The 72,089-nt window shown below is 37.9% G+C and overlaps 2 protein-coding genes across 4 annotated transcripts; one reads left to right on the top strand and one right to left on the bottom strand.

The window, feature by feature from the left end:
• Positions 1 to 8,222: 8,222 nt before the first annotated feature.
• Positions 8,223 to 11,646, top strand: LOC122440011 (olfactory receptor 7A17-like; the record flags this gene model as incomplete). Its single annotated transcript, XM_043465705.1, has 2 exons — positions 8,223 to 9,154; positions 11,616 to 11,646. Coding segments are annotated over exons 1-2 (939 nt in total), but the record flags the coding sequence as incomplete, so codon positions are not given.
• Positions 11,647 to 18,387: 6,741 nt separating this feature from the next.
• On the bottom strand, positions 18,388 to 52,727 carry LOC122440010 (olfactory receptor 7A17-like). Of its 3 annotated transcripts, none has more exons than XM_043465704.1 (2): positions 52,556 to 52,680; positions 18,388 to 19,372 (listed from the first exon to the last, which is right to left on the bottom strand). In XM_043465704.1, the coding sequence occupies exon 2, from the start codon at positions 19,354 to 19,356 to the stop codon at positions 18,388 to 18,390; it is 969 nt and encodes a 322-aa protein (XP_043321639.1). In that variant the 5' UTR covers positions 19,357 to 19,372; positions 52,556 to 52,680. The 3 variants fall into 3 exon arrangements, with proteins under 3 accessions (XP_043321639.1, XP_043321637.1, XP_043321638.1); XM_043465702.1 differs by lacking the exon at positions 18,388 to 19,372 and adding an exon at positions 38,182 to 40,660 and having other exon boundaries at positions 52,556 to 52,727; XM_043465703.1 differs by lacking the exon at positions 18,388 to 19,372 and adding an exon at positions 38,182 to 40,657 and having other exon boundaries at positions 52,556 to 52,727.
• Between the last annotated feature and the right edge of the window lie 19,362 nt (positions 52,728 to 72,089).

Here is a 72,089-nt window from a genome sequence, read left to right as displayed (position 1 = left end):
AAGAGCTGGATTTGATGTTATCACAACTCATGTCTTTCCTCAGGCTGTTCCAGTAGTGAACATTATGATAGGAGGTGGAGCTGGAGGTGAAGACGTTAGAGATGAAGACAGGTGTGAGATACGGCTTCTCTTTGCTTAGTGGCCACTACTGGTCTAATAGGACAGAAGGCAGGGCTGGGTTCCAAGTTTCTGGAGGAGAAGCCCTGAGGGTCAGTTCCGAGCTGACTCTGTTCTCCTTAAGTGTATGCCATCCTTTCCAGAACCAGTACATTGTCCCCAGAGGTGAGCAGTGCTGGAGCAAGAGGGACGATCGACTTGCACTGGTACATGAACTCTGCCTGAGATCCAGTGTTCTGATGTGCCGTCTGTGTAAGTACCACTAATGGTAAATACCCTGCTCAGAAGCATCTTTGGGTATGCGCCTCCTATATCTCTCACATCAGGTCTACTCTTCTTGCCATGCTGTGGGGTTGCAAAACCAGAGAGGTGGAACCTCTGTGGAATATTGGCATGGGTAGGGTGTGGTCTGTGGTGTCTGGTCGCATTCAGAGATTGGGGTTGCTTCTGATGTGAAGCCTATATAGGCACCAATAATATGTGCCAAGGCCCCAGTTAGACACTGCTTCATGTCTGAGCCTCTGCTGTGTCTTCCAGACAAGCTTTGAAGTTTGGCTGAAGCATCCACTCGGCTCAGGCTTTGACACATTCCAGGGTGGATGCAGAAAACTGGCCACCCATCCATGGAGTTACCAACCTTCTTTATCTATCTTATCAATAAATCTATTTTTAACATTTAAAGAAGAAAATCAAGAGAAAACCACAAGCCAATGTCCTGATTAAATACACTATAAAATTCTAAATGCAACAGTGCTAAACTGAATTCAACAGCACATTAAAATGATCATATGCCATGATCACATGGGATTTATCTCTATACAAGGATGGGTTAACATAAGCAAATCCATAAATGTAATATGCAACATTAATATATATTTGACAAAATTCAGCATCCCTTCTTGACAATTCTGTCAAAGTGAGTACAGCAACAAAATGTACCTCAACATTAAAAAGACCATATATGACAAGCCCACAGCTAATATCATACTGAACAGTGAAATATTGAAAGGTTTTACTTTATGATTAGAAATAAAACAAGAATATCCACTCCCACTACACCTATTCAACGTATTACTGACATTCATAGGGTAATTAAGCAATAAAATAAAGACATGCATATTGGGAAATGAAGATGTAAAATTTTCCCTGATTGTGATGATATGGTATTATATACAGGACACCCTGAATGTATCTTCAAAAATCATTAGAATTGATAAAGTTGCAGGGTAGAAATTCAATATGTGGAAATTGGTTGTATTTGCATACACCAACAATGAACAATCTAAGAAATAAATTAAGAAAACAAAGAAAATACACTTAGAAATCATTTTAATCCAGAAGTTTATATACTCTTAAAACTTTGAGACATTCATGAAAGATATTGAAGAAGGCTCAAAGAAATGGAACAATGTCATATGTTCAATGATCAGAAGAATTAATATTGTTTAAATATTCATACTACTCAAAGAATATATAGCTTCAATGCAATCCATATCAAAGTTATAATAGCACTGTTCATAGAAATAAAAAAAAGCAATTCTAAATTTTGTATGGAATCATGTCCAAGGAGTCGGACATGACTGAGGGCCTGAACCGAAATGAACTAGCAGCATCCCTGGCTCCCACCCACCAGGTGGCAGTAGCACTCCCCAGTTGTGACACCCGGCCTCTCCCCAGAGTGAGGGTGCTCCTTAGAAGCAAAATCAGCCCGGCTGAGACCCACTGGCCAAGAGCATGAGAACTGAAAAATCATGGATGGAGTTGCAATCAAAGCTCATCCCTTACTCAGTTCATAACTTTGGGCAGATCTCTTCCCCCTTCCAAGCCCCATTTCTGCAACTGTAGAATAAGGTACATAATAGTATCAATTCAGTTCAGTCACTCAGTCACGTCCGACTCTTTGCAACCCAATGGACTGTAGCATGCCAGGCTTCCCTCACTCCCGGAGCTTGCTTAAACTCACATCCATTGAGTTGGTGATGCCACCCAACCATCTCATCCTCGTCCTCTTCTCCTCCTGCTTTCAATCTTTCCCAGCATCAGGGTCTTTTCAAATGAGTCAGTTCTTCGCATCAGGTGGCCAAAGTATTGGAGTTTCAGCTTCAGCATCAGTCCTTCCGATGAACACCCAGGACTGATCTCCTTTAGGATGGACTGGTTGGATCTCCTTGCAGTCCAAGGGACTCTCAAGAGTCTTCTCCAACACCACAGTTCAAAAAAATCAATACTTCTGCGCTCAGCTTTCTTTATAGTCCAACTCTCACATCCATACATGACTACTGGAAAAACCATAGCTTTGGCTAGACAGACCTTTGTTGGCAAACTGTTGTCTCTGCTTTTCAATATGCTGTCTAGGTTGGCCATAACTTTTCTTCCAAGGAGCAAGTGTCTTTTAATTTCATGGCTGCAATTACCATCTGTAGTGATTTTGGAGCCCCCCAAAATAAAGTCTCTCACTGTTTCCATTGTTTCCCTGTCTATTTGCCATGAAGTGATGGGACCACATGCCATGATCTTAGGTTTCTGAATGTTGAGCTTTAAGTCAACTTTTTCACTCTCCTCTTTCACCTTCATCAACAAGCTCTTTAGTTCTTCGCTTTCTGCCATAAGGGTGGTGTCATTTGCATATCTGAGGTTATTGATATTTCTCTCAGCAATCTTGATTCCAGTTTGTGATTCATCCAGCCTGGCATTTTGAATGATGTACTCTGCATATAAGTTAAATAAGCAGGGTGACAATATATAGCCTTGACATACTCCTTTCCCAATTTGGAACCAGTCTACTGTTCCATGTCCAGTTCTAACTGTTGCTTCCTGATCTGCATACAGATTTCTCAAGAGGCAGGTCAGATGGCCTGGTGTTCCCATCTCTTGAAAAGTTTTTCACAGTTTGTTGTGATCCACACAGTCAAAGGCTTTGGCGTAGTCAATAAAGCAGAAATAGATGATTTTCTGGAACTCTCTTGCTTTCTTGATGATCCAATGGATGTTGGAAATTTGATCTCTGGTTCCTCTGTCTTTTCTAAAGCCAGCTGGAACAACTGGAAGTTCACAGTTCATGTACTGTTGAAGCCCGGCTTGGAGAATTTTGAGCATTACTTTGCTAATGTGTGAGATAAGTGCAATTATGCAGTATTTTGAGCATTCTTTGGCATTGCCTTTCTTTGGGATTGGAATGAAAACTGACTTTTCCAGTCCTGTGGCCACTGCTGAGTTTTCCAAATTTGCTGGCATATTGAGTATAGCACTTTCACAGCATCATCTTTTAGGATTTGAAATAGCTCAACTGGAATTCCATCACCTCCGCTAGCTTTGTTCATAGTGATGCTTCCTAAGGCCTACTTGGCTTCACATTCTAAGATGTCTGGCTCTAGTCCAAGTGATCAGACCATTATGGTCACCTGTGTCATGAAGATCTTTTTTGTATAATTCTTCTGTGTATTCTTGCCATGTAATAGTATAGATATCAGATGATAAACTTTTGTGAAAAAAATATGAAGACAATCTATATAAAGAGTTTAATTTAAGCTCACTGCACAGTGAGTAAAAAGATCTAAATACATCTTTAACATTTTTAAATGGAGCACTGAATGACAAATTTTAATAAGTATTCCAAGCATAAGTTTCCTAGTTGAACTGTCAAAAGCCTCATTAAGCCAAGGATTATGGGACCCATGTATTTATAGCAAAGGAACACAGCCCTCTCCCTTGCCAAAAGGAGAATAGCAACTTTCTAGAGAACTTAGGAGATGTTCCCACCAAAAAAATATTTTGCTCGCCCATGAGATCTACTCAAAGAAGTTCCTCAATCTTAGATTTGGGGACACAGTTAACTAGAGATTATGATAAGGTGCAATGCAGTTAGACCTCTAGAAAACAGGAACATGGAGAAGGATTAATGAAACACGGATTCACCTTTCTGCCCTGATCTCCTGGGAACAGAGACTCAGTAGAAAAAAATTTTTCTTCTGTCCATATCTGTGTCCCGAAGGATAATGATGTGCTCAGTGGTGGGAGTAACCATGGAAACAGTGACTAATAAGGAGACAGAGAGAGTTGTAAATTTCTCCACTGGACTCGAGTACCTATGCTTCACTTCTTCCTGCTATTCTGCCTGAAGACAGAGCTTCAGTCTTAAAATCATCAGTCATCCAAAGAGGAATGGTAATTCTACATTAAGACCTTCCACTCAGAGACTCCATCCAGATGAGCTTGACAGCCCTATAGAAAATTAAGGAAAAATTCCAAGAGAATGTAAATGGATGACTTTACATAAAGTCACCTGAGAGCATAGCCAGCCTAATTCAGAGCTGAGAAATAGCCACATTTTAAATTGGTAAGTTTAATATTAATATTTTAAAAGGAGAAGTGTCTGAGGAGTCAGTAATACAAGGACCATTGTTGAGAATTAAGTGATGGGAATGCAATTCCAGTTGGATGAGAATGAAGAAGGAATGGGAAGCATAAAGTGGTTCCAGTAAAGTTAGAACATTCTGAGAAATTTTGCAGTTTAGGGGAATAGGAAAACAAAGCATCAGATTTGGAGGCGTGGGCAGTGAAGCTTTTACAGATGGGCTGTATTTGAACATGTTCCCTGTTTATGAGGATGATCCAGCCCCAAGGAAGTATATACTATATTGCAATGGCAGTTCTTGAGATATATTTCACAGTATCGCCGCCTAGGTTTACATTGCCAGAAAAACTATGTTTAATATACACAGAAGTGTATACCAAAGACTATTTCTTTGCAATTATTTAATTACCTGGGGGGCTAAATATATTTTGCCTTAGTTAGCTATTTCCTTTGTATATGCAATTGTCTTTGCAAATAGTTTGCTTTCGTATTGTGAAATCTGTTTCTTTCATTACATTATTTCATAATGTTTGCATTTCCCACCAAGTTTGCTGTATGCCATTTAATTATTGTATGTGTTTATAGATATATCTGTGGGGTTGTATGAAAGTTTATAAATTATGTGTAGTCAAATCTATCAGTCAATCATATTGCATTCCTCTCATTGTTTTTAAACATTGAAGTTTATCTGCATCCTAAGTAGTAAGGAATAGTTTTTATGCATATTGCAATCTAATTTCACAATTATCTCTAACACAATACTTTCATGTTTTGTGATTAGATGTATATCTGAAAATATATACATTTCTCTCAGGATGCAGAACACATTCTTTTGTATTCAACTAATGATCTCATTTTTTTAAAATGAACACGATAGAGTTCATTTATATGTAGGATGTAACTGTAACTTTAGATACTGCTTTCTCCACTATGTATTAAAAATGTTATTTTCCTATTCTTTTATTTCCAAGATTTTATTTCATCTTAAATTACAGACCCATGTTGGTGTGAGTAATTTATTGTTAATATATACAATTTCAGATGTTAGTATTAGATATTTACTCAGTATTTTTAATACAGAAATTTAAATGTACTATTATTTACATAGTTCTATTCTCCTGACCATACTTTTTATTAAATAAGTTCTCATTTTCTTAACATTTGTTGCTACAGAAATACATACCTTTGTGAAAACATAGAAGTGAACAATGTGGGTGAGGTACCTACTTATTTAGACAATATGTTACAATGGATAAAGTAAAGAGCAATGAAGTAAATGCTTGCATTGTATGACATAAGGTAGACAGGAAAAAAAATATCATAAAGAAAGGGGATAGATTGCCAAGGAATACACAGGATTTTATAGAGTACGGTCTAGGGAAGTCATTGCATGTGGGACGAGGAACAGAACCAGGACTAGCACCCACTGGATTTATCAGAAATGGAATCAAAGCCCAAGCATCAAAATAAGAAAGGAAAGAACCCTACAAAGAAAAATGGGAGAAGAGCTAGGCTCACCCACTACTGGGACATACAAAAAGGAAGAGTGGTCAGATGAACACAGAATAGGTATAGGGACAGCAGTCAGACTGAGGATCTGAGGTGGATACTGCGATGAAGCAAGTGGAGCAGCCAGTGTGTGGTCCCCTGAGTCTGAGGTCACTTTAACATTCTCTGACTGCCTTTCTCTTTGCAACCTGCCTCTTTTGACAGGCTCTTCATTCGTATTGCATTTCCTTCATTAGCAAAAACTGGCTTTCTTTTAACACTGATTTTTCTTTTAATGTGCTGGATTCCAAATTTTTTGAGCGTGTCCCACAGTAAACATGTTTTTTATGTAATAGTCAATCATGTGTGCACATGCAAACACACAACTATTCATATGGACACATGAGCAACTATGCAAAGAAAGTAATCACTAGTTATTACCATTCATACACTAACAGGAAGGACCTATGCTGAACGTTTTACATATGTTGACTAAATCTATCAACCACTTGAGGAGGTTGGACATCATTATGCCAACTATTTGTATGAGAACATAAACATTTCGAATAGATCAGTTGTCTCCCTAAATGTTTTCAAATAGCCATTATGTGGTAGATCCAAGTTTCAGGATTTAGTTACTGGTTCCAGAATCTTATACTTAATATCATTCAGAAAAGTCTTTTAATGTGTCATCTTTAAAATTTCCAGTATTTTCATATGTTTTGTATTTCTTTTGTAAATTGTGCATTTATTTCATTTGCTTATATTTAGAGTGGATGTTCATTCATTAAGATGTTTCGACATTGTAAATATGATTCCTCCCTCTTTAGGGTAAATTGCTTTTTGCTGCTTTACTAGTTATTCTGGGAATCAAGGAGGTATACCTGGGGTTGTAATGATGCTAGAATCAAGGAAGCTATCTCTTCTCTATAACCTCTCAGGGCCCACCTAAGCTAATCACAGATTTTTCCATCCCACGTCCATTTCTTTCCATTGTCTCTGTTTTAAATTCATTTTTTTTCCATTTATTTTTATTAGTTGGAGGCTAATTACTTTACAATATTGTAGTGGTTTTTGCCATACATTGACATGAATCAGCCATGGATTTATATATGTTCCCCATCGCGATCCCCCCTCCCACCTCCCTCCCCATCCCATCCCTCTGGGTCTTCCCAGTGCACCAGCCCTGAGCACCAAATTCATTTTTTACACTTATTTAAATGCAGGACAGAAAACGGTCATATTAAAAATAGAGCACCAAATTCGCATGTTCAGGGGAAGTTCACAAGCTGGAATTTGAACTCTTTATTCTTTAGGGTTAAGATAATTAGATGTTGCAGGCTTGATTTATATCATTTCTTTGCTAATTTTGTGCCTGGAGGGTGAGAAGAGGCCAGTAGTAACATGCTCCCAAAAGGTCACAGTGTGTTCTGTTTTGTGTGTGTCCGTTATGTGGGTGATAAGCAGATCTGAGAGCTGGGTACTTGACCCCATATATTCTAAAAGTAAGAACGTAAAGTCGCTCAGTCATGTCTGACTCTTTGCGACCCTATGGACTGTAGCCTACCAGGCTTCTCCATCCATGGGATTTTCCAGGCAAGAGTACTGGAGTGGGTTGCCATTTCCTTCTCCAGAGGATCTTCCCGACCCAGGGATGGAACCTGGTCTCCTGCATTGTAGGCAGACACTTTGCCCTCTGAGCCACCAGGGAAGCCACATATATCCTAAAGTGACCCTTAAAAGGCAGATGACATAATGCTATCCAACACATGAAGATAAGGAGGGGATCTATGTATATTTACAAGATTCCTTGAAATCAAAATTAGTAAAGTGTAAGGAACAGAATATGAAAAAAGGGACTGCCAGTGTCCTGAAGGCTCAGCAGCAAATGGGAGGCTGTCTCTTTGTTCAACCCTCTCTGACCCCTTTCTCACCACTCTGCTTCTTGCTCATTGCTCATCACACTGGAACATTTTGAGCCTGGAACATCTGAAACAAGCAACTTCCTCAGGACTTTTGCACTGGATCATCCACTGCAGAGCACATGCTTATCCAGATAACCTCCTGTCTTCCACTCAAGTTTGCCTTGAAGTCTCTGTTCAAATGTCACTTTGTTTTTAGATCTTCCTGAGCTCCCAGTTAATATAACACACCCATCCCATTCTTTTTTATACTTGCTCTTCCCCTTCATGTAGTACTCTAACTGTAACATGTTACAAATGCTCTGTCTCCTAACATTTAATTATGTTATTTAAAATTTTTCATTCCTAGCTGTCACCATCATCACATGGGACCAGGGAATGATACCCGGTTTTCAAATTTTCTTCTTCTGGGATTATCAGATGAACCAGAATTGCAGCCCCTCATATTTGGACTTTTCCTATCCATGTACCTGATCACTGTGTTTGGAAATCTGCTCCTCATCCTGGCTGTCAGCTCAGACTCCCACCTCCACACCCCCATGTACTTCTTCCTCTCCAACTTGTCCTTTGTAGACATCTGTTTCACCTCCATTACTATCCCAAAGATGCTGGTGAATATACACACAAAGAGCAATGTTATAACTTATGCAGATTGCATCACCCAGATGTACTTTTCCACACTCTTTGGAGGCTGGGACAACTTTCTTCTGGCTGTGATGGCCTATGATCGCTTTTTGGCTATTTGCCACCCCCTGCAGTACATGGTCATCATGAACCCTCGGCTCTGTGGACTGCTGGTGCTGGCGTCCTGGACCTTGAGTGTCTTAAATTCCTTATTACAAAGCTTCCTGGTGTTGCGACTGTCCTACACAGACTTGGAAATCCCCCATTTTTTCTGCGATCTCAATCAGATGGTCAAACTTGCCTGTTCTGACACTTTCCTTAATGACACTGTGCTGTATTTTTCCACCGGGTTGCTGGCTGGTGGTCCCCTAGCTGGAATCCTCTACTCATACTCTAAGATAGTGTCCTCCATATGTAGCATCTCATCGGCTCAGGGTAAGTATAAAGCATTTTCCACCTGTGCGTCTCACCTCTCAGTTGTCTCCCTGTTTTATTCTTCAGTCCTAGGAGTGTACCTGATCTCTGCTGCTACCCACAGCTCACATTCAAGTGCAGTAGCCTCAATGATGTACAGTGTTGTCACACCCATGCTGAACCCCTTCATCTACAGTCTGAGGAACAAAGACATAAAAGGGGCTCTGAAGAGAATGTATAGAATAATAGGTATAAAGTGGACAACTGTCCCAGAGGTGAAGAAATGCCCTTGATTGTAGGATTCAAGTGCTTGGAACAAGAAACTGACTTTTTTGTTTGTTTGTTTTTGATCAGTGTGGAATAGGATTTGCTTCCATATATTTCCTGGGATTTCTATTTTTTTTAATTCCACTCTTCTATGCAGTTTCAGTAACTCACTTTATCAAGCTCTCTGCACTGTCTGATATATAGGTAGCTTTTCTTTTGCTTTATTTTCATGTATCCCACTCTCAATTTTTTTTTTCAATTTTGGATTATAAATATTTGGAAATTTCCATATCCTCATGAAGCAACATGGGTTTTTTGAAAATATTTTTTTTAAATGACAGATATCATGCCACACAGTTTTTCCTAGCTTTCCTGAAAGAATAATTGTGAGTCATCTTTCTCATATAAATAAAACTATACTTGGTATCTAAAACCATTTATGCCTTGCAAATAGAAATTGAGACACAGATGTGGACAGCAAACACATCGACACCAAGGGAGGAATGGGGGGTGGGATAAATTGGAAGAATGGGATTGAAACACATAACAAACTACAATGTATAAAATAGAGAAGAACCTACTGTATAGCACAGGAAACCTTACTCAATGCTCTGTGGTGGCCTAAATGGTAAAGAAATTAAAAAAAGAGGATACATGTCTACATATAGCTGATTTGCTTCGCTGTACAGCAAAAACTAACACAACATTGTAAAGAAACTATACTCTAATAAAATTTAAAAATAAATAATTTCTGTAATATTGCATGAGAAAATATGAAACCACACTTTTCACTTTGGGATTGTTACTCTTTACATCACTACTTTAACTGTTCTTTCAGATAATGGGAACTGTGTCATGGCCCCCTTTCAGTATCAGCCTACTGACAATGATGCTATAGGCTAGGAGACCCTGGGTAACTTGCCTCTGGTCTGGGGATTCTGATCTGAGACAATGTTTTGGCTGAAATAGCACTTGTGTTGTATTACTTGTTGTTTTAATTGAAATGTAAATGACATGACATTACATTAGTTTCAGGTATACTATAGTCATTTTTTGATATTCATATATATCACAAACTAATCACTACCAGTAATGCTGAAGAAGCTGAAGTTGAATGGTTCTATGAAGATCTACAAGACCTTCTAGAACCAACACCCAAAAAAGATGTCCTTTTCATTATAGGGGACTGGAATGCAAAAGTAGGAAGTCAAGAAACACCTGGAGTAACAGGCAAATTTGGCCTTAGAGTACGGAATGAAGGGGGGCAAAGGCTAATAGAGTTCTGCCAAGAGAACACACTGGTCATAGCAAATACCCTCTTCCAACAACACAAGAGAAGACTCTACACATGGACATCACCAGATGGTCAACACTGAAATCAGATTGATTATATTCTTTTCAGCCAAAGATGGAGAAGCTCTATACAGTCAACAAAAACAAGACCAGGAGCTGACTATGGCTCAGATCATGAACTCTTTATTGCCAAATTCAGACTGAAATTGAAGAAAGTGGAGAAAACCACTAGACCATTCAGGTATGACCTAAATCAAATCCGTTATGACCATACAGTGGAAGTGAGAAATAGATTTAAGGGACTAGATCTGATAGACAGAGTGCCTGATGAACTATGGACGGAGGTTCATGACATTGTACAAGAGACAGGAATCAAGACCATCCCCAAGAAAAAGGAATGCAAAAAAGCAAAATGGCTGTCTGAGGAGGCCTTACAAATAGCTGTGAAAAGGAAAGAAGCGAAAAGCAAAGGAGAAAAAGGAAAGATATTCCCATTTGAATGCAGAGTTCCAAAGAATAGCAAGGAGAGGTAAGAAAGCCTTCCTCAGCGATCAATGCAAGAAATAGAGGAAAACAATCAAATGGGAAAGACTAGAGATCTCTTCAAGAAAATTAGAGATACCAAGGGAACATTTCATGCAAAGATGGGATCAATAAAGGACAGAAATGGTAGGGACTTAATAGAAGCAGAAGATATTAAGAAGAGGTGGCAAGAATACACAGAAGAACTGTACCAAAAAGATCTTCATGACCCAGATAATCATGATGGTTTGATCACTCACCTAGAGTCAGACATCCTGGAATGTGAAGTCAAATGGGCCCTTACGAAGCAACACTTCGAACAAAGCTAGTGGAGGAGATGGAATTCCAGTTGAGCTATTTCAAATCCTGAAAGATAATGCTGTGAAAGTGCAGTACTCCATATGGCAGCAAATTTGGAGAACTCAGCAGTGGCCACAGGACTGGAAAAGGTCAGTTTTCATTCCAATCCCAAAGAAAGGCAATGCCAAAGAATGTTCAAACTACCACACAATTGCACCCATCTCACATGCTAGTAAAATGATGCTTAAAATTCTCCAAGCCAGGCTTCAGCAATACGTGAACCATGAACTTCCAGATGTTCAAGCTGGTTTTAGAAAAGGCAGAGGAACCAGAGATCAAATTGCCAACATCCATTGGATCATCGAAAAAGCAAGAGAGTTCCAGAAAAACATCTATTTCTGCTTTATTGACTATGCCAAAGCCTTTGACTGTGTGAATCACAATAAACTGTGGAAAATTCTGAAAGAGATGGGCATACCAGGCCACCTGACCTGCCTCTTGAGAAACCTGTATGCAGGTCAGGAAGCAACAGTTAGAACTGGACATGGAACAACAGACTGGTTCCAAATAGGAAACGGAGTATGTCAAGGCTGTATATTGTCACCTTGCTTATTTAACTTCTATGCAGAGTACATCATGAGAAATGCTGGGCTGGAGGAAGCACAAGCTGGAATCAAGGTTGCTGGAAGAAATATCAATAACCTCAGATATGCAGATGACACCACCCTTATGGCAGAAAGTGAAGAAGAACTGAAGAGCCTCTTGATGAAAGTGAAAGAGGAGAGTGAAAAAGTTTGGCTTAAAGCTCAACATTCAGAAAACTAAGATCATGGTTTCTGGTCCCATCACTTCATGGCAAATAGATGGGGAAAGAGTGGTTGACTTTATTTTTCTGGGCTCCAAAATCACTGCAGATGGTGATTGAAGCCATGAAATTAAAAGACGCTTCCTCCTTGGAAGGAAAGTTATGACCAACCTAGACAGCATATTAAAAGGCAGAGACATCACCTTGTCAACAAAGGTCCGTCTAGTCAAGGCTATGGTTTTTCCAGTGGTCATGTATGGATGTGAGAGCTGAACTATAAAGAAAGCTGAGCACCGAAGAACTGATGCTTTTGAACTATGGTGTTGGAGAAGACTCTTGAGAGTCCCTTGGACTGCAAGGAGATCCAACCAGTCCATCCTAAAGGAGATCAGTCCTGGGTGTTCATTGGAAGGACTGATGATGAAGCTGAAACTCCAATACTTTGGCCACTTGATGCAAAGAGCTGACTCATTTGGAAAGACCCTGATGCTGGGAAAGATTGAGGGCAGGAGGAGAAGGGGCTGACAGAGGATGAGATGGTTGGATGGCATCACCAACTCAATGGACATGGGTTTGGGTAGACCCCGGGAGTTGGTGATGGACAGGGAGGCCTGGTGTGCTGTGGTTCATGGCATCACAAAGAGTTGGACATGACTGAGTGACTGAACTGAACTGAACTGAATCACTACAATAAATCAAGTTAGCAGTCATTACCATACATGGTTACATTTTTTTCACATGATGAGAATTTGCAAGATTCCCTCTCCTGGCTACATTAAAATATAAGGTACAATTACATTAATTATAGTCCCATGTTGTACATTATATCTCCATGACTTATTCATTTTATAACTGAAATTTGTACTTTTTTTGGACAATATTCATCCATATTTGCTCAATCTCTACCTCCCAGCTCAGGCAACAATCTGTTCTGTAACTCCATATGCTTGGGTGTTTTGTTTTTGTTTTCATTTGACTGAATAGTGAGATCATATAGTATATATCTTTTTCTCTCTGACATATTTCACTTAGCTTAATGCCCTAAAATTCATCCATTTTGTTGTAAGTGGTAAGATATTCATTCTTTCTAGTGGTTGAATGATATTCAGCTTCTGTATCTTTTGTAGTTCCACATAAATTTTAGAATTATTTGTTCTAGTTCTGTGAATGTCATGAGCATTTTGATAAGGATTGAAAGAATTAATATTATTAAAGTGTCAAAAAACCTAAAGAATATCCAGATATAATGCAATCCCTATCAAAGTATCCAGTATGTTTTTCACAGAACTAGGGAAAATAATCTTAAAATTCATATGGGATCACAAAAGAATGAATTGATGAAGCAATCCTGAGAAAAAAGAATAAAGCTGGGGTTATCACCCTTCCTGACTAGACTACAACAAAGCTACAGAAATCTAAAAGCATGATACTGACCCAACAAATCTGATACATATCAGTAGAACAGAATAGAGTCCAGAAATAAAACAACACATCTATACTCAATTAAAGACAAAGGAGATAACAAAATACAATTTTTTTCAACAAACGGTGCTGGGAAAACTGGACAGTGACATGTAAAAATATAAGATTAAAACATTCCCTCAAACCATATACAAAAACAAACGCATAATAGCTTAAAGTTCTAAAGGTAAGCCCTCACACACACACACACACAAAATCCTAGAAGAGAACATAAGCATAACATTCTTTGACATTAGTTCAGTTCAGTTCAGTCACTCAGTTGTGTCCATCTCTGTGACCCCATGAACCAGTCTGTTGTTCCATGTCCAGTTCTGACTGTTGCTTCCTGACCTGCATACAGGTTTCTCAAGAGGCAGGTCAGGTGGTCTGGTATTCCCATCTCTTTCAGAATTTTCCACAGTTTATTGTGATCCACACAGTCAAAGGCTTTGGCATAGTCAATAAAGCAGAAATAGATGTTTTTCTGGAACTCTCTTGATTTTCCTATGATCCAGCGATGTGAGGTGTCAAATGTATGTCCCTGAGTACAACACAGGCTAGATCAGTGGATTCTCAAGTATCCTTCTCCATGTGTGATTCCTGGGAGAAGACGTCCCTGAGAGATCACAATTCCCTGTCCTGGTGGCAGGGCAATGCTGGACTTGCTGGCCTTAGGGTCCTCTGATGTCACATCGAGCTAAGTAAATGCATACCTGGGACTTAGTCACAGCTACTCTTACTTAATACACCAATTCTATTACATAGGTGGAATTTCCCTATTTATAGATAAGGAACAAGAGACCTAAAAGAGTCATTTCCTGTCAGGAAGGAAATTTTCAAAAAATATGCGTAGCATCTTCCCACTAGCTATCTATTTTACACATAATAGTGTATGCATGTCAGTGCTACATTCACAATTTGCCCCACCCTCTCCTACCCCCACTGTGTCCACAAGTCCATTCTCTATGTCTGCATCTTCATTCCTTCCCTGCAGATAGGTTCATCAATATCATTTCTTAAGATCCCATGTATATGCATTAATATATGATATTTGTTTTTGTCTTTCTGAGTTACTTAATTCTATATAACAAGATCTGAGCTCATCTACCTCACTACAACTGACTCAAATTTGTTCCTTTTTTGGCTGAGTAGTATTCCATGTATACATGTACCAATTTTGTTATCCATTCCTCTGTTGATGAACATTTCAATGTGTATGTGTTCAGTTGCTTAGTCATGTCTGATTCTTTGTGACCCCATAGACTGTAGCCATCAGACTCCTCTGACCATGGAACCTTTTAGGCAAGAATACTGGAGTGTGTTGCCACTTCCTACTCCAGGGGATCTTCCAAACCAAGGAACTGAACACACGTCTCTTATGTCTCCTGTATTGGCAGGTTGATTCTTTACCACTGTGCCACCTGGGAAGCACGTTGATGGACATTTAGGTTACTTTTAAGTCCTGGCTATTGCAAACAGTGCTGCAATGAACTTTTGGATGCAAATATCTTTTTGAAATATGGTTTTCTTCAGATATATACCCATGAATGGGATTGCTGGGTCATACAATAGTTCTATTTTTAGTTTTTCAGGGAACCTTCACACAGTTCGTATTGCCTATATCAATTTCTATTCCCACCTATGGTATAGCAAGGTTCCATTTTCTCCTCACCCTCTCTATCATTTACTGTTTGTAGATTTTTGTGATGATAGCCATTCCGACCAGTGTGAGGTGATATCTCATCGTAGCTTTGATTTGCATTTCTCTAATAATTAGTGATGTTGAGCATTTTTTCATGTGCTTTTTAGCCATCTGTTTGTCTTCATTGCAGAAATGTCTATTTATGTCTTCTGACCATTTTTTGATTGGGTTCTTTTTTAATTGAGCTGCATATGCTCTTTGTATATTTTGGAGATTAATCCCTTACAAACTGCTTTGTGTGTAAATATTTTCTCCCATTCTGAGCCTGGCTGTTTTGTTTTCTTTATGGTCTCCTTTGATGTTCAAAAGTTTTAAAGTTTAATTAGATCCTATTTATTTTTGTTTTTATTTTCATTACTCTAGAAGATGAATCTAAAAAGATCTTATTGTGATTTATGTCAGAGAGTGTTCTGCCTATGCTCCCCTCTAAGATTTTTTATAGTATCTGGCCTTACATTTAAGTATTTAACCTATTTATAGTTTGTTTTTGTGTATGGTGTTAGGTGGTGGTGGTTTAGTCGCTAAGTCATGTCTGACTCCTGTGATCCCATGGACTGTAGCCCACCAGGCTCCTCTATCTATGGGATTCTCCAGGCAAGAATACTGGATCCAGTTGCCATTTCCTTCTTCAGGGGATCTTCTAGGCCCAGGGATTGAACACAGGTCTTCTGCATTGCAGGCAAATTCTTTACCACTGAGCCATCTGGGAAGCCATATTTCCAGTATCTACCTTCAAAATAAGAATGCTTGGGGTGTCAAGGTAATGTTTCTAATTATACATGAAGATGTCCAGTTTTCCCAGCATGACTTTTTGAAGAGACCATCTTTTCTCCATTGTATATTCTTGCTTCCTTTTTCATAGATTAGTTTACCAGAAGCACCTGGTTCAGGCTTTAAATCCCACTTCATTGATCTATATTTCTGTTTTGTGATACCACCATACTCTTTTGATTACTGTAGCTTTGTAGTCTACTCTGAAATCAGAGAACCCAATTCCTCCAGCTACTTTTTTTTTCTCTTTTCTTCTGAAGTAAAGGATTATATAGGAATGCAAGATATTTCTGTGTATTAACTTTGCATCACCACATTGTTTGGTAAACTCTAGTTTCTGGTAGTATAGTATTATGGCATCTGCAAACAGTGATGGTTTTACTTCTTCTTTTCCCTATTTCTTTTTTCCCTTATTGAGCCTGGCTGAAGGCTTGCCAATTTTGGTTATTCTTTATAAAAATCAAGCTCTCAATTTTATTGATCTTTTCAATTTTTGGTCTGTATTTCATTTAGTTTCTACCACTATTTCCTTCTACTGACTCTGAGCTTTCTTTGTTCTACTTTTCCTAATTCCTTTGGATGGTAACTTAGGTGATTTATATGAGAATATCCTTATTCCTTGAGGTACACTTGTGTTGGTATTAAAATCACTCTTATAAGTTTTTGCTGTATCCCTTGTATTTTGGAAATTTGTGCTCTCATTTTCAGTTTTTTTTTTTGGAGAAATATTTCCTGATTTCCTCTTTGATTTCTTCATTTTCTCATTAGATTTTTAATTATATGCTTTTTAGTTGCCATAGGTTTGTGTTTTTCTCATTTTGTTTCCTATAGTTGCTTTCTGGTTTCATACCACTGTGCTCCAAAAATGCATAATGCAGTTTCTATACTTTTAAGATTAAGAAGACTTGTTACCTGGGTTATCATGTGATCTACTCTGGAGTATACTCCATAAGCACTATAAAAAATGTGTTTTTTTTTAATTTAATGTTCTTTATATATTTATTAAGTACAACTATTCTAATGTCATTTAAGACCACTGTTTCCTTAGTGATTTGCTGTCTAGATGATCAGTCCATTGATGAAGAGGAGTTGTTAACATTTTCTGTTGTTCTTGTATTATTGCTGTTTCCCTTCATATAAGTGAATATTTGCTTTATCCTTTAGTTTCTCTTATCTTAGGTATACAAAGTGAAAGTCGCTCATTCTTTGCAACCCCATGACTTTACAGTCCATGGAATTCTCCAAGCCAGAATACTGGAGTGGGTAGCCTTTCCCTTCTCCAGGGGATCTTCCCAACCCAAGGATCAAACCCAGGTCTCCTGAATTGCAGGCAGATTCTTTACCAGCTGAGCCACAAGGGAAGCCCTAGGTATATATATGTTAGCAAATATTTTTAGTATGTACTCTTCTTATGTTGATTCCTTTCATATTATGTAATGCCCTTTGTCTTATGCAATAAAGACAAATTTTCTTTAAAGTTTATTTTTTCTGGTATGAATATTGCAACCCCCCTTTCTTATAATGTTCATATACATAAAATACCTTTTCCATTCCCTTACATTCCATTCCCTTACATTCATTCTTTGTGAAAATTTAGTCTGAAGTTAGTCTCTTGTATGCAGTATATATATGTGTGCTAAGTCGCTCAGTCATATCTGACTCTTTGTGACCCCATGGACTGCAGCCTGCCCGGCTCTTCTGGCCGTGAAATTTTTTAGGCAAGAATACTGGAGTGGGTTGCCACTTCCTCCTCTAGGTGATCTTCCCAACCCAGGGATTGAACTTGCATTTTCCACATTTCCTGTATTGGCAGGCAGTTTCTTTACTACTGCACCACCTGAGAAGCCCAGCATATAGATGGGCTTTGCTTTTTTATCCACTCAGCTACCTTATGTCTCTTTATTGAATCATTATTTCATTGGCATTTAAAGTAACTATTGATATGTATGTACTTACTGAAATTTTATTACTCATTTTCCAGCTTTTATAGTTCTTCTAAAATCATTCAGGATAATAAATATCATTTGAGAAAAATCTTTAATTAACCCATGTTGTACCACAAAATTAATCAAAATTTCCAAGTCTTTCTTCTCCAAGGCTGAGAAAAAACTTTGTGAACATAGGAAAATGCACAAATAAAAATGGAAAAGTAGGGAAATGGACAAAAGAAAATGAACAAAAAATCAGCAGATAGAGGCAGAAACTTAAAATAGTGAGTATACAAATTGTCTAAAGTGTTCAAATCAAAGAAATGGAAGTTTAAAGAAATTAATATAAACAGCAAGTTCAACACCCAGAATCTGATCAAACAATAGGGATTCCTTGTTTTAAGGTTTTGCATCGTTCTTCAAGGATGATTCTTCAGATCCAGAACAATTTTCCTTTTTATAACTGCCATCTGAAAGAATCTTTTCAGAGCGCTTTTTATGTCTTTATTTCTTAGACTGTAGATGAAGGGGTTCAGCATGGGTGTGACCACAGTGTACATCACCGAGGCTGTTGCACTTGAGTATGAGCTGTGGGCACCAGTAGAACTAAGGTACACGCCTAGGCTTGAACAATAATATAAGAAGACAACTGAGAGGTGCGATACACAGGTGGAAAACGCTTTATATTTCCCCTGAGGTGATGAGATTCCACGTATGGAAGACACTATCTTAGAGTAAGAGTAAAGAATACCAGCCAGGGGAGCAGCACCCAACAGCACTGATGTAAAATACATAAAAACATCACTAAGGAAAGTGTCGCAACAGGCAAGTAGTACAACCTGTTTGATTTCACAGAAAAAGTGGGGGATTTCCAAGTCTGTACAGAAGGACAGCTGTAACACCAGCAAGCTTTCTAACAAGGAAAACAGGGCACTAATGAGCCAGCACACCAGCACCAGCAGTCCACAGAGTCGGGGGCTCATGATGACCGTGTAGTGCAGGGGGTGGCAGATGGCCAAGAAGCGGTCATAGGCCATCACAGTCAGCAGAAAATCATCCAGTGCTGCAAACAGCATGTAAAAATACATCTGGGTGATGCACCCTCCATAGGATATAGCTTTACTCTGGATCTGTATATTTATTAACATCTTTAGGATTGTTGTGGTAGTGAAACAGATGTCAACAAAGGACAAGTTGGAGATGAAGAAGTACATGGGGGTGTGAAGATGGGAGTCTGAACTGACAGCCAGGATGATGAGCAGATTTCCAAACACAGTGATCAGATACATGGAGAGGAACATTCCAAATATGAATGGTTGCAGTTCTGGTTCCACTGATAAACCCTGAAGAAGAAATCCTGAATTTTGTGTATCATTTCCTGGTACCATGTGCTGGTGTTGATGACTAGGAATAAAAAATACATATATAATTTTGCACAAATAAGTATTATTATTTAAAATGCTACAATGTATATTTTAAACCATGTATATGTAAAGTTGGACTTCCCTGGTGGCTCAGACGGTAAAGCATCTGTCTACAATGTGGGAGACCTGGGTTCGATCCCTGGGTCGGGAAGATCCCCTGGAGAAGGAAATGGCAGCCCACTCCAGTACTCTTGCCTGGAAAATCCCATGGACAGAGGAGCCTGGTGGGCTACAGTCCATGGGGTTGCAAAGAGTCGGACACAACTGAGCGACTCCACCATGTGTAAAGTAAATATGTATAAAACATTTAAGAGATGTTTTGCAACATCTCTGACTAGGAATTCTGTTAGAGAGGGAGGAAATATACAGACTTGTAGGAAAGTCTGTACAGACTGAGTAGGAAATATACAGACTGAATAGGAAAAGATATCTAAAGTCCTCAGGTAGTCCTAGATTGTTATATGGAGAAAATTTCCAGACTTTCTCCCGAGGAATCATGCATTAAACAGTTGTAATGAGAAATATTTTATGCATTTGAGGAACATATAGTGAGTACTGGCCATTTTCCAGGCATAAGATTGTGAGAAACAAAAGGCAAATGATATAATGACTGTAAAATATAAGCAAATAAATATTGCATATCATGTGACATAGTGACATACGTGAAGATAGAAAAACAGGTATAAAAAGAGTGGATGAGGGTGTTATTTATTACTGAGAACTCAGGAAGACCTAAAAATGATGAAGACAAAGTTATAAAGCTAATGTTAGTTATTAATATATCTGCATCTAAAACAGAGGAACTGACATGTATAAGGCAGTTTTTGAGATCTAAATGGAGAAAGCTGACAGCAACGCAAGAAGAGTAGTGGATTTTAACACCCTGCTTACATAGTGAATAGGTCATTGAAACATAAAGTCAACAGGTAGTAGCCTTATATGAAACACTGGGTCTGAAGGACAAATTTTTCTCAAGTGCAAATGAACCTTTCTCAAGAATAGACCATGTGTTGAGAAACAATACAAGTCTTAATAAATTTAGAAGGTTGAAATTATATCAGACATTTTCTGATCGCAATGGTATGAAACTATAAATCAACTATAAGAAAAAGTTGGAAAAATTATAAATATATGCATGTTTATAAATAAAAATGTTTACAAATAAAAATGAATGTATGATATACTTAAACCATTGTGATAAAACAAACTTAGTAATAAGAGAGAAGTGTATAGTAATCCTTCCTACCACAAAGAACAAGAAAGATCTAAACAAACAATCTAACTTTACATCTAAAGGAAATAGAAAAGGAGCAAAGAGCTAAAAGTTAGTAAAAGAAAGAACATAAGAAAAATCAAAGCAGAAATAAATGAAATGAAAACTATAAAGAGGATGGAAAAAAATCAATGATTTGGTTCAATCAAGCTGGGTCTTTGAAAAGATAAACAAAATTGACAAAAACTTTATTGGACTAACTAATAAAAAAGAAAAAACAAGCCTCTGATTAATAAAATCAGAAATAGGGACTTCCTTGGTGGTCCAGTGGTTGAGATTTTGATTTCCTGTGCAGAGGATATGGGCTAAATGCCTGGTCATGGAGTTAAGATCCCATATGCCTTGTGGCCAAAAAAACAAAACATAAAAACAGAATCAATATTGTAACAAATTCAATAAAGACTTCAAAAATGATCCATATTTTAAAAAAATCAGCAATAAAAGAGCAGAAATAGCAATAAATACAGTAGAAATACAAAGGTTTATGAGACTATTATGAACAACTATAAGCCAACAAATCAGGCAACCTAGAAAAAATAAACAAACTCTTTAGAATCACACAACTATAGACTGAAGGTAGAGAAAATTTGAATAGACCAATTATTAGTATAGCTATTAAAGCAGTAAACAAAAAGTTCCCCCAAATGAAAGATCCAGGATGAGACAGCTTCAGGCATGAATTCTACAGAACATTCAAAGAAGATTTAATACCTATCCTCCCCCAATTCTTCCAAAAAATTAAAAGAGAGAAGACCATCCTTATGAATTTTGTGAGGCCAACTTTATCCTGATACCAAAATGAGACCACGACAACATGAAAACAAGAAAATTATAGTCCATTATTTCTGATAAATGTAGAGCAAAAAGTCTCAACAAAATACTAGCAACTGAATAAAAACATACATTAAAAGGACCACACACCATTATTACCTGAGATTTGTTCCTGGGATGCAAGGATGGTCTAACATCTGAAAAGTAGTTAACATGAAAATCCATGATAAACTAATGAAGAATAAATACCATATACACTTCATATTGATGCAGAAAAGATGCAGATGTTGAAAGAATGTTAAAATTTCAACAACCTTTTATGATAAAAGCTCTCAATAAAGTGAATATAGAAGGAATGTACCTCAACATAATAAAAGTCATTTATGACAAACCCACTGCTAACATCTGAATCAATGTTGAAATACTAAATGCTAGCTTTCTTAGGTCAGGAACAAAACGAAAATGCCCACTCTCCCCATTTTTATTCAGGATAGTATTGGAGTCCTGACCAGAGCACTTGGGTAATTAAATAAATGAAAGACATTTGAATTAGAAAGGAAAATGTAAAATCATCACTATTTGCAGATAACATGATTTTATGTGTAGAAAACCCTAAAACCATTAGAAATAAATACAATGAAGTTAGAGGATATAAAATCAATATATAAAATTGTGTTTCTATACAGTGACTGTGAACTAAAAGGAAAATAAATTAAGAATATCATCCTATTTAAAATTGTACCAAAAAGTATAAAAATTCAACTCAGAGTGGATTAAATTTTTATAATTAGACCTGAGAAACCATAAAACTCCTGGAAGAAAACACAGGCTGTCACTCCAGGCCCATGAGAATGGCTGTTATCAAAAAGACAAGACGTAACAAGTACTGAAGAGAATGGGGAGAAAAGATAAACCTTATGCACTACTGGCAGGAATGTAAATCGGTGGTGTCACAATAAAAAATAGTATGGAGGTTTCTCAGGTTTTAAAAATAAACTACCATATCATTTAGCAATTCTATTTTTGGGTATTTATGCCTCCCCCCATCCCTCAAAAAAAAAAAACCCTCAAACACTAATTTGAAAAGATATATGCATGTCAATGTTAGTTATAGCATTATTACAATAGCCAAGATATGGAAGCAGCCTAAGTGGGTATGGATAGATGAATGGGTAAAGAAGATGTGACATGAGAGAACAAGAAGGCAGAGAAGGTGGAGGCGGAGTACATCTCTCTTCACAGTTACATCAGGAATATACCTTCAAACACAGAAGATCTTGCAGAACACCAGCTGAGAATGGGCACGAATACTTGACCACCAGAAAAGAATACATAGCACCACACAAAATTTGGTAGGATGAAGGAAATGGGAGGAAAAGAGGAGAGTGAGCAGAACTGCACCTGCACCTGGGGGTTGGGGGAACTGAAGCAGGAGGTCAGATCCCCACATCGTGGCAACTGTTTGGGAAGGAGGAGAAACATTTGAGGCTGGTGGAGAGTGAAGCGGCTGTTCTGTGACAGTCTGAATGGAATGAGAATCACACAGACCATCCTTGTTGCAGCCGTACTTACCTCAGACAAGGATGCAAGTCCCTTAGAAAGCACAGTGGTTGGGAGCTGGAGTGTACAGATCAGAGAGCAATCCCAGGGCGACGTCTGCTATTGACTGCAGGGTGGATGGCCCAAGGGGATGTGAAGGAGGAGATCACAGTGGGAAGTATCTGTGGAGGAAAATCCAGCAGCCATGAAGGGCAAGCGATACTGCTGAGTCATGTGTAGGGGGTGGAGCCATCACTGTAGCCTCTTTCTCCCCATTGGGCCAGCACCAGCAGCTGAACAATAGAGAAAGACCCCAGAGCAAAAGACAAGGCCCCCAGGGGGAGGGGATTTAAGTGCCTGATGCGCCAAACAGCTGAGAAAGACCCCAGCCAGAGAAGGACACTTTAAGTCCCTGAATGGGCCTAGCAACGAAGAAGGATCAGCCAAAGAGGCCCTCTGATTTCCAGCTGCCAGAGGCTAGAAAAATCCTCTGATAGGGCCATAGCTCCTGTGGCTGAGGCAGTTGGTGTCCCTGCACGCTTAGCGCTGCCAGAGTCCCCGTGATCCAAGCAGCTACAACACCTCCACTCTTGGGGCGGAGTTGCCAGAGGCTAGCGGGGAAAACACACACACACACACACACACACACCCTAATAGTGCCATATCTCCTTGACAATGTGCCTTGAAAAAGCCACCTGTGCCTTTGCACACCTGGCATTGATGATCCAAACAACCGTACTACCTCTATGCTTGGTCTCTACTGGGGCAGAAATTCCAGAGGCTAGAAATACCCTAAGAGCGCTATAACTCCTGCTGCCCTAGCTGCTGGCTCCTCTGAGTGCCTGGTGCTGCCAGGGCTGCTACAGTCCAAACAGCTGTGCCACCCCCATGCCTGGTCCTCACATGGGGCAGGGGTCCAGCAGGGCAGCCTCAGAAGCAAACCCTGTGGAAAACTCACCTGCAGAGGTGAAGATAAAATGACAATTGAAATCCAGGGGGAGTGTGGCTGAGCAAGATGACCCTAAATCTTCCCACCAGCTGTATAAGCTGCAGATTCAATCCACACAGTCGACTAAGCAGACTCTGTCTGTGGAATACATACAAGGACAATGACAGTTTCCACAAAAGAAAATGCACTGGCTCTGGCAGCTGTGAACATTGGAGGCAAGAACACACAGGAGTAAAACCAGATTAGAGTCTGAGCTGTCCCCACACTGGTCCAGAGACCAGCCCAGTATTGGAGGGCAATTGAGGGAGATGAGGTGGACTGTGATTCACAGCAAGGGAAAAGATGCTGACAACTGAGATTCAAGAAAAACATCTATTATTATACTTTGACTTGTTCTGTCGTTGCTACTGGTGTTTTCTTTCCTTTTTCATTTTTTTTTTCTCACTGCTGCTGTAGTTTATTTTATTAGTACTATTAAAGCTATTTAAGCTTTTGAGAACTTTTTTAGTCACACTTTTTATTTCTTTTATATACTTCTGCCTCTATCTTGGCCTTTTGCAGTTCTATGGGGTTTTTATTTTTAAATTTCTAAATATTTTAAATTTATTGTTATTATTTTATATTTATTCTTTTGTTTGCTTTTATTATTGTTACTTTCCCATTGTAGTTATTCCTTAATATATACACATTTTCTTTATCTACCTCTATTTAATTTTGCTTTTCTAGTCTTTCTTTTTTCCCTTTTCTTTCTTTTTCACACTATGTTGGTTAGTTTTTGTTTTCATTGCTTTATTCCCCAGTTGGCACCTGCTTCGGTTTTGTTTTCCAGTTTGTCCTTTAGTTAGTTTTGTTTTTAACTAGCTGATATCAATTTTGGTTTCCTTTGCTTGCCAAGTCAATCTGTTATACTTATTATTTTTTTAACTGTTTGGTTTTGTTTATGTGTGTATATTCCATTATTTTTGTTATTATTTGCCTGACTTAGTATTTGCCATTTGTCTGGGGTTCATCTTTTGTCTCTTGTTTTTGTTTTGGTGTGTTTGTTTTAATCCCCTTTAATGCCATAACAAACCACCTGTTGAATCTCCATTCCATGGCCAGAAGCCAGGCCCTGAGTTTTTGGAGTGAGAGGAGTGACTCCAAGACCCTAGACTGCCAGAGAACTACTAATCCCAGGGAGTATTAATTAGTGAAAATTCCCACAAAGGCCTCCACCTGTATATAAGAACCAGCATTATCCAACTTCCACCAGGACTCCCTGCAGGATGCCTCACCCAAACAACAAACAAAATAAAAACACAAACCCAGTCATCAGCAGACAGGATGACCACCTCACACAGCCCTGCCCCTCAGATGGGGAAAACAAAACAACAAAACCCAACAACAACTCACCTCCTCCCACCAGAACATAAGCACAAGTCACACCCAACACAAAGCTGACACAAACCAAGGGACCACCCTTATCCACCAAGGGCAGAAATCAAAAGGTAGAAGAAATTCAGCCTCAAAGCCTGGGATAAGGAGACCTCAAATGCAATGTTAAAAAAAAAAAAAAAGAAACAGGCAGAGAAATATTGTGCAAATGAAGGAAAAAGCTAGAAACCCACAAGACCAAATAAACAAAGAGGAAACAGGGAGGCTACCTGAAAAATAATTCAGAGTAATGATAGTAAGGATGACCCAAAACCTCAAAAATAGAATGGAGAAAATGCAAGGATCAATTAACACATTTAACAAAGACCTAGAAGAAATAAACAGACAGAAAATACAGTTACTGAAATTGAAAGTACTCTGGAAAAGATAAATAGCAGAATATCTGAGGCAGAAGGACAGAGAAGTGAGCTGGAAGATAGAATGGTGGGAATAACTGCCAAAGAGCAGAATAAAGGAAAAAGAATGAAGAGAACTGTGGATAGTCTCAGGGACCTCTGGGACTATATTAAACGCACCAACATTTGAATTATAGGAGTTCAGAAGAAGAAGAGGAAAAGAAAGGGTCTGAGAAAATTTTTGAAGTGATTATAGTAAAAAATATCCCAAATATGGGACAGGAAATAGCCAATCAAGTCCAATAAGCATAGAGAGTCCCATAAAGATAAACTCAAGGAGAAACATGCCAAAACACATACTAATCAAACTAGCAAAGACTAAACACAAAGAAAGAATATTAAAAGCAGCAAGGGAAAAGCAACATGTAACATACAAGGGAAACCCCATATGATTAATGGCAAATCTTTCAGCAGAAATTCTACTGGCTGGCCAAAAGAGAATGAAAAAATATACTTAAAGTACTGAAAGGAGAAAATCTACAACCAAGATTACTGTATCTGGCAAGGACCTCATTCATAACTGATAAAGAAATAAAAAACTTTACAGACAAGAAAAAGTTAAGAGAATTTAGTACCACCAAACCAGCTTTACAACAAATGTTGAAGGGAGTCATATAGACAGGATTCACAAGAGAAGGAAAGACCTACAGAGATAAACCCCAAACAATTAAGAAAATGACAATAATAACATATTTGTCAACCATCACTTTAAATGTAAATGAATTAAATGGCCCAACCAAAAGACAAAAACTGGCTGAATGGATACAAACACAAGAACATATGATATATGCTGTCTACAAGAGACCCACTTCAGACCTAGAGACACATACAGACTGAATGTGAGAGGATGAAAGAAGATATTACAAGCAAATGGAAAGCAAAAGAAAGCTGGAATAGCAATCTTCATATCAGACAAAACTGACCTTAAAGTAAATAATATTATAAGAGATAAGGAAGGACACTGCATAATGATCAAGCTATCAGTCCAAGAGGAAGACATAGAAATTATAAATATTTGTGCACCCAATACAGGAGTACCTCAATACATGAGACTAACACTAACAGACATAAAAGGAGAAATTGAAAGTAACACAATAATAGTAGGGGACTTTAACGCCTCACTTACATCAATGAATAGATCATCAAAACAGAAAGTAAGGAAACACAAGCATTAAATGACACATTAGACCAGATGAATCTAATTGATATCTTCTGGACATATCACCCAAATGCAGAAGAATACACTTTATTTTTAAGTGCACATGGAACATTCTCCATGATATACCACATCTTGGGTCATAAATCAAACCTCAGTAAATTTAAGAAAACTGAAATTGTATCAAACATCTTTTCTGACCACAACACTATGAGACTAGGTATCAATTACAGGGGAAAACAAGTGTAAAAAACACAAACACATGGAGATTAAACAATATGTTTCCAAATAATGAATAGGTTACTAAAAAAAACAAAAGGGAAATTTAAAAAATCCTGGAAACAAAATAACAATGAAAACACAACTCAAATCCTATGGGATGCAGCAAAGTCAGTTCTAAGAGGGACATTTATAGCAATACGATCCTGTCAAGAAACAAGAAAAACATTGAATGTATAACCTAAATTTACATCTAAAACAACTAGAAAAAGAGGAACAAAAAAATCCCAAAGTTAGCAGATGGAAAGAAATCATAAATATTAAAGGAGAAACAAAAGAAAAAGAAATGAAGGAAACAATAGTAACGATTAATAAAACTAAAAGCCGGTTCTTTGAGAAGATAAAGAAAATTGACAAACCTTTAGCCAGACTCATCAAGAAAAAAAGAGAAGAATCAAATCAATAAAGTTAGAAATAAAAAAGGCGAGGCTACAACAGACAACACAGAAATACAAAGGATCATAAAAGATTATTATGAACAACTATATGCCAATAAAATGAACAACCTGGAAGAAATGGACAGATTTTTAGAAAAGTTTAATCTTCCAAGACTGAACCAGGAAGAAATAGAAATTATGAACAAGCCAATTACAAGCAGTGAAATAAAAACTGTGATAAAAAAATCTCCCAAAAAACCCACAAAAGCCCAGGGCCAGATGGCTTCACAGATGAATTCTATCAAACATTTAGAGAAGAGCTAATGCCTGTCCTTGTAAAACTCTTAAGAAACTGCAGAGGAAGGAACACTTCCAAACTCATTATATGAGGACACCACACTGTAATACAAAACTGACAAAGATAACACAGAAGAAGAAAATTACAGGCCAATATCACTGAAGAACATAGATGCAAAAATCCAAAACAAATTTCTAGCAAACAGAATTCAACAACACATAAGATCATACACCATGATCAAGTCAGATTTACCCCAAGAATGCAAAGATTTTTCAATATATGCAAATCGATGTGAAAGATAAAAGCCATATGATAATCTCAATAGGTGTAGAAAAAGCCTTCTGTAAAATTTGATCTCTGGTTCCTCTGCCTTTTCTAAAACCAACTTGAACATCTGGAAGTTCATGGTTCATGTATTGCTGAAGCCTGGCTTGGAGAATTTTGAGCATTACTTTACTAGCATGTGAGATGAGTGCAATTGTATGGTAGTTTATGATAAAAACAACTCTTCAGAATGGGCATAGAAGGAAACTCCCTCAACATAATAAAAAGGCCATATAGGACAAATCCACAGCAAACATTATTCTCAATGGTGAAAAGCTGAAAGCATTTTCTCTAAGATCAGGAACAAGACGAGAGTGCCCACTCTCACCACTATTGTTCAACATAGCTTTGGAAATCTTAGCAAGGCAATCAGAGAAGAAAAAGGAATAAAAGGAATTAAGAATGGAAAAGAAGTAAAACTCTCTCTTTGCAGATGACAGGATACTATACATAGAAAACCCTAAAGATACTATCAGAAAATTACTAGAGCTAATCAGTGAATTTAGCAAATTTGGAGAATACAAATCAACACACGGAAATCACTTGCATTCCTGTACACTAACAATGAAAAATAAGAAAGAGAAATTAAGGAATCAATCTCATTCACCATTGCAATAAAAAGAGTAAAATATCTAGGAATAAACCTGAGGAGACAAAAGAGCTTTGTACAGAAAACTATAACACACCGATGAAAGAAATCAAAGCAGACATCAGCAAATGGAGAGATATGCTGTATTCCTGGGTTGGAAGAATCTACATTGTGAAATGACGACCAAATGCAATCTTCAGGTTCAGTGTGGTCCCTATCAAATTACCGATGGCATTTTTCACAGAACTAGAACAGAAAGTCTCACAGTACATATGAAAACACAAAAGACCCAGAATAGCCATTGCAATCTTGAGAAAGAAGAGTGGAACTTGAAGCATCAACCATCCAGATTTCAGACTATGCTACAAAGTTACAGTCATCAAGACAGTATGGTGCTGGCACAAAAACAAAGATACAGACCAATGGAACAAGATAGAAATTCCAGAGATAAACCCCCACATCTGTGGGTACCGTATTTCTGACAAAGGAGGAAAGAATATACAACGGGACAAAGATAGTCTCTTTGATAAGTGCTGCTGGGAAAACTGGACAGTTGCGTGAAAAAGAATGAAATTAGAACACTTCTTAACACCACACACAAAGATAAACTAAAAATGGATTAAAGACCTAAATGTAAGACTAGAAACTATAAAATTCTTAGAGGAAAACATATGCAGAACACTCAATGACATAAAACAAAGCAAGATTCTCTATGACCCACCTCCTAAAGTAATGGAAATAAAAACAAAAATAAACTTAAAAGCTTTGCACAGCAAAGAAAATTATAAACAAGGTGAAAAGACAACCCCCAGAGTTAGAGAAAATAATAGCAAATGAAACAATTGACAAAGGATTAATTTCCAAAATATACAAGCAGCTCATACAAATCAATACCAGAAAAACAAACAATCCAATTAAAATTGGGAAAAGGACCTAAACAGACATTTCTCCAAAGACATACAGATGGCTAATAAACATATGAAAAGATGCTCAGTATCAGGCTTATTAATAGAGAAATGAAAATCAAAACAACAAGATATCACCTCTCACCTGTTCAGAATGGCCATCCTCAAAAAATCTACAAACAATAAATACTGGAGTGGGTGTGGAGAAAAGGGAACCCTTTAATACTGTTGGTGGGAATGTAAATTGATGCAGCCAGTACAGAAGATAGTATGAAGATTCCTTTAGAAACTTGGAATAAAACTACCCTATGGCCCAGCAATCCCTGAAACATATACCCTGAGGAAACCAAAATTGAAAAAACTAAACAAAACAAAAAAAATGCATGTACCCCCATGTTCATTGCAGAACTATTTACAATAGCTAGGACATGGAAGCAACTTAGATGTCCACTGACAGACGAATGGATAAAGAAGCTGTGGTACATATACACGATGGAATATTACTCAGCTATAAAAAAGAATGTATTTGAGTCAGTTCTTTTTTTTTTTTTTTTGTATTTCTTTCTTTTTTTTTTTTTTTTATTAGTTGGAGGCTAATTACTTCACAACATTTCAGTGGGTTTTGTCATACATTGATATGAATCAGCCATAGATTTACACGTATCCCCCATCCCGATCCCCCCTCCCACCTCCCTCTCCACCCGATTCCTCTGGGTCTTCCCAGTGCACCAGGCCCGAGCACTTGTCTCATGTGAGTCAGTTCTAATGAGGTGAATGAACCTAGAGCCTTTTATACAGAGTGAAGTAAGTCAGAAGGGAAAACAAGTATCATATACTAATGCATATATATGGAACCAGTAACGGTACTGATGAAATTATTTGTAGGGGGGCTGTAGAGACACAGGTATAGAGAACAGTTTTATGGACACGGCGGGGAAGGAAAGGTAGGGTTGGACATATGAAGAGATTAACATGGAAACATACATTACCATACATAAAATAGATAACCAATGAGAATTTGCTGTAAGACACAGGAAGCTCAAACTGGGGCTCTATAATAACCTAGATGGGTGGGATGGGGACGGGGGAGGGAGGTTCAAAAGGACGGGGCATAGATATACCTATGGCTGGTTCATGTTGACATTTGGCAGAAACCAACACAATGCTATAAAGCAATTATCCTTCAATTTAAAATAAATAAATAAATAAGACAGGAAAAAAGAATGTGGCATGTATCTACAATGGAATATGGCATGGCTAAAATAAAAGAAGAAATCTTAACATTTTTGACAAATGCCCATCTGGACCTCAAGGTTATGATGGAAGGAAATAAGTCAGATGCAAAAAGACAAACACCCTATGATTTTAGTCATGTGTGGTATATAAAAAAGAAAAAACCTTAAATAAATAAGCAAACAAAATTCACACAAAAAGAAACAGATATAGAGAAATAGAATAGTTAGAGGAGGAGAGGGGAGAGGGGAGGTAAATTTGATAAACAGGGACAACTATGTGGTTATGGTTGGAAACTAACATTTTGGTGGTAAATACGCTGTAGAACTCAAAATAAAATATTGTATATGAATACTTCATAATGTGATAAATCAATATCATTTCAATTAAAAATTACATGGAAACAGCAAGTAATACCAACTGATTGAAGATTGAAGGCAGGAGGAGAAGGGGACAACAGAGGATGAGATGGTTGGATGGCATCATTGACTTGACGGACATGAGTTTGAGCAAGCTTTGGGAGTTGGTGATGGACAGGGAAGCCTGGCGTGCTGCAGTCCATGGGGTAGCAAAGAGTCAGATATAACTGAGCGACTGAACTGAACTGAACTGACCAAATGATAATTCTCTCAAGGACGTATAAACATGAAGATCCGTATTTATATGCCCATTTTATGTCTAGTATTTAAGGAAACATAAAAAAAAATTTAAATGGAGAGTAAGAGGAGAGATCTATACATCAGGGATAAAATAATCTAGAATACTAAGGTAATTTTGCGAGATTATGATGAGATAGACTCTTTTCTGGTTCTGGCAGCATTCCAAACTCAGTTTGGAACCATTACCAAACCATATCCCCTTAATGTCCAGAATACCTAATAAAAGAAGGGGGAAAAAACTCACAATTTATTATCTAGAGAAACAATATTTTAGAATGTTATGACATTTTACTGATTAAACTTTCCATTAGATAAATGCTATTAGAAAATAAACTCTCAATTCACAACAGAAAATATATAAAACATAACAACCAGTGAACATTTTTTAAAGATGAAAACGTGAAAGATTTTAAATGGTATTATGGGTAAAATTTTGGGCATCAGAAAACTGAGTTTTGAATTTTGAATCTACCACATACTAGTTGCTTGTCCATAGGGAGCCAACTGAACCATTGTAAGTGCTAATATTCTCTTTTATTTATTCATTTTTAAGCCTATAGAAATCAGTATTCCCAAGTGGTCTCCCATCATCCAAGTACTAACCAGTCCTGACCCCGCTTAGTTTCTGAGATCAGAAGAGATCAGGTGCATTTTGGATGGTATTGCTGTAGACTAATTTCCTTTAAATAGTAAGCAAAGTAGTACCCATTGTCTGGAGGCACTTGACAGATTTATTCAATGTATGTAAAAATCTCAGAAAAGTTCCTTTCTGGTATTAAATGAAAGGTTATCACTGTTGCTGAGATGTGCCTGATTTTTTTCTTCTACCCTTCAAATGTCACCATTGCTTCCCCACCTCTAAAGAGTGAAATAATTGTAAAGCTTGTTAGCATAACACTTTTTCATATTAAGCACAATTTTTTTCCCATATGAATAACAAATATGTGAGACAACCATGAATTCTTTGTCTTGGGAACTGATGTTGCAAACTAATATCCATCTCCCTTAGTCGGAGTCTTTCCAATAAACACACAAATATGACTCAAATTCATCCTATCTTAAACATTTAAAAAATGCGGTTCACTGCACAAGTCTCCAAACTTAAAACTCTAGTTTGCCACTCCCCTTAACTGCAAACTTCCTCAGATATGTTTTAATTTTACTGGAACCAGTTTATGCTTCCATTCCTTCTTCATTCTCATTAACTAAACTTCATTCCCCACAATTAGTTATAACAGTGACCCTTGTGCTGTGGGGTACTGTGCTTAGTCGTTCAGTCGTGTTTGACTCTTTGTGACCCTATGGAGTGCAGCCCACCAGGCTCCTCTGTCCAAGGGGATTCTCCAGGCAAGAATACTGGAGTGGGTTGCCATGCCCTCCTCCAGGGGATCTTCCCAACCCAGGGATCAAACCCAGGTCTCCTGCATTGCAGGCAGATTATTTACCATCTGAGCCACCAGGAAAACCCAGTGATACTTGTATTTATAGTATAATAGTGATCCTTGTATTTCTGAGTTCAAAAGACACTTCTCTTTTTGGCATATTAAATACATTAATTGTAGATTAATTAGCCTACCTAGCAAAAGACACAGTCTCTCATCTCAGGGCTAGGGTTGTTGGGCTCTAGGGTGACCTTAGGTTAAAGTTTTCAGGTTCGTTTCTCTCTGCACCTTTCTTCACACATCTACTGAGTTCTCAGATATACCTGGATACTGTCTCTAACAGAAGAATCTCTGTATGGATGTCTGAAATTCTCTCTGGGTGTTTGATGATGGAGACTGAAGTTCTGTTCCCAAACAAGCCAGTAGGAAGGAATAAAATATTGGTGTGTGAGCCACAATAAGGACTCCAAATGCAGCATCTGTCTTTCCAGTACCGGGAGCAGGGATTCACACTGTGGGGCTGTAGTGGAGGTAGTTATAGCTCCCTAGGCTGCTCATTAGGCACTGTTGCCATTGTTATTCCCACTTCTGAGCACACAAATCCCTGTGGGAACACTGGTCTGAACACAAAGAAAATGATTCCTGTTGATTTTCTGTTCCCAGAAGAGCAGATTAGAAGTCAGGTGAATCCAGTCTTTATTCTTCCTTCTCCATGCCTTCTCTTGACTTCCACAGGTCTCACTTCCTTGCATCTTATCCAAACCTTGAGTTAATGTTTCTTCCAAACCTGACACTGATTACCTGTATTTACTAGGTCCCATGGACTTCCAAAATACTGACTTGTGACAGGAATATCTCCCAATATCTCTAGAAAATTAGTATTCCTTTCATCAACAAGAAACCCTTGCATACATAAATTAACCAAATGCAAAACAGCCAGTTGGCTTAAACAACACAGCAAAAAGCTCTTATCTTTTTAATAAATGGAAAATTTGGGAATAAAAACACTATGATCTTACTATATAAAAGGAAAGTACTCCTATTTACAATTTACAATGGAGAAAGTATGTATCTGACAAACCCATAACTATATTTGGCTTCACAGATAACAAAATAACTGGAAAGTAGACATTGTTACCTTGAATCTTTTCATATACTACATAATTTCCTTTGATGTGAACACCCACACTGAGATGTATGTCTTGAGAGGTGTGTCTCAAGAAATGCTGTCGCAAGAGTATATTTTCAAGCATTCCTTGGTCTGGGTTTCCTTATTAATATGTAAGTATGCACCAGTCAAATATATACCACCTTAAAACTGAAAAATCTTATCACTTCACTGTGTATCTCTCCTTAGCTAATAAGGATATTTCTTTATTCCAGTTAATTGCAAAGGTCCTTGAATTTATGTTCTACTTTTACTGGAATCACTTCACCCCTCCCATTACCTCTTCTGATCTAGCGTCCATTTAATTTTCAACACAGACTCTGCAATGCTGAGTAAAATATTCAGTTCTCTTTGGACATCAGAGATAAATACATCAGTTAATATGTGAGGCAAGCAAGCAAACAACCACAGTAATTCTCAGGCTCCAGTTTAATCAGGAATAACTCTCAAGTAACCTCAAGGAAACATTCTTGGATTTCATTCAGACCTACTCCTACAGTGTTCATGGGTTTTCAGACCCACCTGTTTGTGACCTCTAAGAATACAACCTCTGGGAGAAAACACAAATTCCTCCCTGAATAGTTGATAATGGAGGTTGAAATCTTTCCCTGGAAAGAAGGAAGGAGTTTTGACTCAACTGGTCCTTAAGTCAGGCTTAGAACCCCAAAAGAAACAACAGTGTCTCATCCAGTCCAATCTCAGCAGAGAATTTATCTCTTTATATCTGTCTATTTGGCAATTTCCCTCTTGTTACTCCAACTTACAAGTACATGCCTTCCTTGAGTGACAGTGGTATGGATGGCAAGGAAATTTTCCTTATTGATTTTCTGTTCCCAAGAGACCAGTTCAGATGTAAAGTCAATTCAGTTTTTGTTACTCCTTTTCTATGAACTCTCCATCCATTTATAGGTCTAACTCCCAGTATTCATCACATCTTCTTTGGATATATACCCAAAAGCGTTATGCAGGATCATATAGTAGTATTATTTTTTCACGTTTTGTGGAACACCATACTCACTCTCATAGTGACTGTACCACTTTTGCTTCCCATCAGTAGTGCACAAGGCTTCACTTTTCTCTACCTCATCACCAACAATATTTATCTCCTCTTTTTTTATAAGAGCCATTCTAAAAGATGTAAAGTGATATCTCATAGTGATTTTGATTTGTATTTACCTAACAGTTGGCAAAGTTGAGATCTTTTCATGTTCCTATTGTCACATGTATGTCATTTTTTGGAAAATGTCTATTCAGATCTTTTCTAACTGGATTGCATTTTTCCACTGAGTTGCGGTATTTCCTGATATATTTTGAATATTAATTCATTATCAGATATAAGGTTTAAAAACATTTTCTTCTATTGTCAGTTGACTCCTCATTTAGTTGATTGTTTCTTTTGCTGTGCATAATGCAGCTGATTTTGTAGGTTAACTTTGTGTACAAAACTTAGTTTGTTTACTATTTCTAACAGTTCTTTTTGGTGGAGTATTTAGGTATTTATATATAAGATGATACCATCTTCAATCAGAGACAACTTTATTCCTTCCTTTTGGTTTCAGATAGCTTTTAATTCTTTTTCTTGTCTGGTTGGCCTAGCTAGGACTTGTAGTGCTGTGCTGAAGTGGAGTGGTGGGAGTAGTAACCTTGTTTTATTCTTCATCTTAGAGAGAGAATTTTTAACCTTTTGCTGTTGAGTGTGATGTTAACTATGACTTGTCATATATGGTCTTTGTTATTTTGAGGTATAAATCGTCTATATAAAATTTATTGAGAGTTTGTGTCGTGACAGGAAGCTAAATTTGCCAGTTTTTTTTTCTGCATCTATTAAGCTTATCATGTTTGTTTTATCTTTTAGCTTTTATTTTGCCTCTTAGTTGTTTCAGTGTGGTGTATCTTTTTTTAATAATGTATGTATCTTTATTAATTAGGGATATTAGCTTGTCATTTTTTTTCCCTGTAGTATCTTTATCTGGCTTTGGTATGAGGGTAATTCTGGCCTTGTAAAATAAATTTGGGAATGTTTCCTCCACTTAAATCATTTAGTAGAATTTGAGAATTGGTGTTAATTGTTCTTTAAATTTTTCGTAGAATTTACCAGTGAAGTCATTGGGTCCTTAATTTTGTTGTTGTTGAGAAGTTTAGGTCACTGATTCATTTTCCTTACTCTTTATTTGTTGGTTCAGATATTTCATTTCTTCACAATTTAGTCTGCATACAAAGCACTTCTACAGCAAACCTACCAAAGATACTGTGTGGGCTCTCTGGTGGTGTCCAAAGGTGAAGGTGCTTCTGGAGTCCTTGAGAGGGCAGGCTTGGAGCTTGAATAAGTGGTTGGCCTGGTTCTTGGTTCCCTGGGGTCTGGTACAGTGTCTGAACCACAAGGAGCAAGGTCTGGATCTTGGAATCACTGAGGTGGTCTTGGCACCTGAGTCTGTGGTGATGAACATACCATATAGTTCTGTGTGACTGGGCATGGATTCTTGGTACAGGTTGTGTCATCCAGGTGCCAGGGACTCATGTGAAGGGTTTGACATCTTAGAAGGTAGAGGCTGGCCTTGTCCTGGTGAAGGCAAGCTCTTTAGTTCAAGGGAGTTTGCCTAAGGCTAGGGAGCTATATGCTGTGTTGGTGCCATGCCAAGACTGAAAGTTAGATCTCAGGGGCAAGGCTACTTGGTTGGGCCACAAGCCTGTGTCTTCAGGAGCCTGCATGGACTGTGTCTGCAGGAGCCTGTGTGGATACTGAGACCATGTGCTCCAGCTGGGTGTTGGGGTGAGCCGGGAACTTGTGAGTGCAGTGATTTGTCTGAGATCTAGACTTTGGGGAGGTAGCCTGGCACTAGGATGTGCCTGAAATGAGTCTGAGGTGAATTCAGGTGCTCACTTCACTCTTCTTTTCCCACTTGGAGGTTTCTCTCTCCATACTGAGATGCCTAGACTTGAGGTATGTGTGACAGCAGTAACGTGACATTGTCCTTCCTTCCTACCTTATTCAATGCATCTTTTAAAAATTATCTTGCTTCATCAAAGTGCTGTAATGTCTCACTTGGAATCCCTTGCTCCTGTGAAGGTATTTTGGTGGATGGATAGTTCTTTTTATTTGATGTTTCTTAGAGGGGACAGACATGGAAATTTCTATACTGCCATCTTATTAATCCCTCTACTTCCTCTATTGCTTGTGCATTTTTAATATATTCAATTTATTACCTGTTATAGTCCCAATAAAATAGTTAAAAAAAGAAAATCTCTAATGATGCATGACTCAGGGTCAGACCTAGAGTACAGGTAGCTGAGTCACCCTGAATAAATGTGAGAGATATGTCTTCTAACTGGGAAGAAAGGAAAGCATTATAATGACTAGGAGCAGTGGAATAAATTAAGGCAATTTACATTTGATAAACTCATTTTCTTCTGTAAACTATATTAACCTAGATATAGAAAAGACCCTGATGCTGGGAAAGATTGAAGACAGGAGAAGGGGATGACAGAGGATGAGATGGTTGAATGGTATCACTGACTGAATGGACATGAGTTTGAGCAAGCTCCAGGAGTTTGTGGGCTTCCCTGATAGCTCAGTTGGTAAAGAATCTGCTTGCAATGCAGGAGACTTGGGTTAGATTCCTGGGTTGGGAAGATCCCCTGGAGAAGGGATAGGCTACCCACACGAGTATTCTTGGGCTTCCCTGGTGGCTCAGCTGGTAAAGAATCCGCCTGCAATGAGGGAGACCAGGGTTTGATGCCTGGGTTGGGAAGAACCCCTGGAGAAGGGAAAGGCTACCCACTCCAATATTCTGGTCTGGAGAATTCCATGAACTGCATAGTCCATGGGGTTGCAAAGAGTCAGACACGACTGAACGACTTTCACTTTCACTTCACTTTTACTTCTGGGAGTTTGTAATGGACAGGGAAGCCTAGTGTTCTGCAGTCCATGGGGTTGAAAGAGTCAGACATGACTGAATGACTGAACTGAACTGAGGAATGAATGAACTGTTCACAATTTAGTTTAAAATACAAAAGCACTACAGCCAACTACTGGATCATAGATGAACCTTAGAAACATATAGAGAGACTGACAGCTAATTACAGACTCATGAGAAACCTAGTAGAACTTGAAACAACTCCAAAACATACCATCTCATTTGATAATAAATGCATTATATTTTACCATTTTATTGTAGGGTAACTGGTTATGAAGCCTGCTGGCAAATGTAATAATCAAAGTGAATGATACTGAGGGCAAAGCTAATAATCTACTGCTTCTTATTTTTCACCATTTTTTTTTCACACATGTTCTGAGATTTGAAGAAAGCATTTCTGATTACTCTCTTATCCAAGTTGTTTTTTCCCACACAAATATATTAAAAAGTGACTTCATTGATGTTCCTTTCCTAATATTCAGGAAAGTTTGCAAGGACATATGTGTTTGTGTACAAAAATTGCCAAACCTGAATCTTAGGTCTAAGCAGGAAGTCATGTTCTTATGAATCAGTTTTGATCTTGCAAATTGAAGAAATTCATTTGTATATGAGAGATATATAGTGGATGATGTCCATTCACTGCTCTTTTTGTTTATGACAACATTTAGAATTGATGAGATGTTTCATTAAGACCAATGGGAAAAGTCATAGTTATAGGCTCACCTTGAGTTTTCAAGTAGGAAGAGTAAGATAATTCAATAATAAAACATAAAGCAGATTAATCAATCCTTCATTTCAGTGAGTAGGTCCCTCTTTATACATTGACACTAGTATTCCAGACTGCAATGAGTAGATGCACAGCTTGAAAACAAATGTCATAAATAATAATACAAAGTATATTTTAAAAGTTACTTTGTTATATTCAAGATCATTTCTGACTCTAAGGTGATATTAAGTAAATTTGTGTTTAAATCAATTTGTGTTGCAATTTGTGTTTCTGTGTAGACTACACTGGCAGACGTGTACGCAATAATCAGCTTTGCCAGTGACTATGGTAGGTAATGTGGACATAGAGGCTGATAAGAAGACAAAATCCTAATTAGGAAAATAAACCCAATGACCTGTTGTAAAACACACTTGTATTTTAAAGTCTACAATATCAGGAATACCAGTTAAGGATCTGATATACAAGGAATGTTGGACACAGAAGTGAAAAGCTATGATCTCAGATTTTTCTCTCCTATAATCTTACAAAGATGGCTTAGCTTCCATGTTTGTCATGTTTTTCCTTTGGAGTGATATCTGATGATTCCTTTTTTAGTAAAACTAAAGACACATTACATGGGGTGATATTAGTCATTTGATAAGACATTGTTCTTAGTAAATCCAAGTAGTTGCATGAGTAAATGGGAATATGGGAACGTCCAATTTTTAATATCAAAGTTTGGGAATATTTTAGAAAAAAAGAGGGGAAAGCTGTTGAATATCTGAGAGAGAAGGTAGCTTAATAAAATGACTAACTGAATTACATAGAATAGCTGAAAAAATGAAAATTCCAGAAAATTAATAAAAGGAAGATCTACTTTCACAATCTGGTTAAAGAATCACAACTACTGACTGAAGCTTTGATCCCTTAAGCCATGGGCACCTCTCCAGACCCAGAATAATTGGCCTTTTAAGACTTTCCATCACAAAGAATCTCTTCATAGCCCCCTTTATGTCTTTGTTCCTCAGACTATAGATGAAGGGGTTCAGCATGGGTGTGACTGCAGTGTACATCACAGAGGCTGTTGTACTTGACTGTGAGCCGTGGGTAGCAGCAGAGCTAAGGTACACTCCTAGGCTTGTACAAAAAAATAAGGAGACAATTAAGAGGTGAGATGCACATGTAGTAAATGCTTTATACTTCCCTTGAGATGATGAGATTTTATGTATAGAGGAAACTATCTTAGAGTAAGAGTAAATGATACCAGCCAGGGGACCACCACCCCACAGGACACTTGCAAAATACATCACCATGTTATTAAGAAATGTGTCAGAACAGGCAAGTTGGATCATTTGACTGAGGTCACAAAAAAAGTTGGGGACTTTCACATCTGTGCAAAAGGAAAGCCTCAACAACATTAAACTTTGTAACAAGGAATTCAATATACACACTATCCAGGACATCACAACCAGCAGTACACAGAGCCGGGGGTTCATAATGACTGTGTAATACAGGGGGTGGCAGATGGCCACAAACCGGTCATAGGCCATTACAGTCAAGAGAAAGATGTCCAATACTGCAGAGAGTATGAAAAAATAAATTTGTGTGATGCAACCTTCATAGGTTATAACTTTGCTCTGAGTTTTGATGTTCCACAGCATCTTTGGGATGGTGGTGGAGGTGAAGCAGATGTCTACAAAAGACAGATTGGAGAGGAAGAAGTACATGGGGGTGTGGAGGTGGGAGTCTGAGCTGACAAGCAGGATGATGAGCAGGTTTCCAAACACAGTGATCAGGTACATGGAGAGGAAAAACCCAAATATGAGGGGCTGCAGTTCTGGTTCCTCTGAAAATCCCAGAAGGAGAAATTCTGAAATTTGTGTATCATTACGTGGTTCCATGTGGTTGAAGCAACTTCTAGGAAAGAAGGAAACAATATTACTAATATTCACACAAACTTGTATTACATAAATTACTTGTATCTATACAAAAAAAGATCTTCATGAACCAGATAACCATGATGGTGTGATCACTCACCTAGAGCCAGACATTCTGGAATGCAAAGTCAAGTGGGCTTTAGGAAGCATCACTATGAATAAAGCTAGTGGATGTGATGGAATTCTAGTTGAGATATTTCAAATCCTAAAAGATAATGCTGTGAAAGTGCTGCAGTCAATATGCCAGCAAACTTGGAAAACTCAGCAGTGGCCACAGGACTGGAAAAGGTCAGTTTTCATTCCAATCCCAAAGAAAGTCAATCCCAAAGAATGTCCAAACTACCACAAAATTGCTCTCATCTCACATGCTAGTAAAGTAATGCTCAAAATTCTCCAAGCCAGGCTTCAACAGTACGTGAACCATGAACTTCCAGATATTCAAGCTGGATTTAGAAAGGGCAGAGGAACCAGAGATCAAGTTGCCAACATCCGTTAGATCATAGAAAAAGTAAGAGAATTACAGAAAAACATCTATTTCTGCTTTATTGACTACTCCAAAGCCTTTGACTGTGGATCACAGAAAACTGTGGAAAATTCTGAAAGAGATGGGAATACCAGACCACCTGACCTGCCTCCTGAGAAATCTGTATGCAGGCCAAGAAGCAACAGTTAGAACTGGACATGGAACAACAGACTGGTTCCAAATTGGGAAAGGAGTATGTCAAGGCTGTATATTGTCACCCTGCTTATTTAACTTCTATGCAGAGTACATCATGAGAAACGCTGGGCTGGAGGAAGCACAAGCTGGAATCAAGATTGCCAGGAGAAATATCAATAACCTCAGATATGCAGATGAAACCACCCTTATGGCAGAAAGGGAAGAAGAACTAAAGAGCCTCTTGATGAAAGTGAAAGAGGTGAGTGAAAAAGTTGGTTTAAAGTTCAACATTCAGAAAACTAAGATCATGGTATCTGGTCCCATCACTTCATGGCAAATCGATGGGGAAACAGTGGAAACAGTGTCAGACTTTATTTTTCTGGGCTCCAAAATCACTGCAGATGGTGATTGCAGCCATGAAATTAAAAGACGCTTATATGCAGAGTACATCATGTGAAATGTCAGGCTGGAAGAGGCACAAGCTAGAATCAAGATTGCTGGGAGAAATATCAATAACCTCAGATATGCAGATGACACCACCCTCATGGCAGAAAGTGAAGAGGAACTAAAGCCTCTTGATGAAAGTGAAAGAGGAGAGTGGGAAAAGTTGGTCTAAAACCCAATATTCAAAACTAAGATCATAGCATCCGGTCCCATCACTTCATGGCAAATAGGTGGGGAAACAATGGAAACAGTGACAAACTTTTTTGGCGGGGGGCTCCAAAATCACTGCAGATGGTGACTGCAACCATGAAATTAAAAGACACTTGCTCCCTGAAAGAAAAGTTATGACCAACCTAGACATCATGTTAAAAAGCAGAGACATTACTTTGCCAACAAAGGTCCATCTAGTCAAAGCTATGATTCTTTCAATAGTCATGTATGGATTTGAGAATTGGACTATAAAGAAAGCTGAGCACCAAAGAATTGATGCTTTTGAACTGTGGTGTTGGGGAAGACTCTTGAGAGTCCCTTGGACTGCAAGGAGATCCTACCAGTCCATCCTAAAGGAAATCAGTCCTGAATATTCATTGGAAGGACTGATGCTGAAGCTGAAACTCTGATACTTTGGCCACATCATGTGAAGAGCTGACTCATTAGAAAAGACTCTGATGTTGGGAAAGATTGAAGGCCGGAGAAGAAGGGGCCAACAGAGGATGAGACGGTTGGATGGTATTACCAACTCAATGGACATGAGTTTGAGTAAGCTCCAGGAGTTGGTAATGGACAGGGAGGCTTGGCGTGCTGCAGCCTATGGGGTCACTAAGTGTCAGACACAACTGAGCAACTGAACTGACTGACTGACAGTATTCCATACACAATTAAAATGTTACAGTTGTTTTGTAGTCAAGAAAATTGTTTTAATATTTTGCATATGGATCTGCTTTTTTTATTGCATTTTCTCTGCCACCTTGGACATTGACTTTGCGTTCCTCCATTTCACCCCTAAGAGGTCATGTATTCTGTAGTTTTAATGAGAAATTCTTTGTGCATTTCAGGGATGTAAACTGAGATCTGACCATGTTTAACTTATTGTCTAGGCAATAGCTTAGTGTGCTGAAAGGCAAAAATCCCTACATTTCAATGATGGAGAAAAATGGACAAAAATTTTTTAAACAAATGATAAAGTTGTGTGTGTGCTCAGTTCTGTCTGACTGTTTGCAACCGCGTGGACTGTAGCCCACCAGGCTCCTCTGTCCTTGGAATTCTCCAGGCAAGAATACTGGAGTGGGTTGCCATGCCCTTCTTCAAGGGATTTTCCCTACTCAGGAATTGAACCTAGGTCTCCTACATTGCAGGCAGATTCTTTACTATTTGAGCTACCTGGGACGCCTGAGCCACCTGGTAGTGGTAAGCAAATAAGAAAAGTATGTACCATTTCAGATGGGATAGGTGTTATGAAGAAAGGGAAAGCACGTGAACATGAGTGAGTGAATAGTACAGTTAATTTTTATGGGTATTTATGCAAGACCTGAAAACAAGATGATATTTGAAAAGTGACTTCAAGTAAGGGAGGGAGGGAGATGAAAATTTATGTGTGTGTGTGTCTGTGTGTGCTTGGCAGAGGGAATGCCTAGGACTCAAATAAATAAAATCAGAAATAAGAGATATTATAACTGATACCAGAGAAATACAAAGAATTATAAAAGACCTTTATGAACAATTATATGTGAACGAACTGGACAATCTAGAGAAAAGCAGATAAATTTTTAGAAAAATATAATTTACCAAAACTAAATCATTATGAAAGGAAAAATCTGAAGAGATCAGTTACTCCTAAGGAGATTGAATCAGTGAGAAATAGGTCAATTACTAATAAGGAGATTGAATCAGTGAGAAATAATCTCCCAACAAAAAATTTTCTCAGGAAAAGATGGCTTTACTGGTGAATTCTATCACATATTAAAAAGAATTAATATGAATCTTCACAAAGTATTCAAAAATAGGTGAGGAAAAAACTCTTCTAAACTTACTTGATGAAGCCAACTTTTCCTAATACCAAAACCAGACAAGTGATCCACAAGAAAAGAAAATTACAGACCAATATCCCTGATGAAGATAGATGCAAAAAAACTCAATATAATATTATCAAACTTAATTCAAGAACACATAAAAAGGACCATATATCATAATCAAATGGGACTTATTCCAAGGATGCAAGCATGTTTCAATATCTGTGACTCAATCAATGTGATAAACTATATTAATAAAGTGAAGATTAAAAATCATTATGTTCATATCAATTGATGCAGAAAGAGCATTTGACAAAATTCAACATCCTTTATTATAAAAACTCTTAACAAATTGGGTAAAGAAAGAACAAACCTCAACATAATACAGGCCATATATCATAATCCCACAGCTAATGCCATATTCAATGAAGAAAAACAGAAAGCTTTTCTTTTATGATGATCAAGAACAAGAAAAGCAAGGGTGTCTACTCTCACCACTTAAAAAATTCATGGTAAGAACTGTTCATTTTTTCTAGTTTCATTGAAAAATAATTGACATGCATCACTGAATAAGTTTAAGGTGCACAACATGAAGATTTAGTTTACATGTATTGTGAACTGGGATTTCCCTTGTAGTTCAGTGGTAAAAAATCCACCTGCCAATAACTTCTCATATCTGGAAGTTTGTGTCTTTTGACAACCTTTTCATTTTCCCCAGCCTCAACCCTCTACTTCTGATATCCAAAAGTCTATTTTCTTTTTCTATGTTTTTTTCAATTTTTTACATTTCCATGTATGAGTAATATCATACAGTATTTGTCTTCTTTGTTTGAATTCTTTCACTTAGTATAATAACTTTGTGGTCTAGTCATGCTGCCATAAATCATCAAATTTCTTAGTTTTTTATGACTAAGTGGTATTCCACTGTATACATGCATCTCAAACTCTTTATCTATTCATCCATCCATAGACACTCAGGTTGTTTTCCATGTCTTGGCTATTGTGAATAATGTTGCCATGAACATAAGGGTGCAGATTTATTTTAGGAGAGTGTTTTTGTTTCCTTAGATATTTTCCCAGGATTAGAGCTGCTGGATCATATATTATTTCTACTTTTAATATTTTGAGGGTCCTCCACACTGTTTGCCACAGTATCGTGCTTGTTAGAATTTACAGTCTCACTAAAGGTGCACAAGGGTTCCCTTTAACCCACGCACAAGCTCACATTTTTAAACTATACTTTCTTGAAGATGACCATTCAAAACAATGTGAGGTGCTATCTCTGAGTTTTAATTTCCCTAATAACTAGTGATGTTGAACATTTTTTCATGTACTTTTTGGAGTTTCATATATCTTCCTTGGAAAAATGTCTAATCAAGTCCTTTGCCCATTTTAAAATTGAGTTTTGTTTTGCTAAAACACAGAATTTTTTGTTTTTTGACATCACTTAAAAGGCAAAAAACAAAAAAAAGTACTTTTGTTTACAGTTTCTTATTAAGAACAGATTAAAAAATCCAACAAAACTTGCTCTTCCAACAGAGAAAATAAAATTCTAATATTGCATCAGTTTACTTTTGATATTAAACCTTATGATTATCAACATTTTAAAACTAAGTATACTTTAATCTTAGTCAATTTGAAAAAGCATACACTTTCCCCCAAGATTTCCTTTCCAAATTCCTCTATAATTTTGTCCTGGTTTTCCTTTTTCCCATTCTCAAATAACCAGTTTTACTTCATGACAAATTTTTGTCCTATTTTTCCATCAAAAATGTATCTCCATTCCTCATAACATTTAAAAATTAAATTTATTTATTCATTTTAAAATGAAACAAAGATGAATATTTTTAGTGATAAAAGGTAAAATTCACAAAGAAAATAGACATCATAAACCATTAGACACCTAACAACAAAGAAACAAAGATAAATAAAGCAAAAATTAGAAGAAATGCAAGGGAAAAGAAAAAAATATATAATCATAGTGAGACATATTCACATTTCTCTGAGAATATTTTATCAAGTACAGAAAAATAAGAACAGGAGCATCTTGAATGATGTCATTAATAATTTAAATACAAAAGATTTTTATTTCTATTTATCTTGTATCCTATACAAATATTTTTAAAATTTTGTGTCTCATACATTGTTATTAGATGCCCACAGGATATTTAGAAAAACTGGCAAAAAGACAAACGTTACTTAATTTCAAAAAGTAGAGGGTTTTTTTTGTGTGTGTGTGTGACTTGGTTATATATATACACATATATTATTTTTGAAATTGTTTTCCATTATAGGGTATTACAAGGTATGGACTATAGTTCCCTGTGCTATACAGTAAACCTTTGTTGTTTATTGTATATTTTTTTAAATTAGAAATCTAGCATTCTATTCATACTAAGTCAAACAAGTGGAATAAAAATGTCATAAATATTTTAGTTAGGCAAAAATTCATATGTTTTCTAAAAAATGTATATTATATGTATTATATATATATGTATATAAAACCTTTTCTATTATGCTTGATAGTCTTGAGAAAGAACCTAAAAAAATAAAAACAAAGAGATGGAGAAATTGGAAAACATAAATTAAATGGGAGCACTGAATATGAAATAGAAAAAGGGAAACAAACTAGATAAAAGTAAAAGATCCTCATATAGTCCAGCTATTTTTAAACATGACTGCTAATTAGAAATATATATGGAGATATGGAGAAAAAAAGCAATACCCTGGGAATTTGTATTTTTCAAAAACTTCCAAGATATTTCTGATATACATATGGATTTTAAAAAGTGATTACAGGTTTTTCTATTAAATGGTAGCTTTGGTGATAAAGAATTCTGTTATTTTTCTGTTGACCAATCATGATACAATGATATTAAATGAATAATAGTTACACAATCATAATAAAGAAAGATGCTCCTCAGTTTTCACAATCAATAGCCTCACAAAAAATAAAAGATAATTACAATTGCAAGCCATAATAGGAACATGATTAACCTAACAACATAAAACAATATAAAAGAATTACATACAATTTGGGGAGTCAAGCAGAGTGATGAGGTAAGTGGAAGTGCATAAATGCACATGTTTTCATCTGCTCAGCCAGTCTATATCTTTTGGTTGGTGCATTTGACCCAATTACCATTTAAGGTAATTATCAATATGTATGATCCTATTACCATTTTCTTAATTGTTTTGGTTTATTTCTGTAGGTAGGTCTTTTCCTCCTCTTGTTTCCTGCCCAGAGAAGTTCTTTTAGTATTTGTTGTAAAGTTGGTTTGCTGGTACAGAATTCTCTTAGCTTTTGCTCTTCTGCAAACTTTTTGATTTCTCCATGAAATCTGAAGGAGAGTCTTGCTGTGTAGAGTATTCTTGGTTGTAGGTTCTTCCCTTTCATCACTTTAAATATATCATGCCATTCCCTTCTGGCTTGTAGAGTTTCTGTTGAGAAATGCTCTGATAGCCTGATGGACGTTCCCTTGTATGTTATTTGTCATTTTTCCCTTGTGTTTTTAATATTTTATCTCTGTCTTTAATTTTGTCCAGTTTGATTACAATGTGTCTCAGGTTGTTCCTCCTTGGGTTTATCCTTCCTGGGACTCTCTGCACTTCCTGGACTTGGTAGACTCTTTCATTTCCTGTGTTCAGGAAGTTTTCAGTTACTATCTCTTCAAATATTTTCTCAGGTCCTTTCTTTCTGTCATCTCCTCTGAGAAACTGACAATGTGAATGTCGGTGCATTTAATGTTGTCCCCAAAATCTCTTAGGCTGTCTTTATTTCTTTTAATTCTTTTTTCTATATTCTGTTCTGAGGCAGTGATTTCCACCATTCTGTACTCCATGTCATTGATCCATTCTTCTGACTCAGTTATTCTGCTATTGATTCCTTCTAGTGTATTATTCATCTCTGTTTGTTTGTTCTTTAGTTCTTCTAGGTCTTTGGTAAACATTTCTTGCATCTTCTCAATATTTGCCTCCATTCTTTTTCTGATATCTTGAATCATCTTCATTATCATTATTCTGAATTCTTTTACTGGAAGGTTGCCTATCTCCACTTCATTTAGTTGTTTTTCTGGGGTTTTATCTTTTCCCTTCATCTGGGACATAACTTTCTGCAATGTGGTTTTTGTTTTAATTGCTGTGGGACTGTGCTTCTTCTTGCTTCTTCTGTCTGCCCTCTGATAGAGGAGGTTAAGAAGCTTGTGTAAATTTCCTGATGGGAGGGACTGGTGGTGGGAAAGACTGGGTCTTGCTCTGGTGGGCAGGGCCTTCTTCAGTAAAACTTTCATCCAATCATCTGCTGATGGGTGGGGTTGTACACCCTCCCTGGTTCTTTTTTGACCTGAGGTTACCCAGTCCTCAGGTCTATGGGCTCTCTGGTTTACACCAGGGGGACCTTCCCAGACTTCTGCTGCCTGTGCCCGCATCCCTGCGGTAAGCCCCTGCTGAACCACACCTCCACAGGAGACCCTCCAACCCCAGCAGATAGTTTTGGTTCAGTCTCCTGTGGAGTCACTGCTCCTTTCCTCTAAGTCTTGCTGCATGCAAGGTTTTATTTGTGCCCTCCAAGACTGGAGTCTCTGTTTCCCCTAGTCCTGTGAAAGTCATGTAATCAAATCCCACTGGCCTTCAAGGTCAGATTCCCTGGGAAGTCCCAGTCCCTTTGTTGGATCCCGAGGCTGGAAGCCTGACATGTGGTTCAGAATCTTCACAACAGTGGGAGAACTTCTTTGGTACTATTGTTCTCCAGTATACCTGGTGGGTATGGAATTTGATTTTATCATGATTGTGCCCCTCCTACCATCTCACTATGGTTTCTTCTTTGTCCTTGGATGTGGGGTATCTTTTTTGGTAGGTCCCAGCATCCTCCTGTTGATGGTTGTTCAACAGCTAGTTGTGATTTTGGTGCTCTTGAAGGAGGAGATGAGCACATGTCCTTCTACTCCACCATCTTGAACTGGAAGCCCAAGTTATTATTTTTTATCTATTGGGTTATATGAGTTCTTTATGCATTTTTATACTAACCCCTTATATTTAAGTTTTATAATTTTTCAAACCTATATATTGTCTTTTCTTTTGCTGTTTTTATTCAAAATAGTATTTGAAGTTCCAACCAAAGAAATAGTGCAAGGAATAGATAAAATGCCTTTAAATTGGAAAGAAGACATAAAATTGTAATCATTTATAGATGAAATAACTTTATGTTTATAAAATTCTAGGTGCCACCAAAAACTGTTAAACATAAATGAATTCAACAAAATGCAGAAGAGAAAATCAGTTGCAAACCTGCTGCATTTCTATACATTGATCACAAACTATCAAAATAGAAATTAAGAAATAATCCCTTTTACAGTTGCATCAAAAAAAAAAACCACCTAAGAATAAATTTAACTGGGGAGGCATAAGACCTGTACTCCGAAAAGTGTAAGACATTGATGAAAGAAATTGAAGAAGACACAAATAAATGGAAAGACATACCCTGCTTATAATTGAAATAATGAATATTATTAAAATGTTTGTTACCCAAAACAACCTTCTGATTTAATACAATTCTCATCAATGGATGAATGAATAAAGAAGCTATGCCTTTTTAATTTGGCCATAAAAAGTAATGAAATATTGCTTTTTGTGATAGCATGGATGGACCTTGACTGTTTTATGTTAAATGAAAAGGTCAGACAGAGAAAGACAGACACTGCATAATATCATTTACATGTGGAATCTTAAAATAACAACAAAATCCCAGACCAAACAAACAGAAAACATAATGATAGAAACAGAAAAAATATTGGTGGTCTCCAGAGAAGATTGAGGAGCAAAATGGGTAAGGGAGTTAAAAAGTGCAAACTTCCAGCTGTATAAAATAGTCCATTGGGATGTAATGAACAGCAAAGTTTATCATAGTGGTGTATCTCAAATTCATGTTTACTTTTTGGAACTCTCTGGATGTTTTTTGGCTATTTCTAATCCGTAGTTGGATGAATCCACAGATGTAGAACCCAAAGATACAGAGAGCCAAATGTACTAACATAGGAGTACAGAATACATCAGAGGAATGTTTTCCACATTCTAACATTGAGACCCATTAGGGTTTCAGACTCTGGTTTCTAAGAATTCAATAGAATGGAGTAAAAAACTCAGGGAGCATTATACATAGTAAGTGAAAGTGTTAGTTACTCAGTTGTGTCCAACTTTTTGTAACCCCATGAACTGCAGCCCACTAGGCTCCTCTGTCCGAGGAATTCTCCAGGCAAGAACACTGGAGTCGGTTGCCATTTCCTTCTCCAGGGGAGCTTCCCTTCCCCGGGATTCAACCTGGTTTCCTGCATTGCAGGCAGACTCTTTACCAACTGAGCTATCAGGGAAGACATAGTAAAGCTCCATGCAAAATTGTTTCATGGTGCATTGTTCAGTTGTGTGTGAGTGTTCATGTATGTGCTTGTGTTTTATTCTTCAATGTTTTTGTGAACGTGCATCCTGGATCATGGGCTTTCCAGGTGGTGCTCACTTGGGAAGCCCAGTGGTAAAGAACCTGCCTTCCAATACAGGAGATGTAAGAGACATTGGTTTGATCCCTGGGTTGGGAAGATTCCCTGGAGAAGGGCATGGTAACCCACCCCAGTATTCTTGCCTGGAGAATCCCATGGATAGAGGAGCCTGGTGGGCTAGGGTCCATAGGTCGCAAAGAGTCGGACATGACTGAAGTGACTTAGCACACACGCATTCTGGATCACAATATAAAGGCATGGATTTGATACATAGTCAAAAACGTCTAGAACCCCCTGCAGTAAAGGCAAGAATAGCTTGAAAGGGAAGTCCTGCTAATGAGGAGGAAGCCGCATGAATGAAAAGCCTGATGGAGGAGCCTGGTTGCAGAAAGAACAGGTAGCCGTGTGGGTACTGAAATCACCTCACTCTCAAGAAACAACAGTCTGAACTTTTATTGCTTTAGTTGCCTCACCATGGGATCTGCCTCATTCTCCTGATCTAACTGTGATTCCTGTATCTATCCATGCTTATTTGACCACAGATTTTTAAAAGTATTGTGCAATAGCAGATGTGCTGACCCTTCTTTCATTTTTCCTTGTGACATTATTTTCTGTGTTATTACTGAACTTTGGCTTTGATCTCTTGCTATTTCTGATGTGTAAACTCTAGATCTGGTTCTGTTCCTTGTCCAACATGCAGAGGCCTCTCTACATCATGCACCTCCTACACAGGCCATGAAAATCTATCTTTTTAAAAATGATTTATCTCTGAGGAAAGTCTATCACATTCATTCATTTAGATTATTGTAATAGGCCTTTTCCATTATGATTTAAGATCCAAATGAGCAGGGACTTCATATTTTGTTCCATTTTGTGTTTTTGAAGTGTGTGCATTTATACAGAAAAAATATTAAAGAAATAAAAATCCGTAAAATAAAAACAATTGCAAGGAAAATACAACCAGGAAAAGACTAGTGGTTTCACACAATTGTATTAAATGATATTTAATAAAAATCTTAAGACTGACTTATGGAATAAGATGTATAAAATAAAATTTTAATCACATCATATGGGTCTCTAGTTAAAGATTATAATGGCAAAGACCTGCAAATAAGAAATATATATATAAAGGTACAATTTTTGAAAAGCAGAAGAAACAGTATCTAAAGTTATACTTCCTATCAGTGAAAAGATAAGCAATTCCAATATGCTTATGAAAAAAAAGCAGTAGTTATCTGAATGCAAAAGAATGTCTTCCACAAGAGGGGAGAAGATGATTGCTATCGTGAAAACATCTAATCACAAAAGTCAAAAAGCTACTAATATGGAAAAACCGATGTGAAATAAGAATGTAACATGTATAGAGGTTGTTATTACAACAGAGGATATAGAAAAAGTTTCCCTGTATGAAATGTAATAAGGGAGAATATGACATGATTGACTAATAGAGCTAATTAAACAAAATATATATATTTTCACACATTACCCCAATACACATGTGTATATATATAAGAATTGATGTCAAACAGCAAAGTTAGTGGAAAATGTTTTTTTTCTTTAGATGCGGAATAAAAAACAGTATTTAAAAACTCAGACCCTTGTATATAAACTGGGCAAATGTCTTTAACATTCCATTTGCAATAGAGAATGTAAATATGTAGTAACAATCCCTTCTCCAAAATGCAGACTTGCTAGTAATGAAATTATTGCAAAGGAAAAGTATTTAATATTCCTCCTCAGACTTATTAAATATGTCTTTTCATATGAATACACAGCATGAGAGAAGATACTCTGAAATAGATTCTCATAAACTGCTGTTGCAGTAATATCTACCTCTTTTGGTCTGGATCTTTTAAGTGAATACAGAACATGCTTAAATGTTTCCCATGTTTCCCAACTTAGAAACTAAAAAATAATAGTCATAATTTGCTGCATAGTCTTCTACATATATTACACTTGCCTCCTTCTCTGAACAGTAGAACTCATATATGTTTTAATTTTACTGGAACTATTTTATCTCACTTATTTACAATGTCATCGAATTGGACCTCTGTTCCCATCACTTGTCAGCTTGCATTGTAGAGTCAAACAGACACATCCTTATTAACAAATTAAATAAATCAATTATATATGATTAGTTAATCATGAATACAAAAACAGTAATATCTCATCTCTGGGCTAGGCTGATTAGGCTTTCATTTGACTTTAGATAAAAGTTCTCAAGTTTCCTTTTCTCTGAATCTTTTATGGAGCACTTCTTGTGTTCTCAGACTTACCTAGATGGGGTTTCTGAGAGGCAGATTGCTTGTGAAAGTTGAATTAATTCTTGGATTGTTGATGATGAAGACCGAAGCTCTGTCACCAGACAAGACTGCAGAGTATTAAAGCACCGAATCCTGATCCAGACTTAGGAAACAAATATCATGTCTTCTCCAGCTTAGGGATGCAAACACTAAGGGAATGCAACAAAGGAGACATTAATAACTCTCCTTGCCTGCTTATTAAGCACATTTTCTTCCAGTTACTACAACTTCTAAGTACCTGTTTTCCCTCTGGGCCTCTAGAAAAAAACCAAAAGGCAACTTTTTCCAAATGATTCTCTGATCCCAAGAGGTCAGGTTAGAGGTCAAGTGAATCCAGTTTTTATTACTGCTTGTCTTTGTTTTTCAGATCTAACTATGAACACCTTATCTCAATCCTTAATTAGTATTTTCTCCAAAGAATGAGACTAAAGAACCTATCAGGACTAAGTCTCTTAGATCTGTTAAAGACTAATTAGTGGTTGGTACACAACCTTTTTAGCTTCAGAAAATTATTCTTCCCTTTTCAACAAGAGGGAGAACTGTGTTCATCTGATATTTAACCTTGGCATCACATTCAATGGCTTCCTAACACATTTGTTCAAAAAACTAGGGATTTCATACCAAATCACAAGTTAAGAGCCATCATTTAGTCACTCACTATAAGATATTCCTTAATTATAAAAATATATGCAGACCTTTTAATGCTATTTAACCTGAGAGTTGTGTCTTACAGGCATTGCCTGACATAACTTTTAGAAAAGTTTATCCTATATGTCCCACATTGCAATAATGTGTTTAAGGGAATTTAATGATCCACCTAAAGGTTCAAACTGAGTAAGGAAATGGCCTTAATTGGAATTCTGTCTGGATACTTCCATTTTTCAAGCTGTAGGCCGTGTGTACGTGCTAAGTTGCATCAGTTGTGTCCAACTCTTTGCGACCCTATGGACTTTAGCCCCCAGGCTCCTCTCTCCCTAAGATTCTTCAAGCAAGACTATTGGAGTGAGTTGCCATGCTCGTCTCCAGGGGATCTTCCTGACTTAGGGATTGAACTCACGTTTTTTTTTTTGTCTCCTGCATTGGCAGGCAGGTTCTTTACCACTAGCATCACCTGGGAAGCCCAAACTGCAGGCCAATGTTCTCAATCAGAGATTATATTGCCCCTGGGGATATTCATCAGTGTTTGAAGGAATGCTGCTGAACCCCAACAATACCTAATACAAATAACTATCTAGTCCCAACTGTCAACATGAGAAGGTGAGAAAACCAGAATTTGTTCAATTTCAACATGCATAGGTAACACCCATGGTTGTAGTTGCAATGCAGGTTCTGAATCATCAGGACCTGGAAGGCCCACTTATTCTGAAAATCAAAAGAATTTCCTGGGTGATGTTGATGATACAGGTTTTAACCTGTGGACCCCTTTTTGAGTAGCAAGGCTGTGGACCTGTGCAAGTCAGATGGAGGTAGTTTTAGATCTTCTAGTGAAAATTCAGGTTTGCATATCATTTTTAATTCATTCATTTCTAAGAATTTTATAACTTCATTATTCAACCAGACAAGGACACCACAAAAAAGGAAATGACAGATAAATTGTACCAATGAAAATAAATGCAAAAATCCTCAACAAAATACTACTGAAACAAATTCAACAACATGTTAAAAGAATTGTACATCATGACCAACTGAGATTTACCCCAGAGATACAAGGATGGTTAAATATCCAAGGAAGGAAAAATGTGATACTTCTAGTTAACAAAGGGAAGAATAAAAATCATAGGATCATCTGAATAGATGCAGAAAAACTTTTGAAAAACTAAACATTTATAATGAAAATGCTCAACAAAGTAGGTATAAGACACCTCACATAATGAAAGCCATATATGATGAAACCATAGCCAACATTATATTCAATGTTAAAAACTGAAACTGTGTACCCTGGACAGGGATGTGAGTCCATCAGAAAGGATGGTGGCTGGTAGCTGGAGCTTGGTGATTGGAGTGCAAACATAGGGCTAGAACTACTGCTGACTGTGAGGAGACAGCCCAGGGGAATGGGAGGGAGGAAGTCCATGGCCGTGAGTGCCTTTGGAGGAAAGCCATGCAGCTTTGGAAGCAGGGTGCTACTGTTGTGTCATGCACAGGGTGTGGAGCTTTTGGGTGTTTATTTGTTTTGTTTTCTTTGCTTTATTCCTTATATGGAATTCGACTCTGGTCTTATTTTCTTTTTATTTTTCTTTTAATTGGTTCACTAATTGTTTAGTTTCCTTTTCTTGCCAGGTCACTCTCTTGGACTTGGTTTCCTTTGGTCTGTTTTGGTTTTGTTTGTGTTTGTGTATGTGTATATTCCTTTGTTTTTGTTTCTATTTCTCTGATTTTGCTTTTACCATTTGTCTAGGTTCGTTTCTTATTTCTTATTTTTGTTGTTGTTGTTTGTTTCTTTTGTGGGGTGGGGGGAGGGAGTGTTTTTTGCTTCAACCCCCTTTATTGCCATAAAAAACAGCTTGTGGGATCTTGGTTCCCTGACCAGAAGTCAGACATGAGCCTCTGGGGTGGGAGTGCTGAGTCCAGGATATTAGATCACCTAGGACTTCTGATACTAGGGAGTATTAATCAGTGACAAATCCCATGAAGTCCTCAGCCTGAATCCAAGTTCTAGCACCACCCAACTGCCTGAAACACCCAGCACTGGATGCCTCAGTCAAACAACAAGCAAAACAAGAACACGCAACCAATCATCAGCAAAAGGCTACCCACAGACCTACTTCACCCTGTGTAACAGTATCTAGGCTCACCCACCTCATTAGAACTGACTCAAATGTGTTCCTTTATATGGCTGAGTAATATTCTATTGTGTGTATACATATATGTATATATACACACATATGTATCCATATATATATTACAACTTCTTTATATTCATCTGTCAATGGATATGGATATCTAGGTTTCTTCCAGGACCTGGCTATTGTAAATAGTGCTGAAACGAAAAGCGTCTTTTTGAATTATGGTTTTGTCAGGGTATGTGCCCAGAAGAGGTATTGCTGGATCATATGGTAGCTTTGCTGGACAGTGGATTTGATTATAGAACTTCCACAGTACTGGGGGAAACAGAGACTCTTAGAAGGCACAAACAAAACCTTGTGTGTACCAGGACCCAGGGGAAAGGAGTAGTCACCCCACAAGAGACTGAGCAAGACTACCTGTGAGTGTTTCAGGGTCTCCTACAGAAGCATGGGATGGCATTGGCCGCCTTGGGGACAGGGGCATTGCCAGCAGCAGCCCTGGGAGATGATTGTTGGCATAAGTCCTTTTGGAGGTCGCCAGTAGCCCTACCATAGAGCCTGTAGACTCCAGGATTGGATTGCCTCAGGACAAACAACTAACAGGAAAGAAGCACAGTCCCACCAGTCAGCAGATAATTGGATAAAAGATTTACTGAGCATGGCCCTGCCCACCAGAGCAAGACTCAGTTTTTCCCACAACCAATCCTTCCTATCAGGAAGCTTGCACAGGAAGCTCTTATCCTCATCCATCAGAGGGCAGACAGAAGAAGCAAGTCCTATAATTCCACAGCCTCCAGAATAAAAAGCACAATCACAGAAAGTTAACCAAAATGATCACATGGGTCACAGCCTTGTGTAACTCAATGAAGCTATGAACCATTCCATGCAGGGTGAACCAAGACAGATGGGTCATGGTGGAGAGTTCTGGCAAAATGTGGCCCACTACAGAAGGGAATGGAAAATCACTTTAGTACCGCCCCAAGAACACCATGAATAGAATGAAAAAAGCAAAACAATATGACACTGGAAGGTTAGCCACCCAGGTCAGTAGGTATCCAATATGGTACTGGGGAGGGGCAGAGAATTAGTCCCAGAAAAAATAAACAGCCTGGATCAGAGTAGAAAAAAACACTCAGTTGTGGATGTGTCTAGTGGTAAAAGTAAAGTTTGATGTTGTAAAGAACAATATTGCATAGGAACCTGGAATGTTAGGTCCATGTATCAAGGTAAATTGGACTTGGTCAAGCAAGAGACAGCAAGAGTAAATATTAATATATTTTAGGAATCAGTGAACTAAAATGTATGGGAAAGGGCAAATTTAATTCAGATGTCATTATATCTACTACTGTGGGCAAGAATCCCTTAGAAGAAATGGAGTAGCCCTCATAGACAACAAAAGAGTCTGAAATGCACTACTTGGGTACAGCTTCAAAAATGTCATCATGATCTCAGTTCATTTCCAAGGCAAACCATTCCAAATCACAGTAATCCAAGCCTATGTTCCAACCATTAATCCAGAAGAAACTGAAGTTGAATGGTTCTATGAAGACCTGCAAGACCTTTTAGAACTAACACCAAAAAAAAAAAAAAGACATTATTTTCATCATAGGAGATTGGAATGCAAAAGTAGGAAGTCAAGAAATACCTGGAGCATCAGACAAGTTTGGCCTGGAGTACAAAATGAAGCAGGGGAATGGTTATCAGAGTTTTGTTGAGAGAACACACTGGTCATAGCAAACACCATTTTCTAACAACACGAGAGACAATTCTACACATGGTCATCTCCAGATGGTCAATACCGAAATCACAGTGATTCTACTCTTTGCAGCAGAAGATGAAGTGCTATACAGTCAGCATAAACAAGATCTGGAGCTGACTCTGGCTCAGATCATGAGATCCTTGTTGCAAAATTCAGGCTTAAATGGAAGAAAGTAGGGAAAACCACTAGGCCATTCAGGTATGACCTAAACCAAATCTCTTATGACTATACAGTGAAGGAGACAAACCAATTCAAGGGATTAAATCTGATAGAGTGCCTGAAGAGCTATGGATGGTGGTTCATAACATTGTATGGGAGGCGGTGACCAAAACCATCCCCAAGAAAAATAAATACAAGAAGGCAAACTGGTTGTTTGAGGAGGCCTTACAAATAGCTGAGAAAAGAAGAGAAGCAAAAGGCAAAGGAGAAAGGGAAAGATGTACTCCAATGGGTATAGAGTTCTAGAGAATAGCAAGGAGAGATAAGAAAGTCTTCTTAAGTAAACAATGCAAAGAAGTAAAGGAGAACAATAAAAGGGGAAAGACTAGAGATCTCTTTAAGAAAATTAGAGATACCAAGGGAACTTTCACACAAAGATGGGCGCCATAAAGGACAGAAACAGTAAGGACCTAACAGAAACAGGAGAGATTAAGAAGTGGTGGCAAGAATACACAGAAGAACTATATAAAAAAGGTCCAGGTAACTATGATGGTGTGGTCACTCACCTTGAGCCAGACATCCAGGAGTGTGAGGGCCTTAGGAAGAATTACGAGGAAATCTTACTATGAACAAAACTAGTGGAGGTGATAGAATTCCAGTTGAGCTATTGAAAAATCCTAAATGTTGATGCTGTTAAAGTGCTGCACCCAATATGCCAGAAAATTTGGGAAATTTAGCAGTGGCCACAGAACTGGAAAAGTCAGTTTTCATTCCAATCTCAAAGAAAGGCAATGCCAAAGAATGTTCAAACTACCATACGACTGTGCTCATTTCACATCCTAGCAAAGCAATGCTCAAATTCTTTCAAGCTAGGTTTTCAAAGTAGATGAACTGAAAACTTCCAGATGTACAAGCTGGATTTAGAAAATGCAGAGGAACCAAGGATCAAATTGCCAACATCTGTTGGATAGTAGAATAAGCAAGAGAAAGATAAAAAAAACATCTACTTCTGCTTCATTAACTAAGCTAAAATCTTTGACTGTGTGGAACACAACAAATTGTGGAAAATTCTTAAGGAGATGGGAATACTAGACCATTTTTCTCATCTCCTGAGAAACCTTGTATGCAAGTCAAGAAGCAATAGTTAGAAATGGATGTGAAACAGTGAACTGGTTCCAAATTGGGTAAGGAGTATGTCAAGGCTGTATATTGTCTACCTGCTCTTTAAACTGACATGAAGGGTACATCCTGCAAAATGTCAGGCTGGGTAACTCACAAGATGGAATCAAGGTTGCTGGGAGAAATATCAAAACCTCAGATATGCAGATGGTACCACTCTAATGGCAGAAAGCAAGGAGGAATAAAGAGCCTATTGATGAGGGTGAAAGATATGAGTAAAAAAAAACTGGCTTAAAATTCAACATTCAAAAAATTAAGATCATGACATCTGGCTCCATCACTTCATGGAAAATTTGTAGGGAAAAAGTGGAAACAGTGATAGATTTTATTTTGTGTGGCTCCAAAGTCACTGTAGATGGTGACTGCAGCCGCAAAATTAAGACTCTTGCTTCTTGAAGGAAAAGTTACGATGAACCTAGAAAGCATATTAAACATTTGTCAGGGACATCACTTTTCTGACAAAGGTCCGTATAGTCAAAGCTATGATTTTTCCAGTAGTCATGTAAGGATATGAGAGTTGTACCATAAAGAAGGCTGAGCACTGAAGAATTGATGCTTTTGAATTGTGGTGCTGGAGAATACTCCTGAGAGTCCCTTGGACTGCAAGGAGATCAAACCAGTCATCCTAAAGGAAATCAGCTGTAAATATCCGTTTGAAAGACTGATGCTGAAGCTGAAGCTCCAATACTTTGACTACCTGAAGTGAAGAGTCAACTCACTGGAAAAGACCCTGATACTGGGAAAGATTGAAGGCAAAATGAGAAAGGGGTGGCAGAGATTGAGATGATTAGATAACATCACCAACTCAGCGGAAAAGAATTTGAGCATACCCTCGGAGAAAGTGAAGCACAAGGAAGCCTGGCATGCTTGTCTGAAAACTTCCCAGTCTGAAGTAGGAAAGGAAGAGAGTCTCAAACAAGTTGTGTGTGTATTACTATCAATTTAATTTATATTATTTTCTCACTAAATGGAATATTCAATGAAGAAAGACAAATGTGAACTCTAATGCTATATGCTAATAAATATTCACTCATGGCTTAGCCTTGAGAAGGTATATGAATATATATATTTTTAATTATTCAAATTCAGAAAACAACTTTTTTGGAATTTTTTCAAATAAATTCAATCAAATACAAGTATGCAGTTACATAATATTTTTGTAGTAGATTGCAATATTTTGACCTTAAGATGTAGTATTCTTTTTTCCTCTGTATTCCATTCTAATTCTATCATTACAATAAGCTTTTTCATATATAAAATTATAAAACACTTGAAAACTGGGGGCAACAGGCAGAAATGAATTGTCCAGTACCAGGGAAACAGGAATCCAAGACTGTTGGTCCCATCAGATGTTGGAACAATCAGTAAACAATTGCCTATAGGCTTCCAAGAATAGACAAGACAAAGATCAACTTAAAAACCCCTGCACAATAAGGAAGAAAGGACATCCCACAAATGCCACACATTCTCACCCAACATAAACTGCAGCTTCCTCCCTTGGCTTCCAAAGACTACATATTAGAGTGTCCTGAGCAAAGAATATTCCTAGTCTCCCACAAAAGTCTCAACAGGCAACCCAACAGGTTCTCCAACGTAAGAGTCAAACAGATGCCCAGAAAACCTCCTCCTTTCTCATTTTTACAAAATAAGAGTTAATAGAAGCAACAGCAAGCAGAACTTTCAAGATAAATGAGGATGAGGCCCAGGATGCAAGTGTATCAAGCCCTTCTCTACAGAAGAGATGACTGACCCTTTGGTAACTCCTTTATCAAAAAAGCTGCTAAACCCCAGCTGGTAACTCTTCAACCTCCTCTTGCAACATGGATATGTCTGTCCTCAATTTAAGTGAGTAGATAAAGCCCCATCAAGCCAATTGTTCCCTGCCCTGTAAAATGTTGAGGACCCCAGGCTCAGAATAAGGAAGACAACAGCAGTCTTGACAAGTCAGCAGATGCTTCAAGCTCCCATTCCCCAGGAAGTCGCTGGAGCTCAGGAAATGAACCCTCCCCCAGCATTTCCTGCCTCAGCAAACCCTTCTGATCTGCTGCATTTTCAGATATCCCTAAGAACATCTTCTGCTCAAATAGGCATTTGTGGAAAAGGAAGGTTGGAGCCAGAAACAAGGTGGAGAAGGGTAGAGAGGGGAGATGAGCAAAATAAAGGGGGAAAGGAGACCTTCTAAGTTGTGGCAATCCTAGCCATGAATTCTGGATGCCCTAAACAGCTACAACCACACTTTTACCAACTGAAGGAAAAAAACAACAAACCATTGACAAAATGGGCAAATGCCAAGAACAAAAGGTTCATAGGAAATAAACACTTTTCTTAATATAAGAGAATTTCCAAATCCATTTCTGAGAAGAAAAATATGAAGTAAAACATAGAGATTCCTTTTTCATGTAGCGTATTGGAAACTTTTTTAAAGTTTAATGTAATAGCCACAATGTTGGCAATGTATATTCTGATACAGCAATGAAAGGAAGTGAATTTGAACAACCACTGCTCACATACAAGCACTTGACTAGACAGAGAAACCCTGGACCATCCAGGTTTGAACACCTTGCTGTGTCCACACTGATGTCCACCAGCAGGGACTGAACCATGTGGGGTTAGGGAGCGGATGTAGCATCCGACTTTCACTAAGCCTGTGGGATTCAAAACGTGCGGAAGGCCATTGAGAATGACAGTGACCAATGATGTGGGAGTCTGGGAAAATTCCTCCATCATCTCAAACCAAGGCATGAATGCAAAATGGATGCCTGCACAGGGTCATTTGCGCCTTCCAACACCAACATGAGGCTCTGTCATTTCAGGTTCTTAGCTGTGTGTAATAGAGGGTTGTTGTTGTTTTTTAAAAATCTCTCCTGTAACATTTAGGAAATTGAACTCAGAGCCCCACTGAGGTAGATTCTATTAGCTGTTGCTCGATTTCAAGTTTCTTGTTTCTACGTCCAGATTCAGAGTCTGTATGAGTATATCTGATTCCAGAAGTGTAGTGGGGAGGCTGCAAATGGAAGCATCTGCTATTTTCAGGGAAGGTTGTGTTATTTCTTCCCAAGACCATTAAGTGGGGAAACTCCTAAAACATAAGATAGAGGCTCAGCAGCTGAGAAACTGAAAGGGTGGATGATAGGTTCTAGAGGGCCCTGAATACTTTAACTTATACAAAGAGGAAGCACTGGAGACCATGCATGCCACCTGCCCTGGGATTTCCACTCTAATGTGCTGTGCTTAGTCGCTCAGTTGTGTCTGACTCTTTGTGAACCCAGGCTCCTCTGTCTGTGGGGATTCTCCAGGCAAGAACACTGGAATGGGTTGCCGTGCCCTCCTCCCGGGGATCTCCCAACTCAGGGATTGAATTCAGGTCTCCTGCATTGCAGGCAGATGTTTTACAATCTGAGCCACCAGGGAAGCCCTTCTACTCTAATAATTTATTTTATAGTTGTTGATGCCACAAAGCATGTTAGACTTGGCAGTCAGCTAGATGACCACAGGGAGTTGCCGTCTAGGTGAACGCAGACGCCAGCTTTAAGGGCCCCTAGTAGGTGTTTTGTCAAGGATCCCACTGAGAAGAGTTGGCATTTTAAGCAGATCTGAGAGGACTTGATGGCAGTGATTAAGAGAGAGAACAGGAGACACTGATCTTGGTCCAGAGAAGGTGAAAGTGGAACCAGCAAAACGTGGACTACAGCAGCTCAAACAATGGGCAAACAAAATGGGATATATCTGTACATTGTATATTGTTCACTCATAAAAGACATAAAGGGACAAACACTGCAGTATGGATGAACCTTGAAGACAATAGGCTAAGTGAAAGAAGCTAGTAAAAAAAAATCCAATATTATATGATTCCATTTATATGAAATGTTAAATAGAGCAAATCTGTAGAGACAGAAAGTGGATTAGTGATTGCTTAAGGCTGGAGGTGGGAGGAAGAAGTGACACTCTGTTTCTTTTTGTTTCTTCATAGATATTCTCAGTACGTTGACATCATTTTTCTTTATTTTCTTTTTTAAAAAATGTAAATGAAATATTTATTTCAACTAAACAGCAAAGAATGTCAGACTACATATAAAAGTCATATTCAACTATATGCTACCTGTAAAAGATGCATTTTTTTCTGTTTTTTTCTTTTTAATTTGTTTTTTTAATTGAAGGATAATTACTTTACAGAATATTGTTTTCTGTCAAACTTCAACATGAATCAGCCATAGGTATGCATATATCCCCTCCTTTTTGAACCTCCCATCTCCCTCCCCATCCCACTCCTCTAGGTTGATACAGAGCCCTTGTTTGAGTTTCCTAAGCCACACAGCAAATTCCTGTTGGCTCTCTATTTTACTTATGGCAATGTAAGTTTCCATGTTACTCTTTCCCTACATCTCACCCTCTCCCTGGGTCCATAAGTCTATTCTCTATGTCTGTTTCTCCATTGCTGCCCTGTAAATAAGTTCTTCAGTGCTATTCTTCTAGATTCCATATATATGTGTTAGAATATGATATTTATCTTTCTCTTTTTGACTCACTTCACTCTATATAACAGGTTCTAGGTTCATCCACCTCATCAGAACTGACTTAGATGTGTTCTTTTTATGACTGAGTATTATTTCATTGTGTTTATGTACCACAACTTCTTTATCTACTCATCTATCGAAGGACATCTGGGTTGCTTCCATGTTCTAGATATTGTAAATACTGCTGCAATGAACAATGGGATACTTGTGTCTTTTTCAATTTTGATTTCCTCAGGGTATATGCCTAGGAGTGGGATTACTGGGTCATATGGTGGTTTATTCCTAGTTTTTTAAGGAATCTCCATACAATCTTCCATAGTAGCTCTATCAATTTACATTCTCACCAATAGTGCAAGAGCATTCCCTTTTCTCCACACCTCCTCCAGCGTTTACTGTTTGTAAACTTTTTGATGATGGCTATTTTGACTGGTGTGAGGTGATATCTCATTGTGGTTTTGATTTGCACTTCTCTAATAATGAGTGATGTTGAGCATCTTTTGAGGTGTTCATTAGCTGTCTGCACATCTTCTTTGGAGAAATGTCTGTTTAGGTCTTTTCCCCACATTTTGATTGGGTTGTTTGTTTTTCTGGTATTGAGTTGTATGAGCTGCTTGTATAGCTTGGAAATTAATCCTTTGTTAATTGTTTCACTTGCTATTATTTTCTCCCATTCTGAGGGTTGTCTTTTCCTTTACTGTGCAAAAGCGTGTAAGTTTAATCAGGTCCCACTTGTGTTCAGTTCAGTTCAGTCACTCAGTCGTGTCTGACTCTTTGCAACCCTATGAACCGCAGCACGCCAGGCCACCCTGTCCATCACCAACTTCTGGAGTCCACCCAAATCCACGTCAATCGAATGGGTGATGCCATCCAATCATCTCATCTTCTGTCGTCCCATTCTCCTCCTGCCCTCAATCTTTCCCAGCATAAGAGTCTTTTTCAATGAGTCAGCTCTTTGCATCAGGTGGCCAAAGTATTGGAATTTCAGCTTCAACATCAGTCCTTCCAATGAACACCCAGGACTGATCTCCTTTAGGATGGACTGGTTGGATCTCCTTGCAGTCCAAGGGACTATCAAGAGTCTTCTCCAACACCACGGTTCAAAAGCATCAATACTTCTGCACTCAGCTTTCTTTATAGCCCAACTCTCACATCCATACATGACCACTGGAAAAACCATAGCCTTGATCAGACGGACCTTTGTTAGCAAAGTAATGTCTCTGCTTTCTAATATGCTATCTAGGTTGGTCATAACTTTCCTTCCAAGGAGTAAGTGTCTTTTAATTTCATGGCTTCAATCACCATCTGCAGTGATTTTGGAGCCCAGAAAAATAAAGTCAGCCACTGTTTCCACTGTTTCCCCATCTATTTGCCGTGAAGTGATGGGACCAGATGCCATGATCTTAGTTTTCTGAATGTTGAATTTTAAGCCAACTTTTTCACTCTCCTCTTTCACTTTCATCAAGAGGCTCTTTAGTTCTTCACTTTCTGCCATAAGGGTGGCTTCATCTGCATATCTGAGGTTATTGATATTTCTCCCAGCAATCTTGACTCCAGCTGGTGCTTCCTCCAGCCCAGCTTTTCTCATGATGTACTCGGCATATAAGTTAAATAAGCAGAGTGACAACATACAGCCTTGACATACTCCTTTTCCTATTTGGAACCAGTCTGTTATTCCATGTCCAGTTCTAACTGTTGCTTCCTGACCTGCAGGTCCCACTTGTGTACTTTTTTTTTATTTCCATTACTCTAAGAGGTGGTCACAGAGGATCTTGCTTTGATTTATGTCATTGAATGTTCTGCCTATGTTTTCCTCTAAGAGTTTTACAGTTTCTGGTCTTACATTTAGGTCTTTAATCCATTTTTAGTTTATCTTTGTGTACGGTGTTAGGAAGTGTTCTAATTTCATTCTTTTACATGTAGCTGTCCAGTCTTCCCAGCACCATTTATTGAAGAGGCTGTCTTTGCCCCATTTTATATTCTTGCCCCCTTTGTCAAAAATAAGTTACCCATGGTGCATGGGTTTATTTCCAGGCTTTCTGTCTTGTTCCATTTGTCTATAGTTCTGTTTTTGTGCCAGTACCATATTGTCTTGATGACTGTAGCTTTGTGGTATAATCTGAAGTCAGAAAGGTTAATTCCTCCAGCTCCATTCTTCTTTCTCAAGACTGCTTTGGCTATTCGGGGTCTTTTGTGTTTCCATATGAATTGTGAAATTTTTTGTTCTAGTTCTAGTGAAAAATGCCATTGGTAATTTGATCGGGATCTCATTGAATCTGTAGATTATGTTTGGTAGTATAGTCATTTTCACAATATTGATTCTTCCTACCCAGGAACATAGAATAGCTCTCCATCTATTTATGTCATCTTTGATTTCTCTCATTAGTGTCTTGTAAATTTCTGTGTACAGTTCTTTAGTCTCCCTCATCCTTAGGTAAGTTTATTCCTAGATATTTAATTCTTTTTAATTATTTTTGTTGCAGTGGTGAATGGGATTTATCCTTTAATTTCTCTTTCTGATTTTTCATTGTTAGTAATCAAGTGACTTCTGTGTATTGATTTTGTATCCTGCAGCTTGGCTAAATTCACTGATTAACTCTAGTAATTTTCTGATACTACCTTTAGGGTTTTCTATATACAGTATCATGTCATCTGCAAACAGTGAGAGCCTTTACTTCTTTTCTGATCTGGATTCCTTTTATTTCTTTTTCTTCAATGATTGCTGAAGCTAGGACTTCCAGAACTATGTTGAACAACAGAGATGAAAGTGGACACCCTTGTCTTGTTCCTGATCTTAGGGGGAATGCTTTCAGTTTTTCACCATTGAGAATAATATTTGCTGTAGGCTTATCATATATGGCCTTTACTATGTTGAGTTAGGTTCCTTCCATTTCCATTTTTGGTAGAGTGTTCATCATAAATGGGTGCTGAATTTTGTCAAAGGTTTTTTCTGTATTTATTGAGATGATCATATGATTTTTATCTTTCAACTTGTTAATATGGTGTATCACATTGATTGATTTTTGTGTATATATTAAAGAATCCTTGCATTCCTGGAGTAAACCCAACTTGATTATGGTGTATGAGCTTTTTGATGTGTTGCTGAATTCTGTTTGCTAAAATTTTGTTGAGGATTTTTGCTTCTATGTTCATCAGTGGTATTGGCCTGTAGCTTTCCTTTTTTGTGTTTTCTTTGTCTGGTTTTGGTATCACGGTGATGGTGGCCTCATAGAATGAGTTTGGAAGTGTTCCTTCCTCTGAAATTTTTTGAAAGAGTTTTAGAAGGATAGGCATTAGCTCTTCTCTAAAAGTTTGATAGAATTCTCTTGTGGAGACATCTGGCCCTGGGAGATGTCTCAGGACATGTCTCCCAAAACATTTGGTTTTGGGAGATTTTTGATCACAGCTTCAGTTTCGGTGATGTAATTGGGTTGTTCATAATTTCTACTTGTTCCTGGTTCATTCTTGGAAGATTGAACTTTTCTAAGAATCTGTCCATTTCTTCCAGGTTATCCATTTTATTGCCATATAGTTGTTCATAATAGTCCCTTATAATCCTTTATATTTCTGCATTGCTGTAACATCTCCTTTTTCATTTCTAATTTTGTTCATTTGATTCTTCTCTCTTTTTTCCCTGATGAGTCTGGCTAAAAGTTTGTCAATTTTGTTTATCTGCTCAAACAACAAGCTTTTAGTTTTATTAATTTTTACTATTTTTTTCATTTCTTTTTCATTTATTTCTGCTTGGATCTTTATGATTTCTTTCCTTCTACTAATTTTGGGGGTTTTTTTGTTTTTCTTTTTCCAGTTGTTTTAGGTGTAAAGTTAGGTTGTCTATTCAATGTTTTTCTTGTTTCTTCAGGTAGGATGGTATTACTTTAAACTTCCCTCTTTTGCTGCATACCAAAGGTTTTGAGTTGTCGTGTTTTCATTTTCATTTGTTTCCAGACATTTTTTGATTTTCCTTTTGATTTCTTCAGTAACCCATGGGTTATTTAGAAATGTGTTGTTTAATCTCCATGTGTTTGTGTTTCTTACAGGTTTTTTCCATGTAATTTATACCTAGTGTCATAGCATTGTGGTTGGAGAAGATGCTTGATATTATTTCAATTCTCTTAAGTTTACTGAGGTTTGATTTGTGACCCAAGAAATGGTCTATCCTGGAGAATGTTTCATGTGCACTTGAGAAGAAGGTGTATTCTTCTTCATTTGGTTGGAATATCCTGAAGATATCAATAAGATCCATCTCATCTAATATATCATTTAAGACTTGTGTTTCCTTGTTAATTTTCTGCTTTGATGATCTGTCCATGGGTGTGAGTGGGGTGTTAAAGTCAGCTACTATTATTGTGTTGCTGTCAATTTCTCCTTTTTTGTCTGTTAGTGTTTGTCTTATGTATTGAGGTGCTCCTATGTTGAGTGCATAGATATTTACAATTCTTACATCTTCCTCTTGAATTGACCCCCTGATCATTATGCAGTGTTCTTCTCCTGTAATCTTCCTTATTTTAGGGTCTATTTTGTCTGATATGAGGATTGCCACTCCAGCTTTCTTTTGCTTCCCATTTGCATGGGAATATATTTTCCCATCCTCTCACTTTCAGTCTATACATGTCTTGAGGTCTGAAGTGGGTTTCTTGTAGACAGCATATATATGGGTCTTGTTTTTGTATCCATTCAGCCAGTCTGTGTCTTTTGGTTGGAGCATTTAATCCATTAACATTTAAAATAACTATTGATATATATGTTCCTATTGCCATTTTCTTAATTATTTGGGGTTAATTTTGTAGATCTTTTTCCTTCTCTTGTATTTCTTGACTGTATAAGCCCCTTTAACATTTGTTGTAAAGCTGGTTTGGTGGTGCTGAATTCTCTTAACTTTTGCTCGTCTGAAAAGCTTTTTATTTCTCCATCAATTTTGAATGAGATCCTTGCCGGGAACAGTAATCTTCATTGTAGATTTTTCCCTTTCAGTACTTTAAATATATCCTGCCATTCCCTTCTGGCCTGCAGAGTTTCTGCTGAAAGATCAGCTGTTAAGCATATGGGGTTTCCCATGTGTGTTACTTGTTGCTTCTCCCTTGCTGCTTTTAATATTCTTTCTTTGTGCTTAGTCTTTGTTAGTTTCATTAGTATGTGTCTTGGTGTGTTTCTCCTTGGGTTTATCCTGTATGGGACTCTTTGTGCCTCCTGGACTTGACTGACTATCCTTTTCCATGTTGGAGAAATTTTCAACTATTATCTCTTCAAAATTTTTCTCATACCCTTACTTTTTCTCTTCTTCTGGGACCCCTATAATTTGAATGTTGGTGCATTTGATATTGTCCCTGAGGTCTCTAAGGCTATCCTCAGTTCTTTTCATTCTTTTTACTTTATTCTGCTCTTATGAAGTCATTTCCACCATTTTATCTTCCAGCTCACTGATTTGTTTTTCTGCTTCAGATATTCTACTATTAATTTCTTCTAGAGCATTTTGTAATTTCGGTAATTATGTTGCTTGTCTCTGTATGTTTATTCTTTAATACTTCTAGGTTTTTATTAATTGATTCTTGCATTTTATCCATTTTGTTTTCAAGGTTTTTGATCATCTTTACTCTCATTATTCTGAATTCTTTTTCAGGTAGTTTGCCTATTTCCTCTTCATTTATTTGGACTTCTGTCTTTCTAGTTTGTTCCTTCATTTGTGTGGTATTTCTCTGCCTTTTCATTATTTTTTTTTTTAACTTATTGTGTTTGAGGTCTCCTTTTCCCAGGCTTCAAGGTTGAATTCTTTCTTCCTTTTGATTTCTGCCCTCCTAAGTTTGATCCAGTGATTTGTGTAAACTTCATATAGGGTGAGATATGTGCTGAGTTTTTGTTTGTTTGTTTGTTTTTTCTCTGATGGGCAAGGCTGAGTGAGGTGGTAATCATGTATGCTGATGATTGGGTTTGTACTTTTGTCTTGTTTGTTGTTTAGATGAGGCATTCTGCACAGGGTGCTATTGGTGGTTGGGTGATGTTGAGTCTTGTATTCAAGTGGTTTCTTTTGTGTGAGTTTTCACTAACTGATACTCCTGAGGGTTAGTTCTCTGGTAGTTTAGGGTCTTGGAGTCAGTGCTCCCACTCCAAAGGCTCAGGGCTTGATCTCTCACACCATACACAAAATGTAATTCAGAATACATCAAGACGTTTCTGGACAACTGGGTTTACTGCAAGTCAATTAGTCAGGCAGGGCTGTCACTTCTAGGGAACAGGCACCTCCTTTACTTTGCTGTCTCTGGGTCTTCTTGCCTTGAGCGACTCTTTTCTCCACCAGCAGGCAATATGCTCCAAGGGTTGTGATAATGCTCAGTTAAACATCAGGGATCACATACACAGTAGCCTCAGCAGAATGGGACCTTGCAAAATCATATACACTTTCTCATTCCAAAATTTACTGTAATCTAGAGCAATCAGGACAGTGGGATGTTGACCTGAGTGGGGACTGTGGCTCAGAGCCCCACAGCCAAGCCTCCTACCACGGCCCAGGTCAAGAGGCAGGGCTCTTTATTTTTTCTAATTTTTTGTCCTTGGTTTCTTCTAGCACTTTGAGCATACATAAGACAGTTGTTTTAAAGCCTTTGTCTCATAGTCCAATGTGTGTACTTCTTTTTGGATGTGAAAGTGAAGTCACTCAATCGTGTCCGACTCTTTGCAACCCCATGGACTAATGTAGCCCACCAGGCTCCTCCGTCCATGGGATTCTCCAGGCAAGAATACTGGAGTGGGTTACCATTTCCTTCTCCAGGGGATCTTCCTGACCCAGGGATCGAACCCAGGTGTCCCGCATTGCAGGCAGATGCTTTAACCTCTGAGAGTTTCTGTCAATTTCTGTTTTGCTTCATAAAAGAAAAAAACAGGCTATGCTTTCTTCTCTCTTCCTATTGCTTGCAATTTTGTGTTGCAAACTGGAATTTTGCATACAACAATGAGGAAATTGTGAACATTAGAATTACCCTCTGCTTCCATGGTTTTTGCTGTTTGGAGTTTTTATGAGCACAATTGTCCTTTGGTTTAGTGAACTTTCAAGTTTGTTTAGAAAGACTATGTTCTTAGAGATGAATGATCACTGAAATATCTTTTTTCATTATCACAGCAGTCAATGACTGAGAGAGATTTCTTTGGATGCAAGGATCCCAAAAGAACACATTAAACAACAACAATGACCACACCAAAAACTAACTCTATTAGTCTTTGCAGCTTGCTTCTAAACTTGGGTGCTCTTAAACTCTAAGCCAGACCACCCGCAGCTGCTGCATACACTCCACTCCTTGTTGCATGGAACCCCAAAATATGCCAGAAATGTAAGTCTAGTGTCTTCTCAGATCTTTTCTGATTGTGTTTGCAGCCCTGGGCATGCACACTGCACTCTGGCTTGAATGGGTGTAACCAGGCACTCTTCCAAGCTATTATATAATAATCCACAAAAATATATTAAACTATAAAAATGTATTTATAAAAAGATTTCTGGAATAGAGAATTGGCTAAAACAATAAGGATGTGCTCAGTGTATACTTAACAATGGAAGAAATGGTGGTTTAGTCGCTAAATCGTGTCCAACTCTTGACCTCATGGATTGTAGCCTGCCAGGTTCCTCTGTCCATGGGATTCTCCAGGCAAGAATACTGGAGTGGGTTGCCATTTCCTTCTCCAGGGGATCTTCCTCATCCAGGAAGTGAACCCTGGTCTCCTGCATTGCAGGCAGATTCTTTACCAACTGAGCTATGAGGGAAGCCCAAGAAATGACTGGATTCAATAGCAAAATTTTGAGAATAACCGTTAATCTGAGAATATCTAAATGTGTCATGATGACTGAGGGCCATGGAATACAGAGACTTCTAAAAACAGAAGACAGAATTCCTTTGTAAATAGAGCAGTTTGATAGTTACTAATATCTGAATAAATAGACATATAATATTATTTTTGTTTTAAAGCCAAAACTCTGATAGAGACTTATGGGACAAAAATCTCAATGCCTATTTCCTTTAAAAACCATTTTATTCCTTAAAGCTTTCAAAGAGTTCTCATCAAATCTTATAAGAATAATGTAGCACTTTGGGACAAAGATACAACCTAATAGCCCAGCACTGGGGGCCAAAGTGGAGAAAATCTCCGCAGCCCCTTGGCCTCAGTGCTGTGGTAGACAGGGAGGAAGGTGACCCAGACACAGCAGAACCCCTGCAGGCTGAAAGTCAGAAACTTGGCTTCACTGAAGCTGTTGGGCAAGTTTCAGGCCAGAAAAGCCAAGGAGAAGCTCCCCAGGGCTACAGAACCCAAGCATCCCAGCACACAGGGAAAGGCTGTGACTGAGCCCTTGATATACACAATAATGAGCTCCTTGGGATGAGAAAGCATGTCTATCTCAATGAAAGGTGGAGAAGTTCCCAGCCAGAATCCACATATAATCACCTGGATAAGGGAGCAGATGGGAATGGCATAGTTAGAAGCTTTTGTGACAAGTAACTGCCTCATGGTTCTTCCTGGTTTCATGACCTTGAATGCCAGAATCATGATAAGAGTTTTGGCTAAAGCGGTGGCAACAGCCATAGTGCATACATCTTCAAACGCACTTTGTCAAAGGTGGCTGTGTTGGGACAGCCGATGAAGAGTAGTAAACAGAGAAAACACAGGAGAAGGGAGATGAGTAGGACATAACTGAGAGCCCGGTTATTGGCCTTGACTATGGAAGTGTCTCAGTGCTTCACAAAGACCCACAAAACTACACAAATGATGACACAAAAGCACAGAGCTGTGCACGCTAGCAACATCCCCATGGCATCCCTTGAGGCCAAGGTCACAGCTTTTGGGAAGCAGTGATTTCTCTCACTGTTTGGATATTCTTGTGCTGGACATTGGATACAATGCTCTGTATCTGGTAAGAAAACAAAGTCAATAGTTGCTTTTAGAACTTCCTCACTTTTCCCACATTTAAAAATTGTCACCTTTCCTATCACTGTACCCCCTGATGTAATAATCAGACATACCTTATTTAAACTTTATTCCTAAGTAACAGTCAACGCTTTCAGTTGTACATGAGACCAAATTCATGGAAATTTCAGCTTCTATATGTCAGGAAGCTGACTTGCATCATCTGT

This window comes from Cervus canadensis, chromosome 4 (genome assembly GCF_019320065.1).
Source record: "Cervus canadensis isolate Bull #8, Minnesota chromosome 4, ASM1932006v1, whole genome shotgun sequence".
In the NCBI taxonomy this organism is placed as follows: domain Eukaryota; kingdom Metazoa; phylum Chordata; class Mammalia; order Artiodactyla; family Cervidae; genus Cervus; species Cervus canadensis.
Note: the sequence above shows the minus strand (reverse complement) of the source record. Positions and strands in the feature narration are given on the sequence as shown.

Excerpts from the sequence above, each read along its gene's own strand:
- LOC122440010 (XM_043465702.1), bottom strand. The coding sequence starts at position 40,644 with ATGGAACCACGTAATGATACACAAATTTCAGAATTTCTCCTTCTGGGA.